The following is a 72089-nucleotide window of genomic DNA, read 5'->3' as shown; positions in this document are numbered from 1 at the left end:
ATGGAACCCAAGAGCGAGCCTTCATCTCCTGTTAGCCATGTGCAGGAGGCCCGAAGACGCAGCAAGTCAGAGGGGGAATCTTCTGAGCTTGCTGGAGACACACTTGCTGACCCCAGTGGGTCAGGAGGAGCGCCCGAGGTTGTACTCCGGCGGTCAACTCGGACCACAAAGGGGATTCCACCTGAGAGGTTTCAGGTCACCAGTGCGTGGGTTGGTTTCGCACAGTGTGATTCTGGGAGTGTGGAAGGGATTCAACAATTGCCTGGGATAGATGCCAGTGGGAGGCAAAAGGCAATGGGAGGTGAGTTGAACTCAAAGAGGTCTGTAAATAGGGGTTCACAGTTTCCCTCAGGGTTCGAGACGAGAGGGGGTGTTATTGGTTTCAGAACTCACAGGGTTAAGGAGTTCTGTGTGACGTCTCTTACCTGAGGCGTGGTTAGAAACTCTTATGGGAGTGGATTGACTCTGAGAGTTTCAGTCTGGTTTCGCTTTTGCGGAGAGAGGACGCAAGATGGGTGAGCTTTCACCAGGTTTGAAGTTATGCTGTTAAACTTCATGATTAAAGGCTAAGAAGATAAGGAACGCCTTTGTGTCTGAATTTATTACTGCAATTGCTTCACCGCTGTGTTTATCTCTGCTACCGGCAATAGGGAGAGGCAGGAAGGATTTTTGGATCAGCACGGACAGACAGCAAAGCTGCGCAAAGGGAAGCGTGCTGGACTCCATGTTTGTTTTTCTTGGAACTCATGGCAACTTTGGCCTCTCCGTTGCCATAAGTACCACCTCAGTATGCAGACCTGGAAGAAGTTTTCAGTGAGAAAGAGGCGGATAGACTACCCCCTCACAGGCCCTTTGACTGTCAGATCAACCTACTCCCAGGGGCTCAGTTACCAGTGGGTAAGCTGTACGCCATGTCAGACAGGGAGATGCAGGAGTTGAGGAAGTTCATTGACAAGAACCTGAAGAGGGGCTTTATACGCGAATCAAGGGCGGTGGGGGGCAGTCCAGTGTTCTTTGTGGACAAAAGAGACTCCAAGGAGCCCCGCTTGGTCGTAGATTATAGGTCGGTCAACCGGGTATCGGAACCAGTGACCTTCCCTATGCCCAGAATTGATGACATTTTGGCCAGGGTAAGGAAAGGGAAGGTTTTTACCAAGTTGGACCTTCAAGGGGCGTACAATTTGATAAGGATGAGGGAGGGGGATGAATGGAAAACCACGATGTTCACCCCTCTGGGGGCCTTTGAGTACCTCGTGATGCCCTTCGGATTACAATCGGGTTCCAGCACATTTCAAGCTTTCATGAACCACGTGTTGGGGTCCCTGCTGTACAAGAATTGTGTGGCCTTCCTGGACGACGTACTTATCTACTCAGAGAACGAGGAGCAGCATCTGAAAGATGTCAAGAAAGTGCTGAAAAGGCTGCAGGAGCATCAGCTGTGGGTCAAACTGGAGAAATGCCAATTCCACGCCCGAGAGGTGGGGGGAGAGCTTCCAAGATGGCGCCGGCAAGGGCAGCCCTGCTCTAAGCTCCATGCTAGTCGTGCAGTTTTTTATTAGTTTTTAACAGTTTTATTAATTTCTTTTTACCTGTTTTAATTGCTAGCTAAGGCATTTAAACCTACAAGTGACACAGCAATTTGTCTCCCTTGTTGGAAGGACACTGAATCACCGGCTACACAAGGAACTAGAAGGCAAGCGTTGGTTAAAATTACTCCCGGGCACTGGATCACCGCTGCTGTAGCTGTAGCCTGGAGACAGGGTCTGAGCGGAGTCTCAATACTTGGGGAAGGGAAAGAAGCCAAGCCGAAGTTTTGAAGCCAGGCCAGGGGAGGACCAGAGGAGACCATAGGAGTCCTCAGGTGCCTGGACAAGCAGCTGAACCCGACGGGCTTGAGGACCCAGCCTCCCTCCCGAGCCGCTTTCTCCAGCTGCACTTCGTCATCCTACCAGCTAGTGTGGAAAGCTGTGAGGCTGTGAGGCTTCGGGTTGCTGAAATTACACTTTGAGAGGCAAAGAAGAAGTCTACGGCAGAGAGAGGTGAGAAGAAAGGAGACGGAAGTTCCAATTAAACAAAACAAAAGCCTGGAAGTTCGCAAAGCGGTGAGACCCTTCTGTTTTAAGTAAAGCCTGCCTTCACTTACCCCAGAGACCGAATAGGGGAGGGACGGGGGACCGGATAAAGATTTAAATTGAGAGCCCTTGACTTGTATAATTAACCGTGAAGAGGGCTGAGCTGGAGAAGATTTACTAGAGCCCTCAACAGGAGTAAATCTCTATCGGAATTTTACTCTTATTATAGCTCTTCAACGAACTGTGGAGAAATCCCTGGAGTTAAATACTCAGCTGCACAGCTAAATCACTGACTGTGGTAGGAAGTTCCCTTCTTCTCTCCTGTATTATTTATATTATTTAGTTCATATCTACTGTGGCTATGGGCAAGAGGAAACGCCTCAGAGAAGCAGAGGAATTACTGCTTCTCCCTAGCCCCAAGCTACAAGCTAAGGGAAGAAGAGTCCAGTCAAATCCTCAAGCAGCAGTTACTACACACAATAGATTTCTTCCACTAAGTGACTTGGATGTAGCCATTCCCAAGCCCCAAAATACCATCTTACACACTTGTAATCTAACGAGCACTCCCATTAAAGGTGGGTCTGACGTGGATGGAAAAAAGATCCAGGATAAAGAGAACCAGCTGGGAAATGAGTCCTCCCATTTACAATTAGTCATTAGGACACTGGACTGTATATTTAAAAAGATAGACTTTCTGACGTGCTCAATTTCCAAGCTAACTGAAAAAGTGATGGATATGGATGCCAAAATTGCCCTCAAAAATAACTACCAGAGGGGACCTCCACGGATAGCCCCACCAAAATCTGGGGCAAAGGGGATGAGAAAATACAAACTAAACAATCTCATGTGTAAGCAAAATCTAACACTGCAACCAAAGAAGGTGTGCCTAACGATAAGGTCAGAGATATGGGACTGGTCAAGCTTAGAAGGAGCTAAAATTGCCCTAAGTAAAATCCTGAGAATAAGCACAGTTCATATCGATCTTCGTGCTTTACTTCCGCTAACTCAATCAAATGGCCCTTACAAAGTTATTTTAGCCTTCCATTCGCTGAGATTACCCTTATTAATAATAAGAGAAAAATGGAAATTCATAAAAACAAAAATCATACCCACAAGGGTTTTTGCGGACAGCATAGTAAATCCACTACTTGTGGAAAAAGGGAAAGAGACATTAGATTCAGAAACAAGCTCTATAAAATCGCCAGACAAAGAGATCTTGCTCTCCCCACAGAGAACGGAGGAGATCGTCTGCAGCCCACAACTAGGAATGAATTTGGGTAGTTCCAGAATATCCAGTGGTGAAAGCGCCCTTATGAATTCATTTGATGAATTACAATCACAAGAAAAAGAAAAAATAATAAATAAATTAGACAAATTAAGAGAGAAGATGTTTCAGGCCAAAAGTAAAATAGGAAACAAAGAAATTCAAACAAACAGGGCCATTGAAGGCTCGGTGGACCTTCTCCAATTTAGCCCACAGCCCCAAAATAGGTCTATAAAATCCAAGGCAACGATACAGACAATCGTCCCGCCACCTTCATTAGTTAATTTGGAACCAGCTCATCCTGTACCAACCGGAATGGATATATCTACTAAAGAACAGCAAAATGTAAACAAAATTTCGACACATTCCTCAATGCCTGACCTGGAGTCATCATTATCGGACGGAGAATCCCTAGCTGATGATCTAGAAGTTCAATCTGTTATCGATACGGACTGGACAGAAGACCCCTTGGGCCATATAAATAAGATGATATACCCATGGAAGGAAAATCTAATAATAGCTAAAACTTGTACCGACCTAATCTCTGCCCCCCTAGGTGATAAGCTCTCTGATAAAACAAGGGATTTCAGAGAGGAGATCAGACCAAACCAGGACACTACCCCTATAGGACCGAGCGAGCAGAGCATAATTATAAACAGCTCAAGAGGCACACCTGCGTCAAAAGGAGAGAAGTCATCTACTATTAGTCAAAGGAAAATTACTGACTTCTTTAAATCTGACAACCCAAGATCAGCGTTCCCCCCTTCTCCATTGTGACTACCCAAACCCCAGTCAAATCTCCCCCCCCCCCGTTCTCCTTTTTAAGCTGGAACATAGCAGGTTGGAAGGGGAAAAAATCTGACCCGGACCTTGTAAAACTAATAAACTTACACCAAGTAATTCTTTTACAAGAAACATGGGAAGAGGGGAGAGTAGATATTAATGGTTTTGATGTTACATCATTACCGGCATGCCCGTCTACTAAAGGAGGCCGGCCTAGTGGAGGATTAGTTATAGCAATTTCCTTGAAAATACAGGCAAAACTCACGCTTGTAAATGCTTCCACCTTTGCAATTACAGCCCTGATTACGGGGAAAAATTTTGAACTTGTTATAACAAATGTCTATCTTCCTCCTGGAGGCAACACTGCAGACTTATACAATAAATGGGGAATTTTGGAGGAACATCTTACTCTTTGTCTCTCCAAATACCCCAATATACCCAATGTTATAGCAGGGGACTTCAATGCTCGCATTGCAACAAACTGGGAGTCTTTAATCAAAGCCAAATGGTGGATAACTCCAGAATTCATTAATGACCTCGCCCTCCATACTCAAAGACTTTCCAAAGACAAAAGGGTAAATGAAGCAGGAACCCTTCTTTACCAATTGGTACTACGTCTAAACTTAGTGATTCTAAACGGGAACTGCCCGCCAGACGTACCGGGTGATTTTACACACATAAGCTCCTCTGCAAACAGTGTCCTGGATTATATGTTAGTATCTCATGACATTTTCCCCAAATTTTCCCATTTTAAAGTTGAAAATATTCAACTGAGCGACCACCTACCGTTGGTCGCCACAATGACTATAGACTGGACCCCAGATGGAGACAGGCACCCAACACATCTGATTACGAACTCAGTATTGCAAATCAAAAGTGTTAAATGGTCCGAATTACAGGCCCAAAAATACTCAGCATATTTCCAACAAGGGCTAAAACAAGCATATTCAGGCTTAATTGAGGACTACTACGATTATGACCAAACTCTAAGACTATTCTCGAATCTGTCAGAAGATCTATCGTCCTTCTTCTCTGTTCCGACGCATAAAATAAATCGAACACAAAGGAAGATAGGTGCATTGTGGTTCAATAGTGCTTGTAAACAGGCTAGACAACTTCTTGGTAACATCTACAAAGAATATAAAGCAACGGTCCTGCCAAAAGAATATTTCCAAGCAAAATCGGCCTACAAGCAAATTCAAAAGGGAGCTAGACAGGAATGGCAAGTGAATCAATGGCGGGCAATCATAGAAGCCTCATCATTACGGAACTCCAGACAATTTTGGCTCCTGGTAAATCAAAGAACTAAAAGATACCCTTTAACTATTATTCCTGCCCCGGTTTGGGAATCATACTTAAAAAATTATTTTGCCACAACTGACTGTACTGCTAACACAAGAGATGAATTTCAAGAACAGCTTCCCCTCTGGCCCCCCACTGATCCGGAGGACATCCATGATTTGATCGTTAAACTCAAAACAGGGAAAGCGCCTGGGCCAGACCTGATCCCGGCAGAAGCTATAAAATACCATGCGGACTGGTGGGCTTAAGTCCTGGCGACCATTTTTGATGCCGTTAACAACTCTGGAATGATCCCGGAAGTATGGAAGGACGCTATTATCGTTCCAATCCACAAAAAGGGCTCACCAGACGACCCAGGAAATTATAGAAATATCAGTCTGCTCTCAATAGTGGGGAAACTGTATGCCCGCTTCCTGTTGAACAGACTTACCCAATGGGCCGAAGAGAAAAAATTAATTGGGCCCGAACAAGCTGGATTTCGCCCAAAACAGTCAACAATTAATCATATTCTAATTTTACAGCATCTTGCCTGGAAATATTCCACCCCAAAGGGTGGCCAACTCTGTGTGGCATTCATTGATCTAAAGGCAGCATTCGATAGTATCCCCAGGAACATCCTCTGGGAAAAACTCACCCGCTGGGGCATCGACAGAAGGCTTCTCTGGCTAATAATTAAACTCCATGAGAACTCAGTGGCCAGAGTGAGACTCACTCCAGAGGGCGATCTCACCAATTCAATTCCCATTAACAGAGGTGTCCGACAGGGCTGTATATTGGCTCCATTCCTGTTTAATTTATTCATAAGCGACATGAGGACTCCCCTAACAGAGGCTCAAGAAAGGATTCACGCACCCCGCCTAGCACTTTATCGTTGCCCTCTGTTACTATATGCGGATGACGCAGTCATCCTCTCCTTTTCTAGAGTAGGTCTCAGGAGGGCCTTAAAATTTTTTGGATCATATTGTAACACAAATTCCCTTACAATTAATTATGGAAAATCTAAGATCCTAGTTTTCTCAAAGAGCCGGAAACTCCATAATTGGAGAATTGATGGGAGAGTCATCGAACCAATTTATAGATTCCAATACTTGGGAGTTTGGTTACAACATAACCTTAGATGGAAGGCCCATGTAGCTTATGTTACAAACAGAGCCAAAGCTATCTCCTTGGCGATCTTGCGATTCTTTTTCACCGATGGAGCCCTCCACATCCCATCGGCGTTGAAAGTGTTCAAGGCCAAGGTGATCCCGACAATTGCTTATGCCATCTCAACTTGGGGGACTTTTGTCAACCTATCTCACCTACAGGTTATTCAAAATCAGTTTTTAAGAGGGATATTGAAACTGCCCAACTGTGTAAGTAATACAGCGTTACACATGGAACTTAATATTGTATCCCTGGAAAACGCCCTGTGGAAGCACATACTCTGTCACTGGTTATCTCTATGGCACAATCTCCCAAACTTGTATTTGATACAATGTATGTGGAGAGATGATTTCCAGAGCCCATGGGTAAAAAATTTACAACTGAAAATTACGGCAATGGGAATCTCCCCATCTAAATTACTAGAGCAGGACATAGTTCCAGCTAAAAGAACAGTAACCTGTAAACTAGAGGAGATGGACTTGCAGCAGAAAATGGTGTTGGGCAATGGTACCTGCTCACCTCAAAACCTTGGTTTATTACCCCTCTTAAGGCTCCCAAACTATTTGAATTCCTTAACTTCTTCGACTCATAGATATGCCTTTATAAAGGCAAGATTCAACGCCTTCCCATCGAACGTGCTGAGAAATAGATTTTCCAATGGACAGATATCGCTCTTATGTGATTGTAATTGTGGGGCACCGGAATCGTTGCATCACATAATCTTTGATTGTGCTTCTCACTCATCGGCCAGGAGCAAGTTTCTTGATCCATATCTAAAGGGAATCGCCGATGATTGGAATGAAGCCAAACTGAGATATCTACTAAATGATGAAGATCCCCTAAGATCACTCACGGTTGCCAGATTCTTGATCAGCGTCCTATCCCTAAAGAAGAAAAATGGACTCCTGTGCGGCTCGGATGACCCTTTTAAACCATGATATATGTTTTAGGATGTAACTAGGTGATATCACCACTGATGTCTTTTATTAATTTATGAGCAGAAGACGATGTCTATGTTGCAAATTTATTGTAATGTATGTTGTTGGGTCTTTTGCTTATTTTGCTTTGGTTCTTGTCTGTTCTTGTAAGTTTTTAGCTGTTTTAAATTTGGAGGTTTAAGTATATATATGTTGGTGGGAAACTGTCGTGTGACGGGCCAATGGCCGTAATAAATATCAATCAAGAATGGAAATAAAAAGTCCATTGTATAAAATACATTTGAGGGTCACTTGAGCAGGAAGCACGTGAGGCGCAGCAAAACACAGGCCGATAAACAGTAGACAAAGCCCATCTTTCCCAAACATCGCAGGAAAAGGCCAGAATTTACGAAGCGCATGAACCATCACAGCTTTCCTCAATGATGAAGCAATTGCTAATATATAATCATAGAACTAGGGAGTTTGAAAGGGCCACGAGGCTCATCTAGGCTTACCCCCTGCAATGTGGGAATCTTTGCCAAAGAGCTTCCCTCTTGTGGCTTATCCCCACAACAGATACTGACTTTGGGTTTTGGTCAAGCAAACAGTCTAATCCAGGCATTCCCAACCTGCGGCCCTCCAGATGTTTTTGTCCTACAACTCCCATGATCCCTACCTCACAGGACCAGTGGTCAGGGATGATGGGAATTGTAGTCCAAAACATCTGAAGGGCCGACGGCTGGGGATGCCTGGTCTAATCTGTCAGTGCCTAAATGATCTCAAGTGTCAGAACAACTTGACTGCTATCAGGAAATTTCCCACCGTCCCATTTCGACTCTCCAGCACCTGATCTGCATCACCAAGCAATCCCAAAATGCCGACAGCTTTGAACCTTGCAAGATCAAATGTCTCGCCCTGGACTGGACTCGAGGGACGATTCCGACAGATTCCACATGGGAAACGCTCATGTCCCATGTAGCACCAAATCAGTAGTGCATGTGCTTTATAAAAAGCCTTGAGGAGATGATTGTGTTGTTGTTTAGTCGTGTCCAACTCTTCGTGACCCCCTGGACCAGAGCATGCCAGGCACTTCTGTCTTCCACTGCCTCCCGCAGTTTGGTCCAACTCATGCTGGTAGCTTCGAGAACACTGTCCCACCATCTCGTCCTCCGTTGTCCCCTTCTCCTTGTGCCCTCCATCTTTCCCAACACCAGGGTCTTTTCCAGGAAATCCAGGAAATGCTGGGTGAGATCCCATGGACAGTAATACTAAAAGGAAAGGGAGTTCATGATGGCTGGGAGTTTGTTAAGAGGGAGATAGTAAAAGCACAACGTCAGGCAATACCAATGAGACTGAAACATGGAAGGTGCCTAAAGAAGCCAGGGTGGCTATCTAAAGAACTTTTAACTGAGTTAAGATTTAAAAAGGATGTGTACAAAAACTGGAAAAGGGGGGAAACCACCAAAGAGGAATTCAAACAAATAGCCAGCACGTGTAGACACAAAGTCAGAAAAGCTAAAGCACAGAATGAACTCAGGCTGGCTAGAGAGGTTAAAAGCAACAAAAAAGGCTTTTATGGGTATGTTCGTAGCAAAAGGAAGAACAAAGAAACAGTGGGGTCACTCAGAGGAGAAGATGGTGAAATGCAAACAGGGGACACAGAAAGGGCTGAACTCCTCAATGCCTTCTTTGCCTCAGTCTTCTCCGATAAAGAAAACAATGCCCGACCTGAAGAATTTGGAGCAAATGATTCAGCAAAGGAAACACAGCCCAGAATAACTAAGGAGATAGTACAAGAATACTTGGCTAGTTTAGATGTATTCAAGTCTCCAGGGCCAGATGAACTGCATCCAAGAGTATTAAAAGAACTGGCAGATGTGATCTCAGAACCACTGGCAGTCATCTTTGAGAATTCCTGGAGAACAGGCAAAGTCCCGGCAGACTGGAGGAGGGCAAATGTTGTCCCCATTTTCAAAAAGGGGAAAAGAGAGGACCCAAATAATTATCGCCCAGTCAGTCTGACATCAATACCAGGGAAGATTCTGGAGCAGATCATTAAGCAAACAGTCTGTGAGCACCTAGAAAGGAATGCTGTGATACCAATAGTCAGCATGGATTTCTGAAAAATAAGTCATGTCAGACTAACCTGATCTCCTTTTTTGACAGAATTACAAGCCTGGTAGATGAAGGGAACGCAGTGGATGTAGCCTACCTTGATTTCAGCAAGGCATTTGACAAGGTGCCCCATGATATTCTTGTAAAGAAGCTGGTAAAATGCGGTCTTGACTATGCTACCACTCAGTGGATTTGTAACTGGCTGACTGACCGAACCCAAAGGGTGCTCATCAATGGTTCCTCTTCATCCTGGAGAAGAGCGACTAGTGGGGTGCCACAGGGTTCTGTCTTGGGCCCGGTCTTATTCAACATCTTTATCAACGACTTGGATGATGGATTCAAGGGCATCCTGATCAAATTTGCAGATGACACCAAACTGGGAGGGGTGGCTAACACCCCAGAGGACAGGATCACACTTCAAAACGACCTTGACAGATTAGAGAACTGGGCAAAAACAAACAAGATGAATTTTAACAGGGAGAAATGTAAAGTATTACACTTGGGCAAAAAAAATGAGAGGCACAAAAACAAGATGGGGGACACCTGGCTTGAGAGCAGTACATGTGAAAAGGATCTAGGAGTCTTGGTTGACCATAAACTTGACATGAGCCAACAGTGTGACGCAGCAGCTAAAAAAGCCAATGCAATTCTGGGCTGCATCAATAGGAGTATAGCATCTAGATCAAGGGAAGTAATAGTGCCACTGTATTCTGCTCTGGTCAGACCTCACCTAGAGTATTGTGTCCAGTTCTGGGCACCACAATTCAAGAAGGACACTGACAAACTGGAACGTGTCCAGAGGAGGGCAACCAAAATGGTCAAAGGCCTGGAAACGATGCCTTATGAGGAACGGCTAAGGGAGCTGGGCATGTTTAGCCTGGAGAAGAGGAGGTTAAGGGGTGATATGATAGCCATGTTCAAATATATAAAAGGATGTCACATAGAGGAGGGAGAAAGGTTGTTTTCTGCTGCTCCAGAGAAGCGGACACGGAGCAATGGATCCAAACTACAAGAAAGAAGATTCCACCTAAACATTAGGAAGAACTTCCTGACAGTAAGAGCTGTTTGACAGTGGAATTTGCTGCCAAGGAGTGTGGTGGAGTCTCCTTCTTTGGAGGTCTTTAAGCAGAGGCTTGACAACCATATGTCAGGAGTGCTCTGATGGTGTTTCCTGCTTGGCAGGGGGTTGGACTCGATGGCCCTTGTGGTCTATTCCAACTCTATGATTCTATGATTCTCTTCTCATGAGGTGGCCAAAGTCTTGGAGCCTCAGCTTCAGGATGTGTCCTTCCAGTGAGCACTCTGGGCTGATTTCCTTCAGAATGGATAGGTTTGATCTTCTTGCAGTCCATGGGACTCTCAAGAGTCTCCTCCAGCATCATAATTCAAAAGCATCAATTCTTCGGCGATCAGCCTTCTTTATGGTCCAGCTCTCACTTCCATACATCACTACTGGGAAAACATAGCTTTTACTATACTGACCTTGTTGGCAAGGTGGTGTCTCTGCTTTTTAAGATGCTGTCTAGGTTTGTCGTGAGATGATTACCCCTCCTTTATTGCCTGTTCCGGGTTGCCCAACCACTACCCCAGAGTCCTCTCTTGGCAGATCAAGAGGAGCAGGTGACGGCAAAGGCGGCCGGGTTTTGAGCTGGGGCAGTCAGAATAAGGTCCACTCTCGATTCAAAACCCTCAAATGTATTTGATATCATTGATTTTTCATTTCTATTCCTTGCAGATCATCTCGTTGTTTTATTGCTACAACCAAGGGCTGATGCAAATTAAGAGGATAATGATAATGATGATGATGATAATAATAATAATAATAATAATAATAATAATAATAATAATAATAATAATAAATAAAAAATAAAAAAAACTTTTATTTGTATCCTGCCCTCCCCGTCCGAAACCGGGCTCAAGGAGGCTAACACCAAATATGTAACACTGGTATAAAATCAAGCAATAACGAAATTACCTCCTGAAAACAAGCCAGGATCAAATTCAAATCCAATTAGATGGCTTTCCGCAGGATTAGGGTTGGGAACAGTAAACGCTCATCAGGCCCAACTCTTATATGGGCCTGTGAGAACACTGGGAGGCCTCTTTCATACTAGTCCTTACACAAAAAGAGAAGGGGAGTCAGGTTGAACCAAAGGCCCGGCGGAACAACTCCATCTTACAGGCCCTGCAGAAAGATGTCAGATCCCACAGGGTCCTGATCTCTTGTGGCAGAGAGTTCCACCAGGCCGGGGCCAAGGCTGAAAAGGCCCTGGCCCTGGTCGAGGCCAGCCTAATCTCCCTGAAGCCCAGGACCTCTAACATTTTTTTATTTGCAGACTGTTAGATCCTCCGTGGAGAGGCGGTCCTAGGCTGTATTCATTCGTTTGGCCCAACGTGGGGCTCGTACCCATGACCCCAAGATTCAGAGTCTCAGCGCTCTGCTGCCTGAGCTACTCACACAGCTGCCCTCTTGTGCACCTCACCTCAAATTTGTCCGAATTGTGCATGCCTGGGATTCACTGCATGAGATGGGAGGTGGGGTGGTTCCCAAAGTCAGAGCTCATGTAGCCAACGCGGAGCCGGCCCTCACTGCCTTTCAGGTCCTTGGGGTGCTCGTAAGGCGGCTTGTGGAGCACGTTGATTTAGCAAGGGGATTCAAGAAAGCCGGGTTACGGAAATGACATGGGGGTGGGGGACATGAGGCCACATCTTTGAAGTTGTTCCAATGTTACAAATATACATACCTTTGACTTGACAGCCCAAGAAAGACACGCAGAAAATCTATGCTTTAACCGACTCTCCTCATTCCGCCATTTGAACGAATTTGGGCTCCACCTCCCTCCATGAGCCAAGAAGCAGGAAGTCATGTAGGCAGCAGGAACAGGGCATCCCGCCAGAATTCCCCAAGCCTGAGAGCACATACACGGCACCCCACCGAGGGAGAGACCAAGGGGGCAACCATAGACATCTGCCAAGGCAGTTTAGCAAGGCAGGTGTTCTGAATGCCCATCTCCAGACAAGTCCAGTGGGAAAGGACGTGTCAAGAGTTTTATTGTTCTTTCAGTGATGGAGATTTAAGGGGTCTGATAAAGGGACCTCATAGTGAATGCATAACCCTTGTATACCCCTCCTCATTTGTGATGTGCTAGTGATGTAGTGATGATGTATCAACGATGCTGCTTGAAGTGTATTCTGGGGGGAAGAAGGAAGTTATAAAAGTTGACATTGCCCCATGCTCGGGGTTCTTACTCCTGGGCAGACCTGTGGTGCAACAGTAAGAATCATGGTCTACTGACCACTGTTTTGCTCCAAATTACCGGGCTGGGACTTCCTCCTTTTACTGACAGCATGGACCCATGGGGGACAAGTGCCCCGGTGAGCTAGGCTGTCAAGGAGTCACTCACCCTGGAATTTTTTCGCTTAACAGCCATTGGCGCCTGTGAGGGTTTGATTAGCTGCTTGTGCGTGAAAACGTGCTCCCTCAGAGTTTGTGCGCCCCCACAAACCTCCGTGTGTGACGGAGCTCCTCAGACATGTCTGCTCTAGTCACTAGTAGAGTCCGACAGTGGCTGTCTGCGGAAGCGTTTCCAGCAAAGAAGTTCCTTAACGGAAACGCGTCTCCTGGACTCACGGCGTGACAGTTTCCTGCGAGGTATGGGTCTCCCTATGGGAGACTCCGATACCTCCCCACTGTTCTCGCTGGAAGCCTCCCTGAGCCCTCCCTCCTGCTCGCATTCCCTCAGAGACCCACTCCTCCCCCTGCTGGTCCCTGCTTCAGCAGTTGAGTCTCTTTCATCCTGCCTGAGTCCCTCCACCACCTGATGCTCTGATGGCAGTTCCCTGACATCCACCTCCCCTCCAGGGCCCCCCTCACCCCCTCCCAATTCCTCCCCCCTGGGAGGTGAAGGGCTAAAACCCCGAAACGAATCTTCCTCATCTTCTGACGTCTCGAACAATTCTCTCCATCGATCGTCGTCCTGGCCAGCTGAATCCTCCTCCTCTTCAGAATCTGGGAACCCCTCCAACTCCTCTTCCTCGTCGGTGGTGGCAAAGTATTCCCTTCGGAACCTCGCTACAGGCTGAGGTTTACGTGGGAACCTCTGATGAAAAGTCTCTATTAAAACCTCGTCATTGACATCCTCTGCCCTAACCCAGGTGTTTTCCGACTCCGGTTCCCCTTCCCACATTACCAAATACTCTACTTGATCTCCCTTCCACCTGGAATCGAGGATCTCCGCTACATGGTAGCTGTGTTCCTTCTCCTCCATTGCTGGTCCCCTAGTGACCCTCCCCTCACTGTCTCCTCTATACGGTGACAGCAACGACCTGTGAAAAACTGGGTGCAGCTTCATGTGGTTCGGTAACCGGAGCCTGAAAGCCACTGGATTGACCTGCTGTATGACTTCAAACGGACCCAGCCTTTTGGGTCTTAATTTCTTACAACCTCCTTTGAATGGCAACCCTTGGGTTGACAGCCACACCTGGTCCCCCACCCTGATGCTTTCACCTTCCCTTCTGTTTTTGTCTGCTTGCCTCTTATATTCCTCCTTAGCCCTGTTTAAGTTGAGTTGGAGCTGGCGATGGATCGCTTCCATTTCTTCCACGAACTGTTCTGCAGCTGGAACGCTCCAGTTCTCCCCCTCCCCCCCTGGGAAGGCTCTGGGATGGCACCCGTGATTAGCCAAAAAGGGGCTCATCCCCGTGGACACGTTCTCTGCATTGTTGTAGGCAAATTCTGCCAACGCCAGCTTCTCCACCCAATCATTCTCTCTGTCATTAACATAACACCTCAAATATTGTTGGAGAACCCCATTTGCTCTTTCCGCCTGCCCGTTGGTTTCAGGATGACGGGCCGTCGAGAAATTAACCTCTACATGCAGTAAGCTCATGAGCTTCCTCCAGAACCTGGAAGTAAATTGTTTCCCTCGGTCTGAAACCACCCTCAAGGGGGCGCCATGCAACCTAAACACATTCTCTACAAACAATTTGGCGGTTTCTTCTGCTGTAACCGCATGTGAGCAGGCTATGAAGTGGGCCATTTTAGTTAACAGGTCTACTACAACCATGATGGCTGTTTTCCCTCTAGACCTTGGCAGATCAGTCATGAAATCTATTGCCACTGCTTCCCACGGTCTCTCAGGTGTGGGCAGTGGTTCTAATAAACCAGCCGGCGCCTGCCTCTCCCCCTTGGCTCTTTGGCATTGTTCACACCCTCTCACATACTCCCGCACATCTTCCCTGACCTTGGGCCACCAAAATTCCCTGGTAACCAGCCACATGGTTTTGTGTTGCCCAAAGTGCCCTGCTGTGGGGCTATCGTGCAGCTGCTTGAGTACTTTCTCCCTCAATTCCCCTTCAGGTATATATAACGCTCCCTTATAATACAATGCCCCATTTCTCTCCTCAAAACCACCGGGTTTGTCTTCCTCCCCTCTGAGATCCCTGAGTTTCCCCTGGGCGTATGCATCCTGCACCGTACCCTCTACCAATTCCCTTTGCCCCACCAAAGTCGCCCCACACACCCAGCGGTCCTCTGGAATGATATGGGTTTCTTCGGGTGCTCCCTCCCCCTCCAAATATTCAGGTTTGCGTGAGAGAGCGTCCGCCCTAACATTCTCTGGGCCTGGCACATAACAAATCTCAAAGTTAAATTTGGAGAACTCTTGGGCCCATCTCAACTGCCTTTGGTTGAGCACTCGCGCCGTTCTCCAGTACTCTAGATTTTTATGGTCCGTGCACACTTGCACTTTATGTTGTGCACCAACTAGCAGATGCCTCCATCTCCGGAACGCCTCATGAATAGCAAGCAGTTCTCGGTCGTACACCGTGTAGTTCCTCTCGGATTTGTTCAGCTTCCGCGAGAAGAAGGCACACGGACGCCACTCCGACTCCTCCTTCCCCGGCTGCAGAAGAAGCACCGCCCCTATGGCTCTGTCAGATGCGTCTGTTTCAACCCTTAGCTTCTTTCGTAAATCCACATGCAGAAGTTGTTCTTCAGAGGCGAAGGCCCTTTTCAGTTCCTCAAACGCTCGCTCCGCCTCCGCCGTCCATACAAACTTCTTCTTACTGCTGAGACAGTCAGTGATGGGCGCCGTCAGATGGGCGAAGTTGCGGATGAACTTACGATAAAAGTTTCCAAACCCTAGGAACCTCTGCACATCCTTCTTGGTTTTGGGTGTTTTCCATTCCAGCACTGCCTGTACCTTGCCGGGATCCATGGCCAATCCCTTGTCTGACAGGCGGTACCCCAGGAATTCCACCTCCTTGGTATGGAACCGACACTTCTCCAGTTTGACCCACAGCCTGTTGGCTTGCAGTCTGCTCAACACTTCTCTGACGTCTCTCACATGTTGCTCCTCATTCTCAGAATACACCAACACATCATCTAGAAAGGCAACGCAATTCTTGTAGAGCAAAGGGCCCAGCACGTGGTTCATAAAAGATTGAAAACACGCGGAGCCTGCTTGTAATCCAAATGGCATAACGAGGTATTCAAACGCCCCCAAAGGGGTAAACATGGTGGTTTTCCATTCATCCCCTTTCCTTATGCGTATCAGGTTGTACGCCCCCCTTAGATCCAGCTTTGTGAAAATCTTTCCCTTCCTCACCATGGTCAAAATATCATCAATTCTGGGCATAGGGAACGCCACCGGTTCAGTCACTGCATTCAGCCGCCTAAAATCACATACAAGTCTCGGCTTGTCCGCATTTTTTTTGTCCACAAAGAACACTGGGCTCCCCCCTGCTGCTTTGGACTCTCTGATGAAGCCTCTCTTCAGGTTCTTGTCAATGAACCCTCGCAACTCCTGCATTTCCCTGTCTGACATGGCATACAACTTGCCCACGGGAAGCTGTGCTCCAGGGAGTAAATTGATCTGACAATCAAAGGGTCTATGAGGTGGTAGTTGGTCAGCTTCCTTCTCGCTGAACACGTCGCTGAGATCTGCATACTGTGGTGGTACCTTCACCTTCCCCATTACTTCAGTCCCTGCTAGGGTGGCTTGGGCCCCTACTGAACCCTTCTCCCCTTTGCAGTGTTCTAGGCAATGTGCTGAACCAAAGGACACCACTCTTTGATGCCAGCCAACCAGCGGATCATGTAGAGCTAGCCAGCTCATTCCCAAAATAATGGGAGCGCCTCCCAGGGTGGCCACATTAAACGCTATCAGTTCTGTGTGCCTAGCCACCCTCATTATCATTGGGACAGTCTGCAAGCGGACTCCTCCTCCCAACAACTCCCTGCCATCAATCGTGGTCACCTGCAGGGGGTTGCTTAAAGGGATGGTCTGTATCTGGTGTTCAGCAGCAAACTCCTTGCTCATAAAATTGCAGGAGCTGCCTGAGTCCAATAGCGCCTTTATTTTTAGGGGGTGCCCATTCTGCAGCTCTAGCGACACTTCAATCACTAGAGCAGGTCGAGGAGCTTCTGGCACGGGCACTTTCACTGCTCTTTGGCCTGGCTGCAGTGCCCCAATTGTGGCAACCAGGCGTTGGCTTTTACCTGCTCCGCTCCCCCTTCTTCTCCCCCCTCAACAGCTCCCACCATCCCTTGCCATTCCTTCCTCTGGGGGCAGACTCTGGCAAAGTGGCCTGGCTGTTGGCAGAGATAGCATTTCCGGGGGCCCTTTCCCTCCTTCTTAGCTCCCTCGCTGGTTTTTGAAAATGCGCGCGCGCGCGCTGTTCCGATTTCCATCGGCTCTGCCGGCGGGAAAGCTGGCTCAGGAATGTCTGGAATGCGGAACTCCTTCCAACGTTCCCCTCTCCCTTCCCGCCTCTCCAAGGCTCTTGCCTCCTGCCGCGCTCCTATGGTCAGCGCAGATTTGGTCAGCTGATCCATAGACTCCGCCCTGGGGCTCCGTGCCAGCTCGTCTTTCACCCCCGAAGAAAGACCTTCTTCAAATAGCATTTGAACGGGTGCCGCCGATAAATCCCAACTCAGTCTGTGAATCAGCATGGTAAACTCAGTCCAATATTCACGGACAGATCGACTCCCCTGCTTACAAGCCATTAGCTGTCTGCGCACCACCCCTTCCTCAATATCGCTGGAAAACATGATATCCATTGCACGAAAGAACTTCATTGTGTCCTTTAGTATGTCATTGTGCGTTGCCATTAGGGGTCGAACCCAGTCTCTAGCCCCTTTCTCAAGATGCCCAATTACAAGAGCAACTCGCGATTCCTCATCAGGGAACTCATCGAACTGCACATTAAGGGCATATTGCATCTCTGTCCTAAAAGCATGGTAGTCCTTGGGGTCCCCCCCAAATTTCTGCACCAATCCTGGTACCTTTCTGGGGAATTGAGTGGCTCTCCCCTTCTTGTCTGCATCCTGAGCCCTTCTCTCCTCCAGCCTCGCCGTCTGCAGGGCCAGTTGAACCTCCAACGCTCGGTATCTATCTTCCAAGCTTGGACCAGCTCCAGCCCCTGCTCCTCCGGTTCCGGTTGGTTCGCTCATGATGCCTTCTCTTGCACAGGCAGCGTACAAAGACTGTCGGACTGCTGTGAGGGTTTGATTAGCTGCTTGTGCGTGAAAACGTGCTCCCTCAGAGTTTGTGCGCCCCCACAAACCTCCGTGTGTGACGGAGCTCCTCAGACATGTCTGCTCTAGTCACTAGTAGAGTCCGACAGTGGCTGTCTGCGGAAGCGTTTCCAGCAAAGAAGTTCCTTAACGGAAACGCGTCTCCTGGACTCACGGCGTGACAGTTTCCTGCGAGGTATGGGTCTCCCTATGGGAGACTCCGATACCTCCCCACTGTTCTCGCTGGAAGCCTCCCTGAGCCCTCCCTCCTGCTCGCATTCCCTCAGAGACCCACTCCTCCCCCTGCTGGTCCCTGCTTCAGCAGTTGAGTCTCTTTCATCCTGCCTGAGTCCCTCCACCACCTGATGCTCTGATGGCAGTTCCCTGACAGCGCCAATACAGAGCAGGCTTCCTAAACCTTGGCCCTCCAGCTGTTTTCAAACTACAGTGCCCATCATCCCTGACCACTAGACCTGCTAGCTAGGGACCATGGAGCTGTAGGCCAAAAGCATCAGGAGGGCCAAGGTTGAGGAAGCCTGATAGAGAGCTCTACCTCTCTTTCAAATCAGAGCCGGCAAAGGCGGTGGAGTTCCTGCGCGGGTGCCTCGAGGCGGTTGGAGGATGGATGGCAGCTAACTGGTTGAGGTTGAATCCTGACAAGACTGAAGTTCTGTGGTGTGTGGGCGGGTGGGGGGGACTCCCTGGTCCTGAACGGGGCAACTGTGCCCCTGAAGGACCAGCTGCACAGTCTGGGGGTCATTTTGGACCCATGGAGGCACAGGTCTGTTCTGTGTCCAGGGCAGCTCTATCTGGGATGCAGGATAAGACCCTCCCTGCCCACGGACTCTCTTGCCAGAGTGGCGCATGCTCTTGTTATCTCCAGCTTGGACGACTGCAATGCGCTCTATGTGGGGCTACCTTACTGCAATTAATCCAGAATGTGGTAGCCAGACTGGGGGCCGTGAACAGCCGCAGAGACTACATAACACCAGTCTTGAAAGACCTGCATTGACTCCCAGTACGTTTCCGGGCACAATTCAAAGTGTTGGTGCTGACCTTGAAAGCCCTAAACAGCCCAGCAGATGAAACTTTCCTCTGGTTGTCAATATTAAGAGGATGCCAGCAAGATCAAGCCTTTCTGTAAAATAAAGGATTTAAATCCAGTCTGACTGAGACCACATACCACCGGTCCCAAGAGATCTGCTTTGGCTCCCAGTACGTTTCCAAGCACAATTCATAGTGTCGGTGCTGACCTTGAAAGCCCTCAATGGCCTCGGCCCAGTAGACCTGAAGGAGCATCTCCACCCCGGACACCGGGGTCCCTCTCCCGAGGGCCTTCTGGCGCTTCCCTCCCTGCAAGAAGCCAAGTTACAGGGAAGCAGGCAGAGGGCCTTCTCGTGGTGACGGCCACCCTGTGGAACGCCCTTCCATCAGATGTCAAATAAATAAGCAATTATCTCACTTTTAAAAGACATCTGAAGGCAGCCCTGTTTAGGGAAGTTTTTAAATATTTAATGCTGTCTTGTGTTTTTAATATTTGGTTGGCAGCCACCCAGAGTGGCTGAGGATACCCAGACAGATGGGCAGGGTAGAAATAATAAATTATTATATATTATTATATATCCAAAGCCAACATGAAAGCATTCAAACTCTGACGGAACGGAGCGGCGCACACCTCTTCACAGCATAGACCCACCTTGTCCAGGCAAAGGTTCCCATGTCTCTCGGCAATAGCCTTTCGGAAGCCGTGAGACAGTGGATACAGCATGCTGTGATGGGGGTGCACCGAAGGGAGCCGGTTCTTCTCCAGCTGGTCAGCCACAATACTGACAAGCTTCTTCATTCTCTCGTCGTAATCGGTCCAATCACAGACGATCTGAAAGGGGGCAAAGAAAACCAGGGTTCTAGATTCAGGTAGGTAGCCATATTGGTCTGATGAAGTCAAAATATATATAAAAATTGTCCAGTAGTGCCTTAGAGACCAACAAAGTTTGTTCTTGGTATAAGCCAGGCACCCCAAACCTTCGGCCCTCCAGATGTTTTAGACTACAATTCCCATCATCCCCGACCACTGGTCCTGTTAGCTAGGGATCATGGGAGTTGTAGGCCAAAACATCGGGGGGGGGGCGCAGGTTGGGGATGCCTGATATAAGCTTTTGTGTGCATGCACACTTCTTCAGATACACTGAAGCGGAAGTCCCCAGACCCTGATATACAGAGGGAGAAGTCCCCAGACCCTGCTATATAAGAGTAAGGAGAAGCCCCCAGACCCTGATATATAGTGGGAGGGTGAGTTGGGGTTTTTCTCCGAAGGGTAGTAGGAGTCAATGGGTATGGTCCACCTGCTGGCAACTGTGAATGACTGAAAAAACAAGGGATGGTACGCAGATGACCTGAAATAGTTTTAGGATATGTAATGAGACACAGTCGTCCACAGGTTGACCATACCGATTGAGTCCTACTACCGTTCAGAGAAATACCCCGCCCCACCCTCCCTCTAAATATCAGGGTGTGGGGACTTCCGCTTCAGTGTATCTGAATAAGTCTGCCTGCACATGAAAGCTTAGACACAGAACAAACTGAGTTGGTCTCTAAAGTGACATTGGACAATTCCTGAATTAGGTGACGCTTTTACCATTACCGTGGTACCTTGGGACTCAAACGCCTCGGTTCCCAAATGCCGGAAACCCTGGGAGTGTTGGCCCTTAAAACTCTGCCTCACCTGCAAACAGTGCGCCAGGTTGCAGTAAGCGTCAGGAAAATCCGGCTTCAGTTTCAAGGCGGTGCAATACGAAGCAATTGCCTCTGGGATGTTTCCGGAATCCTAGAAAGGGAGGGATATTTCAGCAATTGCCACTAGCTTTTTTTCTCAACCATCAAAACCAAAGATGAAGAACAGACAGAAGGCACGATGATCCACACCTGGTAGACTTATAAAGTAACATTCAACAATCATTGGAATAGAACAGGGGTCGGCAAACTTTTTCAGCAGGGGGCCGTCCACTGTCCCTTAGACCTTGTGGGGGCCAGACTAGATTTTGGGGAGGGGGAAAAAGGAACGCATTCCTATGTCCCACAAATAACCCAGAGGTGCATTTTAAATAAAAGGACACATTATACTCGTGTCAAAACATGCCGACTCCCGGCTAGATTGAGAAGGCCATGGGGCCGTAGTTTGCCTCCCCATGCTATAGAATAATATTGAGTATCAGCATGTAAAAATTCAATAGAAACCTACTCTTAACAATTACAATAAATTGTAATTAATCGTACAATAAATGAATATTACAATGAATGATTATTGTAATTGATCATAGAATAAATGTTACAATAAATGGTTATAAAACAATGGCAAGTCACAGTGTCTACAATAGCCGCAGCGAGAATCTTAACAGACAAAGGATGGAAAGGAGAATCCCATCCCTACTAAGTTGGCGTAGCTAGCAAAAAGGCTAAAATACGCAGAATTAGCAAGATTATAATACAGGCAGAATTACGAGAGGTTTTGGAAGAAACATTTCATAGAGAACAGGACACTTGCAGAGTACAGTGGTACCTCTGGATGTGAATGGGATCCGTTCCGGAGCCCCGTTCGCATCCTGAAGCGAATGCAACCCGCATCTGCACGTCGCAATTCGCCGCTTCTGCGCATGACATCATTTTGAGGGTCTGTGCATGCGGCGAAACCCGCAAGTAACGTGCTCCGTTACTTCTGGGTCACTGCGGAGCGCAACCCAAAAATATTCATCCTGAAGCATATTTAACCCGAGATAGGACTGTATTGTCTAAATTTACAGGGGTGCCCAAATTTTCCCAAAGAGGGCCAGATTTGACATGAGGGCGGGGCAAATTTGTTGAGCTGTTTTAGGATTTAACCCCAAGGTTGTTGAGCTCTTTTTAGGATTGAAGTTGTTGAGCATTTGGGGGGGGGGGTTGCCCCAGTAAGTAAACCAGGTTACGCTCCCTGGCCACACGCTGGACATGTGTGGTCTAAAAAAAAATGTTGGGAAAATTTAAATTCTTTGGCAGGTGTGGATTGACAAAGGACAGCAGGAAATATGACAAAACCAATGCATTTTGAGATCTAGGAGAGACGAGCAAAAGGGCGCCATCGGAAATGTGACGTAGGGGTGATTGGAAGTCACAATGAGATTTTTGGGTGTGGAACTCCACCATACTTTCCGTCTATATAAGCCACCCTCTATTTGGGGGGGGGGCTCAAATTTAAGAAAATGAGCCATTCACCCACCCAATCACCCGTATAAGACCTCCCCCCCATTTTTATTTCAAAGTAAAAATAGCAATTTTTTCATTTTCCTTTTAAAAAAATTATTTACAAACAAACACATAGACACAAAACAAAATTCGTATTACCCTACCACCCAAAATTTCAGACATTAAAACCACCCTTGTGGCTTCCCTCCACCGCCCCTCACCCTCCTATATAATATTTCACATTGCCATTTTTATTTCCCCCCTATTTATTTATTTATTTTTGATTTCATTTTACATGCTAGTTGCCGTACATTTTCAACACTATACATTACATATATGGATTCCCCACATCTAACCCTATACACAACTCAGCATTTACCCAAATACCCACGTGACTTCCTTCACTCACATTGCAATTTTTATCTAAATTTATATTTCTTAACTCTTTTAACTTACTATTTATTATTATTATAAACCAGATTTACAAACATTAAACCAAACATATCAACATGTTAGTTTTTGAGCAGTACTTGAACACATAATCTTCAAACCATTTCCATTATATTTTTATTTTCCAGTTTGATTGGTACCTTATTACTGCACTTGACCTTGCCAGTTCTATAAATTCAATTAGTTTCTTTATCCAGTCATCCTTTGTGGGTATATATTTCCTGTTCCAGTTTTGTGCAAGGAGTAGCCTTGCTGCAGCTGTCGCGTATAAGAATAATATCTTCCCATCTTGTGGTATTTCTTTACCTCTTATACTCAGTAAATATGCCTCTGGTTTCCCCCTCTAAATTAATTCTGATCATCTTTCTTATTTCCTCATGAATTTTTTAACGTTTCTGTAGCCCCACCATAAACGTATCGGCGTGCCCTCTGCCTCCTCAGACTTCCAGCATAAATTCCAATTCTCCCCTTTTTCTTTTTGTGCCCCATCTCGGTTTGGGACGGCTTTTGCCAGTTGTTTTCCTTTTGTAAAAACTAAGATTCCCCTGCTGCCCCCCCCCCAGTTTTTTTTAAAAAAAATAGATTTAGCAGAGACACAAAGCTTACCTTATGGATGGAAGCGAGGTTGCTGTGGGCATCGGCAAACGCAGGATTTATCTGGATTGCTCTTGTGTAGCATTGCAGAGCTCCCTGGACGTCTTGCATTTCCTTCAAGGTGTTCCCCATGTTGGAATAGGCGTCTGCAAAAGTGGGACTGATTCTGACATGGAGGGGGAGAGAAAAAGTGCCATTTTGGTACAAAAATACTCTGAAGTTACGCTGGAAATGTAAGGGTCAAGAAGGCTCTTTCTATCCTATACGGTGGTCTTTAGGGCAGTTCATTAAAAAAACTTTTTTTAAAAATGCCTTCTCCAAAGCCTTCACAAAATAGGAAAACGTCCAAGAAAACAGCTGTTTTCATGGAGGGTTGAGATATTAACTGATATGCACAAAATTTCAGATATAGCTATATAATTCCTAGTGTAGTAAGATAAGACCTTGGGAGCAGGCATCTTCAAAAAAGTGTTTTTTATGAACCACCCTAGTGGTCATGTGAGACAGTGAGACCTTGGTTCTCAAATGTTTTTTATACAGGTTTCTTTATACAGAAGGTTTTTTATACAGAAAGGTTCAGCATTGTGGCATCCTCTTCATACGGACAAGCAGCACTTTCCTTTTGGGAAATTCCATGCTCCTCAATTCTGGCAATTATTAATCACTCTCAATTCCACCCTAATAATTGCCACCTGCCCGGATTTTAACTTGTCTGAATTAATTTTTATTTGAATTACTTGATGTTTGCTTTTAGGCTCGTTGTGTTGTTTTTATGATGTTAGCTGCTCTGAGCCCAGCCTTGGCCGGCGAGGGTGGGATACAAACAAAAACAAATTATTATTATTATTATTATTATTATTACTACTACTCAAACGCTTTGGTTCCCAAATGCCGAAAACCCAGAAAAAGTGTTCCAGTTTCCAGGCGTTTTTCGGAAGCCAAACATCAAATTTGGCTGTCAGCTATTCTTTCTGGGGCGCCTGCACCAATCAAACAGACTTCGGGAACAGATTAAGTTTGGTGCTTTGGTTTTTGCAATTTATGTGGTGTTTTTGTTTCGGAGGCTTTTTTGGTTCATTTGTTTTTGCGACTGTGCGGATCCCAGTTTAGTTACTGATTGATTGATTGATTGATTGATTGTGTGATTGCAGAAACGGATAGAAGCCCCGGTCCCCATCCGAACAATGACTATCATCAGTGCAGGTGAGGAAAAAAAATAATTTTCATTTTCATCATTTACAAGACTGTTGTATTTATTTTAGAGTACAGTACATGGATGACTGCTTTCATTTTAGGGATCAGTGGTCTCGTTAGATAGTAAAATTCATGTTAAATGGCTGTTTTAGGGATTGTTTTTCAAAGTCTGGTACGGATTAATCCGTTTTGCATGACTTTCTATGGGAAAGTGCACCTTGGTTTTGGAACACATTCAGTTTGAGAACCAAGGTACCACTGTATAATTAACTGGGGGGGGGGAGAGAACATTTGTGTAAAAACCAGAAGCCTTTCTAATAGGTTTAACGGGTGAAGAAATACCAAGAGACCTAAAAAGACAGTGTATTCTATTTATGCCAGAATGTTCTTAGCCCGGATGTGGAAGGAAGAGAAGGTCCCAACAAAAGAAGAGTGGATTATCAAAATGACTGTGAAGATCAGACATCAAGATGATAGGAAATTTAAGCAAAGAAAAAAGTTAAAAGGACAAAATGGGGAAAATAATGAAGATGAAATGTGAAAAAGCATGGTGCAAAAACCTTAAGGATATAACCATCGTTAGTTCAAAGATGGCAAAATTAAGGGAGAATGAGATAGGCAGGAGAAGTAAATATTTAAAAAACCAGAAGAGGGAAGCTGGGGGAGATTGGGATTCATCTATGCTGTCTGCAAGAATGATGTTTGTGTTGAATATAAAATGCTAAAACTTAATAAAAACTATTTATATATATAAAAAAATTAAACAAGAATGGGAAAAATTTATTGAATACCTTAAAGATACATATTTAGAAATAATAATAATAATAATAATAATAATAATAATAATAATAATAATAATAATAATAATTGTATCCCGCCCTCCCTGGCCGAAACCGGTCTTAGGGCAGCTAACATCAAATATATAACATTAGTATAAAATCAAACAATAATTAAATTACCTCCTAAAAACAAATCGGGATCAAATTAAAATCGAATTAGATGGTTTTCCACAGGCAGGATTGATATAACATTGATGAAGCCAAAGTAGCAAATAAGGAAATGGAATAGAACGAATCATTGTAATTACATGCAAGAAAAGATGGCAAAATATGGAAACGGGGGGTGGGGGGTGGGGGAGAGTCCAAGGGGTTTGTATAATCCCAGTATTGTATATATTGAAAATGTTTGGAGTGTATGGAAATAAAATGATAAAATAAAAAAACTGAATAATAATAATAATAATAATAATAATAATAATAATAATAATAATAATAATAATAATAATAAAATTATTTATATCCTGCCCTCCCCAGCCGAAGCCGGGCTCAGGGCGGCTAACAACAATCAAAATAGTCCAACATTTTAAAACATTCATTATAAAATTAATTAAATCAAATTAAAATCAAATTAATGGCAACCATCAAGCAAAATTCTGTGCAGGTTGCCAGAGGAGGGAGTCAGTCTGCGCCCTGACCAAAGGCCTGGTGGAACAGCTCTGTCTTGCAGGCCCTACGGAAGGATGTCAGGTCCCACAGGGCCCTAGTCTCTTGTGACAGAGCGTTCCACCAGATTGGAGCCGCAGCCGAGAAGGCCCTGGCTCTAGTTGAGGCCAACCTAACCTCTCTGTGACCTGGGATCTTTAGGGTGTTTTTATTTGCAGACCGTAAATTTCTCTGTGGGACATACCAGGAGAGGCAGTCCCATAGGTACGAGGGTCCTAGGCCGTATAGGGCTTTAAAGGTTAAAACCAGCACCTTAAACCTGATCCTGTACTCCACCGGGAGCCAGTGCAGCTGGTACAGCACCGGATGGATATGATCTCGCAGCAAAGACCCCGTAAGGAGTCTCGCCGCGGCATTCTGCACCCGCTGGAGTTTCTGGGTCAGTCTCAAGGGCAGCCCCACGTAGAGCGAGTTACAATAATCCAGTCTGGAGGTGACCGTCGCGTGGATCACAGTGGCTAGGTCAGGGTGAGAGAGATAAGGAGCCAACTGCTTAGCTTGGCGGAGATGAAAAAATGCCGCCTTTGTTATAGCTGTAATCTGCGCCTCCATGGAAAGGGAGGTGTCGAAGATTACACCCAAACTCTTAACGGACGATGCTGGCACTAATTGCACCCCCGCAAGAGATGGGAGTTGCCCCCTCAATCCCATATCGCTCCGTCCCAGCCAGAGGACCTCTGTCTTCGAAGGATTAAACTTCAACCGGCTCCCACGTAACCATCCAGCCACAGCTTCCAGACATCTGGTCAGTGTATCTGGGGCCGAGTAAGGATGGCCATCCATCAACAGATAGAGTTGGGTGTCATCGGCATACTGATGGCAACCCAGCCCAAAACTCCGGACAAGCTGGGCGAGGGGGCGCATAAAGATGTTAAAAAGCATCGGGGAGAGTATCGCACTCTGAGGCACTCCACACACCAAGGAGTGGCGCGATGACAATTCCCCCCCCAAGCGCCACCCTCTGTCCCCGACCGGAGAGAAACGAGCGCAGCCATTGAAGGACTGTGCCCTGGATCCCCACGTCGGCAAGGCGGTGGTCCAGAAGTTCGTGATCGACCATGTCGAAGGCTGCTGACAGGTCTAGAAGAATCAGCAGCCCCGACCCGCCTCGATCCAGCTGCCTGCGGAGATCATCTGTTAGGGCGACCAGAGCCGTCTCGGTCCCATGACCAGCGCGGAAGCCGGACTGGAATGGATCGAGAGCAGATGTTTCATCCAGAAACCTACCAAGCTGTTCAGCAACCGCTCTCTCAATCACCTTACCCAGGAATGGAAGATTCGAAACCGGGCGGTAATTGGATAGATCTAAAGGATCTAATGATGTTTTCTTTAAGAGCAGACACACCACTGCCTCCTTCAGTTTCCCTGGGAATATCCCAGTGCCAAGGGACAAATTGATGATATCCCCCAGGGGGGCCCGCACCTCGTCTGGGCACGCTCTAATCAGCCAGGACGGGCACGGGTCAAGAGGACAGGTGGTGGGCTTTCCAGCTCGGAGGAGTCTGTCCACATCGGCTGGGGATATCCGGTCAAAGTGGTCCAATACTGGACCCGAGGACAGTCGAGGGGCCTCCAGTTCCTTTATTGTATCCAAATTGGCAGGGAGGTCATGGCGGAGCAACAGGACCTTCTCCGCAAAAAAGCTCGCAAATGCCTCGCAGCTGTGTGTCGAATTGTTATTTAAATTTGGCTGTCCTTCAAGGGACAAAAAATAAAATAAAAATAAAAATAAAAAATAAAAAAACCTAAAAGAAAAAGAGAAAGTGCTTTATCCACAAGAGGAGAGCTTTCCCACAGGCACCAGACCAGCGCATGAGGAGTAATAATAATTATTAACAACAGCAACAATAATTTATTATTTATACCCAGCCACTCTGGGCGGCTTCCAGCAAAAGATTAAAATACAGTAAGGAGGAGCTCTTTCAATCTATTTTCCCCATGGCTTTGGAAGCTCACCTGATGGCCTCCTTGTAGTGCATGAGGGCCTCCTGGAGCTTCCCCTGCTGTTGCAAAACACTGGCTAAATTTGAATGCGCAGCTGCAAACTCCGGGAAGACCTGCGGGGAAGAAGCTCACTCTTAGTTTCCCTGAGAAGCATTCTAAAGAGACGGAGGCTGCTCTTTGAGGCTCAAAGGTTGTGGGCGTGAAATAAATCCTCATTTGGATTGACTTGCAAAAATTAAGGAGGAGGAGGAACCTATGGACTGCCTTTTTAGCATGCATAGGAAATACTGTTGGGAGATCAGACTGTCAAATGACCAATGCCATATTTTAAAGAGCCCCTCTTTGATGCTCAAATGTGGCAGGGGCTGGCTGCAAAATAAATCACCGTTTGGAATGATTTGTGGTAATGATGATAATAATAATAATAATAATAATAATAATAATAATAATAATAATAATGGGCCTATGAACTGCCTTTTTCGTACGCATAGGAAATACTGTTAGAAAATAAGACTGTCAGGGGATCAAGCTCAGCCGACACAGAGAACAGCATGTGCCCAGCTTTTATTTCAATTTCTGTACCGTTCCTTAACACCTTGCATTGTTCTTCTGATGAAAAAGCAGATTTTTGGTCATTCCAGGAGGCCTAGGAATATAAAAAGGGGGACAGACCCTCTTCCTTCCAAAGGGGACTTATCGGACCATGCTTTGTCGAGCCTCAAAATGCTACTTCACTTTCACTTCTTCACCATTATTTCCGTTATTGATCAAGAAAAATTTGATCGGCGATTTTTAAAAAGACCCAGACTAGGAGTCCAGGGTACGCATGCCTAACCCTTATATGTCAATTTAATTGTTGTAATTCTCCACGCACGTACCTCAAGAGCTTTCCGGTAGAGGCGGACAGCCTCCTCGATATTCCCTTGTTCTCGCTTGATGTTCGCCAGGTTATTAAGAGAATCCGCGTGAGTCGGACATAAACGGAGAGCTGTATTGTAGCATTCCTCGGCTTCGGCAACCTTCGAAACACAAAACAGAGTTTTTACACGAATATTAGTATGTCTTTCACAGGAGCCCAAAAGGCTGCTCTGTGATGTGATGGCTGGATTGAGGTTTGATACGGCCCCTCAGCTCCTGACGGTAACTTGGTATTAGAGCGGTTCATAAAAAACTCTTTTTTTGAAAATGCCTGCTCCAAAGTTCTTCTCTTACCAACAGTAGAGATTATATAGCTATATCTGGAATGGCATGCATATCAGTTAATATCTTTTATATATATATGCCAGCTGTCCTTTGTCAACAACCAATTGTTGCTGTTTTTTATATTGAATATATGCTATATGGTAACTGTTGCACCTCATAGGTAACTCAAGCCTTCTGCACGTCACAAAAGATGTATTTTATCAAAGTCATTGTTGAACTGAAATACAATTAAGAAGTATATTAATAGTGAAATGCAATTAAGAAGAAGCATATTAACAGTAAAACCCCACAATTGTTGAGCCTTTTTTAAGGATTTGACCCCAGAGGTGCTGACCTTTTTTTAGGATTAAGGTTCTTGAGCTTTTTGGGGGGAAGTTTTGCCCTAGTAAATAAACCGCCACGAGGGCCGGATTAAATCGACCAGAGGGCCAGATTAGGCCCCTGAACTGGACTTTGGACATGCCTGGTCTAAAAGAACATTGGGAAAATTTAAATTCTTTGGCAGGATAGCAGGAAATATGACAAAACCAATGCATTTTGAGATCTAGGAGAGATGGGTGGAAGGCCCCCAAAGTGGACTTTGGACATGCTTGGTTTAGGGGAACATAAATACAAGAGCAGACTAATCCGATTCAAACTCTCTTTCCCGCACACTTACCGTCTTTTGCAAGATGTATTTAAGGAAGACAGTAAGGGAAATGGTTTTGGTCATACTAAATCAAAATTAAGAGACAGAGTTGCTAGATAGTAAAAGAAAATCATTGCCAAAAACGTATAAGAATGGCATACAAAGGATGAAGAAGTTAAGTCGGTTATGATTAAATGGGCTCAAGATTTTGGTCATAACATTGAATTAGATAAGTGGGAAAGATTATGGGCAAAAACAATTTATTGAATGTACAGCACTAATTAAAAATTTAATGAAGGTGACGTATAGGTGGTATTTGACGCCGACTAAACTTGCTAAAATATATATAACTCAAGATAAGGCACGCTAGAAATGCAAGGAGAAGGAAGGGAATTTCGTCCATAGGTGGTGGATGTGCACTAAAGTCAAAGTCTACTGGGATATGATTTACAAAGAATTGAAAAAGATCTTTAAATATACTGTTATTAAAAAAACCAGAGGCTAATTTTTGAAAGTGATTTACAAATGCTAAAGTAAATTGTTTTAAGTAGAGTAAGAAGGTAAATAGGGCGATATATGTTCAGGTAGGCAGCTGTGGTGGTCTAACGCAGTTGAAATATATAAAAAATATATAAATTGTCCAGTAGCACATTGCAGACCAACTCAGTTTGGTCTTGGTAGAAGCTTTTGTATCTGAAGAATTGGACCTGCATACAAAAAATTATACCAAGAAGAAGCCAAGTTTAGCAAGCCCTGTTTAGGGAAGCTTTTAATGTTTGACGGACTATTGTATTTTAATATTTTGTCGCCAAGAGTGGCTGGGGAAACCCAGCCAGATAGGCGGGGTATAATTTTTATTATTATTATTATTATTATTATTATTATTATTATTATTATTATTATTATTATTATTATTATTATTATCATCATCATCATCAGGTGCTACTGGACAATTTTTAAAGGGTGATATAGAAATGCTAAGAGGATCGTGACTGCTTAAGAAAGCCAGGGAGTGGGAGCGGGGGAAGGGGGAGGGGAGTCGACGCTTGGTATGAGCAAAGTTGTATGTGACGATATGACAAAGGAAAAAATAAAAGAGGACTTCTTCTAGGTTCTGTACCCCAAATCCCCCCCCCCCAAAGAGCCCAATTTCGAGGTCACCATCATCCGGAAGGCTTTTTTCAGCAAACCCTCTGACATACAGAAAGCAAAAGGGACCGGTTTCATTTTCTTTTTTTAATTTTTATTTTATTTATAACATAGTCCACAACAACTCATACATACAAACAGACCCACCACCATTGACTAATTATCAAAATTAAACTCCTATCCCCTTACACAAAGAAAACATAACATAAAAATAAAAGACTTTATTCTGTTAAATGGCCGCCTTATTTACCTCTTGTATACTATTTCTTTTGTATGGGATTATTACAATTTTTCCTAATTATGACTTAAACCACAAAGTCTCCTGTAGAAATTAATTGAAACAAGTCCAAGTGTATATTTTGGGGCACTGTTTGGTAAAGTATTCTCTGCATTTTCCCCATTCCTTTTGGAATTCTTGTCTGGGTTGTGCCCTAATTGTCTCTGTTAATCTGGCCAATTCAGCATGGGGTAAAAGCCTAAGAAAAAGCTAAACAACTTCAATCCTAAAAAAAGTTCAACAATTTAAACCCTAAGAAAAGAGCTCAACAACTTCAATCCTTAAAAAAAGTAAACAACTTTGGTCGGCCCTTATGGCCCTTCACTTCATCAAATCTGGCCCTCTTTGAAAAAAGTTTGGACACCACTGCCTAATAGGAAAGTTTCTGTATTTTTTTTTCACAGGCCCACCAGAAATGTATAAGTGTCCCTTCTTCTTTACTGCACCTCCAGCACAGTTTTTTTGTTTTATACATTTTAGCTATTTTGGCAGGTGTTAAGTACCATCTATAAAACATCTTTTATATAGATGTTCCCCCCACCCCAAGGCAAAAGGGACCAGTTTCTTACGCTGCCTTTCTCTTTCAGCGCGTTGGCCAGGTTGCAGTAGGCGTCAGGGAAGTGGGGCTGGAGCTCAATGGCCCTCTTGTAGGTATCGATTGCCAGATCGATCAGCCCCTGTTCGTAATACACACATGCCAGGTTGCCGTGGACAACAGCGTGGTTGGGACTCAGGCTCAGGGCCCGTAGGTAGGCTGCAACGGCTCTGAAATGAGATCAAGGACTGGTTCAGTTTCATTGTCACCAGGGTGGATAAAAATCTGTTTTTTAAAAAATAAAATGCTTTGGGAGGACGATTAAGAGGATCGAGGCGGGCCGGGACTGCTGATTCTTTTAGATTTGTTAGCGGCCTTCGACATGGTCGATCACAAACTTTTGGACCACCGCCTTGCCAACGTGGGGATTCAGGGCACAGTCAGACAATGGCTGTGCTCCTTTATCTCAGGTCGGGGACAGAGGGTGGCGCTAGGGAGGGAGTTGTCGCTGCGGCACTCCTTGTTGTGTGGAGTGCCGCAGGGCACAATCCTTTCCCAGATGCTTTTCAATATCTTTATGCGCCCCCTTGCCCAGATTGTCCGGAGTTTAGGGCTGAGTTGTCGTCAATATGCTGATGACACCCAACTTTATCTGTCAATGGACTCGGCCCCAGACACACTGACCAGATGCTTGGAAGCCGTGGCTGGGTGGCTGCGTGGGAGCCAGTTGAAGTTAAATCCTTCGAAGACAGAGGTCCTCTGGCTGGGTCAGGACAACATGGGGTTGGGGGGCCAACTCCCATCTCTTGTGGGGGCGCAATTAGTGCCAGAGCCTTCTGTCAAGAGCTTGGGTGTAACCTTCGATGCCTCTCTTTCCATGGAGGCACAGGTTGCAGCCACAGCAAAGGTGGCATTTTTCCACCTCCGCCGTATTAAGGAATTGGTTCCTTACCTTTCTCGCCCTGATCTGGCCAGTGATCCATGCGATGGTCACCTCCAGGCTTGATTATTTTAACTCGCTCTATGCTTAGACTCACTCTGACACCCTATATGGGATTTGGTATATAAATTTTCCCGTGGCTTTTTTTGCTGGCCCATGTAGCACCAGCATGGATAGCTGGCTTGGGTGAATAGCTGATGTTTCCTCCCTTTGTAGTCTTGATGAGGCTGCATTTTAAGCTGTATTTTAATTAACTGGGGTTTTTTTCTATTCTATTTTATTGTAATTTATATTTGGTGTTAGCCGCCCTGAGCCCGGCCCTGGCCAGTGAGAGCGGGGTAGAAATAAATAAATAAATAAATAATTCGGGGAAGAATTATTTGTTTTAAGTTTTTCATGTGTGCGAAAACTCAGTCCAAGTTTTTCTTGGGGAAAAAATGTTTCAGCACATCAGTTAAGCAACATGGATACATATGCTACCATGTTACTGTTTAAGTGAAATAAATTGCTTAAATTGTTATGAAGGAAATGTTTCTTTTCTCCTTCCAATCAAGTGCAGCAGAAAAGTTGTTCAAATAAAAAGTGTTCACTTATTAAAACTCACCATCATTTCGTCACAATCGGGCTGTATATAGCAGAACCAAATCATTTTGATATAACTGTAGAAAAGACTCTGAAGTTAGGATTCCAAAAAGGAAACCTGCCTCCGTTTGTCAATATTAAGAGGATGCCAGCAAGGCTGAACCTTCCGGTAAAAGGGGGATTTAAATCAAGTCTTATGGATTTGGGATTTAAATCAGTTTGCTTTAAATAAAATCAACCCTCTAGGCAACAATGGGAGTTAGTTTGGGTATGGGTGCAACCACTAAACTGAGAATATAAGACGTAATGTGATTATACGCAAAACCAATAAAAAACATTTATATAAAAAAGAGAATATAAGCTCTATGCCTATTTGCTTACCTGTCAAATATACGCGCCTCCTTCAAGACGTTCCCCAGATTAATGTAAGCATCCAGGAAGTTGGGGTCCAGGGTCACCGCCTGAAAATATTTAAGATAATAGATTTTTGTTACTAATACAGTCATACCTCAGGTTGAAGTAGCTGCGGGTTAAGCATTTTCGGGTTGTGCTCCGTGGCGACCTAGAAGTAACAGAGCCCGTTACTTCCGGGTTCTGCAGCTTGCGCACGTGCAGACACTCAAAATGATGCCACACGCATCTACGGAAGCAGCAAATTGTGACCCGAGCATGTTCGCTTCAGGATGCAAACGGGGCCCCGGAACGGATCCCGTTCGCATCCAGAGGTACCACTGTATAACAGCATGGTTACTTTTAAATAAGTGGGTCAACTTTGACCTAGGCTGCCTCCTACCTACCTTCCTACCTTATCGATCTACCGACTTTATCTTATTATCTATCTACTTGCCTACCTATCTTATCTATCTATCTATCTATCTATCTATCTATCTATCTATCTACCTACCCTATCTATCAAATCTATCTACCTACCTACCATCTAATCCAGGTGTGGCCCAACTTGGCCCTCCAACCCCCATCATCCCTACCTAACAGGACCAGTGGTCAGGGACAATGTGAGTTGTAGTCCCAAAACAGCTGGAGGGCCAGGTTTGGCCATGCCTGAATCTATCTACCTACTCAATCAATCAATCTAACTAATCTATCTATCCATCTACCAACCTTTCTTATATATGTATCTATCTAATCTACCTACCTAATCTATCTAATCTAATCTAATCTAATCTAATCTAATCTAATCTAATCTAATCTAATCTAATCTAACTATCTATCATCTATCTAATCTATCTATGCAAGGAATATCAACTGTACGAGAAATGGTACCAACTAATGTACTAACAGGACACCGGAGGCCCATTGCAGCTGAAAAAATGCCTCCAGTTTTAATATAAAAAAGAATGGGAAACGTTTATTGCATATTGACAAAAGCAGTGCACACAGGTTAATACATTAGCAGGATTAATTTTTTTAAAAAAACCCACCTGTAATGGTTAAATTTAAAGTAGAATCATAGAATCATACAGCTGGAATAGACCACAAGGGCCATCGAGTCCAACCCCCTGCCAAGCAGGAAACACCATCAGAGCACTCCTGACATATGGTTGTCAAGCCTCTGCTTAAAGACCTCCAAAGTAGGAGACTCCACCACACTCCTTGGCAGCAAATTCCACTGTCAAACAGCTCTTACTGTCAGGAAGTTCTTCCTAATGTTTAGGTGGAATCTTCTTTCTTGTAGTTTGGATCCATTGCTCCGTGTCCGCTTCTCTGGAGCAGCAGAAAACAACCTTTCTCCCTCCTCTATGTGACATACTTTTCTATATTTGAACATGGCTATCATATCACCCCTTAACCTCCTCTTCTCCAGGCTAAACATGCCCAGCTCCCTTAGCCGTTCCTCATAAGGCATCGTTTCCAGGCCTTTGACCATTTTGGTTGCCCTCCTCTGGAGTAAGGACAGTCCCCGGATTTACAAATCAGTCCCCATACAAAATCCATTTAAGTTGAAAAGTATCCCCGGACTCATTGAAAAAAAATCTGATAACCTTAAATTAGTGATGATGATTTTATTGAAGAAGAAGAAGAGTTTGGATTTGATATCCCGCCTTTCACTCCCTTTAAGGAATCTCAAAGCGGCTAACATTCTCCTTTCCCTTCCTTCCCCACAACAAACACTCTGTGAGGTGAGTGGGGCTGAGAGACGTCAGAGAAGTGTGACTGGCCCAAGGTCACCCAGCAGCTGCATGTGGAGGAGTGGAGACGCGAACCCGGTTCCCCAGATTATGAGTCTACCGCTCTTAACCACTACACCACACTGGCTCTCCAGTGATGATAATGAATGATGATAATACAAAGGAACCAGGGGAGGCAAGTCAAATAATCCCATAATGTGGGATTAACATTGATTGTGTATACAGTTGTTTTTTAAAAAAATATTATTTAATTTAATGATTTGGTTTTTTGTGAAAACTAAAAAAATATTATACAGTGGTAGCTTGGGTTAAGTACTTAATTCGTTCCGGAGGTCTGTTCTTAACCTGAAATTGTTCTTTTTTTAAATAATAATAATAATTTTTATTAAATTTTCCTATTTACAAATTCGCCATCCCAAACAGTATTCACAAATTTCAACTTTTTGGACTTCCACAAGCTTTTCCACCAATCCATATTTTCTATTTTTATGCATTCTCTAAATTTATATTGCCATTTAATATTATCCTTTCAGTTCTATTTCTTTTTTACAATACATCTTTAACTTTCACAAAGCCTCTTTAAATCCCACTAGCGTTGTCTGTTCGTCACATATGCTTTTCCGATAATCTGTAAACTTTCCCGAGTCCTCGATGAACTTGTGATCCCATTGATATCTAATCTTCCCAGTCAGTTTATCCAGTTCTGCATAGTCCATAAGTTTCATTCTCCACTCTTCAAGGGTCGGTAGCTCCTCTTGTTTCCATTTTTGGGCCATTAATATTCTTGCCGCTGTTACTGCGTATTGGAAAAGTTTGTAATCCTTTCTATTTATCTCTCTTCCAGTTATTCCTAACAAAAAGGCTTCTGGTTTCCTTACAAATGTGTATTTAAGCATCTTCTTCAACTCATTATATATCATTTCCCAGAAACCCTTTACCTTCTTACATTCCCACCACATATGGAAAAAAGATCCTTCTTTTTCTTTACATTTCCAACACTTATTACATGTTTTGAACATTTTTGCTAACTTAACCGGTGTTATGTACCATCTATATACCATTTTCATAATATTTTCCTTTTTCCATTTTCATAATATTTTTCCCAGTCAGCCAATTGTATATTATAACCAAAGTCTCTGGCCCAATGTATCATAACCGACTTTACCTCCTCGTCCATCGTTTGCCAATCCAACAACATTTTATACATTTTTGACAATATCTTATAATCATTGTTTATCATCTCTATTTGAAATTTCGATTCTTTTTCCGTATATCCACTCTTTTAAATCCTTTTTAAACATTTCATTTACCTGAAAATAATGCAACCAATCAAACACATGTTCTTTTACTTGTTCATATGGCTTCATTTTCCATTTCCCCCCTTCTTTAATTATTAGCTCTCCGTAAGTGATCCAATTCCCTCTCATATTGATTTTCTTTACACTCATAACCTCTAATGGAGACAACCAGTGTGGAACTTTGGGTTCTAATATATTTTTACACCTATCCCATATTTCTATTATGGAGCTCCTGAAAATGTGATTCTCAAAACCCTTGTGACTTTTCTTCTTCTCCAACCACAAATACACGTGTCACCCAAATCTATTATCAAATCCTTCTAACTCTAACAGTTTATTGTTTTTTAATTTTATCCATTCCCTTAACCAGCAGAGACAAGACGCTTCATAATATAATTTCAAATCTGGCAGCGCAAAGCCTCCTCTTTCCTTTGCATCTGTCAATAACTTACATTGTATTCTTGGCTTTTTGCCCTGCCAGATATATCTTGAATTTGCCACTCTTTGAAAGTCGTTGTCCCCCTAATTATAGGAATCATTTGGAACAAAAATAACATCTTTGGAAGCACACTCATTTTGATCGTTGAGATTCTACCCCAAAAAGAAAGTTTCATCCTTCCCCAAACTTACAAAACTTTTTTGATTCTGTTCCACACCGGTATATAGTTGTTTTGAAATAAATCAATATTTCTTGGAGTTAACCATATTCCCAGATATTTTACCTTCTTCGCCACTTCAATCCCTGATTCTCGTTGCATTACTTCTATTGCACTTTGGTCCATATTCTTAATCATTACTTTGGTTTTTTTCTTATTTAATTGTGGGAGCCAGGAAGTCATGGAAAAGGCTTGTAGTGCCACCTGGTGCCTTGCTGACCTCGGTGACCAGCACTCTGAGCTTACAATGTATTAGAATGTATTGACCCTATAAGGAGTTAGGTTCCCCCCTCTGGGCACTGTAACCCTATATGGTTTGTGGGTGGGTTAAAGCTTGACCGGATGAGGTAACGTGAGACATTGGAATGCAGCCATGCGGCTGGAGAGAACAAAGGATAATAAAATCGGAGGAGAGAGAGGAAGGAGCTTTTTTGCCCTCCGTCCATGGAGACATTTGCCTTTGTGTGTGTTTTTTCTTTGCCTTGCACCCCAAAATGACGGCTGGTTTCCGTCAACTGGTTCCCACAAGTGGTGCCCTCTCTGAGGCAGAATAAAAGGATACGGCTGAGGTTTTTAAAAGGGAAAAAAGAAGCAACTGGAAGCAAACAGTCTGAGGCAGACTAAGAGGATTTTAAAAGAAACTGAGAGGATTTTTGATCCAAGCAGTGGTTATCATCGACTCACTACGTCCGGCAAGGATTGCAAAGCGCTCTACATCTTTAAAAAAGATCCCGGTGAGTTCGATCCCTTCTATTATATTGATTTTTGAAAAATGGGCAGCTCTTTGACTACTCCCCAACAGAAATTTTTAAAAGACTTAAAATTTCTCCTCTCCTCCAACAAACTGGAAGTTCCCGAGGGTGATTTGATACAGCTCATTCTGGCCATTGATGAACATTCTCCCTGGGACTTGGGTGTAATTGCAAATGGGACTTGGGAACTGAAACTTTGGGACAAGATTGGTGAACATTTTCATGAGCTCCCCAGCATCAGTACTCGGATTTTAAATGCATGGTGCAAGGTTCATTACGCTATGGGCTCTTTATCACCAAAAAATATCTCCCTGGCTGCATTGCCATCACAACCTCCAGCTTCTTTAATCCAGTCTGCTGTGTTAGAGTTTGTTCCAATCCTTGCCCTGCCAGCAGCTCCAGAACCCAAGCCTCCAGATTATAGTTCCTCACTAGAGGACCCAATCCTGCAAAAATATCGTGGTCTGGCTGGAAATGACCCTGCTCTTTCAGCAGCAGAACCAGCTACCCCCTTTCAACGTGCAGCCCTTGCCTGTTCCTTATCTCAGGATACCATGGCATTCCCTGTTATTGTGCCCCCTGCTGGTGCTCCAGCAGGAACTCAAGCCCAGCACCAACCTTTTGACTTTAAAATCTTGAAAGAGCTCCAATTGTCAGTCAGGACAAATGGACTGCAAGCACCATTCACACAGGCTCTTTTGGAAGCCACATTAGCCCAGCTGTTGGTTCCAGATGACATCAAGCTTTTGGCACGTACAGTTTTACCTCCATCAGCTGGTGTATTATTTGCTCATGAATGGGAAATCGCCTGTCATGGTTATGCTCCTGCCTTACTGCAACAAGCAAGAGGGAATAATCCTAATATTACCCTCGCAGATGTGATGGATGCTATGATGGGCCGTGGGCCCTTTGCTCAGGCTTCAGTACAAGCCACACTGCTGCAGATTTTATTGAGGGATACTGCTCTTGCTGCTCAACAAGCAATGAGAAAAATCCCAGAACCCACCAGTATTCAATCAAGGTGGGGTTCAATCAGGCAAGAGGCAAGAGAATCATATTCTTCCTTTATGGACAGGCTGATTACAGCAGTGAGTAGACAAATTGAAAATCCTGAAGCCAAACAAATAATTATCAAACAATTGGCCTTTGAATATGCCAAAGAGGATTGTAAGGTTGCGTTAAGACCGATAATACACAATCCTGCCACAGACACAGCAGCCATGCTTCGCATTTGTCAGTCTGGTGATACAGCCACCCACAAGATTCATCTGCTAGCAGCAGCGCTCAATGAAAACCAGCCTGTAGCCACCGATACAACGTTTCCAGCGTGGCGAACCAGGATCACCGATACCTCAGTGTGGGTAGAACGGTGGCCTCCACCAAAAGAAAAATCCGCAGCAATGGCACCATCCTGTTTCTGAACAGCTTATCTCTGAACAATTGACTTTCGGCCACATTGAACCATCTTCATCCCACTGGCTCCAGCAGACAAGGAACAGTTTGCTTTTACATTGCCAGTATATCACGATTCGCAACGTTATCAGTGGATTGTCCTCAAGGCATGCGGAACTCCCCTACACTTTGTCAACATTTTGTGGGTGAAGCATTGAAACCTTTCCACATGCGCCACCTAGAGGTGCTGCACACGAGCTGCACCTGGCCGTATTTGCTACATCGTTGCCAACAGGAATTTTATATGCTCAGGCGGAACAAGAAGAAGACTATCTGCATTATAGAATGGTTACATCTACCACATACCCCACCGAAGAACATTTATTCAGTAATTGAATCCACATCAGACATTGTTATCAAAGGACGTTCACGTGCAAATTGCTTTAGCTGATTTTATAGGTGTCATCATTTTTAACCCTCCAAAGGATGACCGTTTGACATTTCTGACACAGGTCACCTATGTTTGGCTACCCCCTTGTCTCTCACACCTCTCCCCTCTGCACTAACCCTCTTCATGGATAGAACAAGAAGTAGGGGGGTGGTGACATGGGAGGAGGGAGGAAAATGGAAATGTTTATATACCCCTCCACAGTCTTCTGCCCAGTGAGCTGAGCTAGCAGCTGTGATTCTTGCCTTTCAATCCTTTCCTACTCAACCTTTCAATCTTATTGTGGATACTCAGTATGTATATCGCCTTTTTGCTAGTTTACCAATATCTTATATAACTCCTTCCTTGGATTCTGACTTGTTTTCCTTGTTTCTTGGCCTGCAGGCCTTACTTCAGCACAGAGAGTTATCTTATTATGTTGCACATCTTCGCTCCCACACATCACACCCAGGGTATTTAGCAGAGGGCAATGCAAGAGCAGATGTGGCTCTGAGGGACATTTCTACCTTTTCTCTCTTTTCTGACCCTATACTAGGTCATAACACCTTTCACCTTCCTGCGAAAGCATTGGCAAAGCATTTTTCTATTCCTTTGGCCCAAGCAAGGGATATAGTTTCCCAATGTGCTTCTTGTTCTAAATCTCAGCTGGCCATTCCTTTTGATGCTGTCAATCCTAGGGGCACGTCTGCATTGGCGTGTTGGCAGATGGATGTCACACACACACCTGTGTTGGCTCCACTCTCCAAGGTTCACCTCACGGTGGACACCCACTCTGGATTCATATGGGCTACGCCCATGAGGGGGGAAACAGCTCGGCATGTCATTCAGCACACTATCCGCTGTTTCTCAGTCATGGGTAAACCTGCGCGTATCAAAACTGATAATGGTCCAGCATATATTTCTAAAACATTTTCGGAATTTTGTATGTTGTGGAATGTGAAATTAACTCATGGCATACCCTTTAACTCCACAGGTCAAGCTATAGTGGAAAGAGCACACCTGACGTTCAAAACACTATTGCTTAAACAGCTTGGCGGCCGAAGCATACCAACGGCAGATATCCCTTCGGCTGTTCACCAAGTTCTTTTTGTACTTAACCATCTTTTATATCCACATAATAGGACCCATACTCCCGCGGAATTGCATTTTAGGAAGGAGGAGGCACTCCCCCGCCCCTTGGTGGTGTACCGACGCTTGCCTGATCCCGCGTGGCATGGACCTGTTCCGCTGATCACGTGGGGACGAGGGTACGCGGCAGTGGACGTCGAGGACAAGCCTTTGTGGGTTCCAGCTCGATGCGTGCGGCCATGGCGAGTCCCTTCAACTACAGAAGTGCCTTCCTAACCATTTGCCTTGCCATCTTTTGCTGCATCATTATACAAGGATGAGAAGCAGACGACACAATCCAGTTGCAGCCACCATATTTCACCTTATCGGCTGGCAAGCAGCTGTCGCCTGAATCCTACTCTGGCTGGCAGTATCCACGGCTCAGCCACTCTCGAACTATAAGAACAGCATTGTTGAATAAGACTTTTAGGGGAGAAAATTATCATAAGATATGGAGGAATAATATTTTTGTACAAGATATGATTAAGTTTACCAGTTTATTGCATGCTTCTAAATGTTGGTTATGTATGCACATGCCGCCCTTTGCCAGTCATTCAGGCATAATGCTTCATGGCGTGCCTGTCAATGGATCTTTTCAATTTACTGATATTATATCCCCTAAGCAAACTTTTTGGCCTCCAGTACAATTGACCCTCCATGAGCCTGCCCCCATTTGTTTTCAAATTAAAGAGGGGAAAGAATCATGGGGCATATATCCAAACTGTCAATATACATTGAAATTCATGTTTAATAGCTCTTGTTCTCTTACAGGAACATACAGTGACCAATCTCAGTGCTTTAGAAGCGATACCAGTGCATGGCTAAAAACTAGGAAAGAAACCTACCATGCAAATTGGAGTCTGAATTCTTCTATCCCTGGCTTAGCAAATGTCACAGATGAGCAATTTCATATCAGTTCCTTATTTACTGAAGCCTTTAATTGGTCCCAACAGAGTAGTAATATCAGCTATTTACTCCAAAGAGAGTTATGGTTGCTTTGTGGCGAAAAAGCATACAAAGCCATTCCTCGAAACCTCACAGGCACATGTACATTGGGTCTCGTGGTTCCGTTGTTGTATAAGGTTGATAAGTTACCATCTTCTCTTAGACTACGAAATCGTCGGGAGGTAAATTCACCCATAAATCAATATATCGGTACCCAGGTCTCTCGGGCCTTGCTGCCCTCGGTGGGTGCAGCAATGAACTATAGGGACCTCCATCGGCTAGCAAATTGGACTGAAGGATTATTCAATGATACCATAAAAGCTTTGAAGGAACTCAACCAGGAGGTGTCTGCAATGAGAGAAGTGGTTTTACAGAATCGTTATACTTTGAATGTGATTTTAGCTTCAAAAGGAGGAGTTTGTGCGCTTGTTCATTCTCACTGTTGCATGTTTATTCCTGATAATAATGTCAGCATATCTGCGACAATCGACCATATGGAAACCATGGTAGCCCACAATCCGTTTGCCCCCCCTCCTTCCGTTGATCCATGGGCATGGTTATATTCTTGGCTTCCGGATGGAAGTTGGCTTCGACATTTATTGATTTTAGTGATCATTATAGTAGTTATTTGCATTATTTTGTGTTGCTGTATACAATGTATTCCTTCTTTAATTTCTGTATGTACTGCATGGTTCTCCAGTCCGCGGCCCGCTTCCGGTCTCACAAGAGTCGCCTATCGCGCTCGATATAACCGTATTGGTACTGACATATATGACTCTGATTAAATAAATAAAGAAAGAGGGCATGTGGGAGCCAGGAAGTCATGGAAAAGGCTTGTAGTGCCACCTGGTGCCTTGCTGACCTCGGTGACCAGCACTCTGAGCTTACAATGTATTAGAATGTATTGACCCTATAAGGAGTTAGGTTCTCCCCTCTGGGCACTGTAACCCTATATGGTTTGTGGGTGGGTTAAAGCTTGACCGGATGAGGTAACGTGAGACATTGGAATGCTGCCATGCGGCTGGAGAGAACAAAGGATAATAAAATCGGAGGAGAGAGAGGAAGGAGCTTTTTTGCCCTCCGTCCATGGAGACATTTGCCTTTGTGTGTGTTTTTTCTTTGCCTTGCACCCCAAAATGACGGCTGGTTTCCGTCAACTGGTTCCCACATTTAATATAAACCCGGCCACCTTGCCAAATTCCATCTCCACATTTAAACTCTTTAAAGGATCTTCTATCGTTATTACCAGGTCATCAGCAAAGGCTTTAACTTTATATTCGTTTTGACCTACTGTCACCCCTTTTATCAATTCATTTCGTCTAATTGCACTCAAGAGGACTTCCAGAACCATTATGAATAACAGTGGCGAGAGAGGACAACCCTGTCTTATACCCTTCCATATCTTCACTTCTTCTGTTATTACATTATTCACAATCAATTTAGCTCTTTGCTCTGTATAAATCGCCCTTATTCCATTATAGAAATCGTTCCCCACTTCCATAAATTCTAAATTTTTTAACACAAATTCCCATGATATACAGTGGTGCCTCGCAAGACGAATGCCTCGCAAGACGGAAAACCCGCTAGACGAAAGGGTTTTCCGTTTTGGAGGCGCTTCGCAAAACGAATTTCCCTATGGGCTTCCTTCGCAAGACGAAAGCCCATAGGGAAATCTCCGGGACAGCGGGGAAGCGCAGCGCGTCTTCCCCACTGTCCTCGGACCTCCTCCGAAGGCTGGCGGTGGTGTGGAGACCTCCTCCCGCCGCCAGCCTTTGGAAGGCTGCTCTGAAGCCTGGCGGTGGGGTGGAGAAACCTCCTCCCGCCGCCAGGCTTCGGAAGGATGCTCCGAAGCCTGGCGGCGGGAGGAGGTCTCTCTGCCCCACCGCCAGCCTTCAGAAGGCTGCTCCGAAGCCTGGCGGCGGGAGAAGGTCTCTCCGCCCCACCGCCAGCCTTCAGAAGGCTGCTCCGAAGCCTGGCGGTGGGGCGGAGAGACCTCCTCCCGCCGCCAGGCTTCGGAAGGCTCTCCGAAGGCTGGCGGTGGGGCGGAGAGACCTTCTCCCCGCGCCAGCCTTCGGGTGGCTGTCCTGAAGACTTGCGGTGGGAGGAGGGTTTTCCTTCCCACCGCCAACATTCAGAATGCTGTTCTGAATGTTGGCGGTGGGGAGGAAAAACCCTCCTCCCACCGCAAGCCCCGGGAACAGAGGAGAAGCGCTGCGCCCCTTCCCCTCTGTTCCCGTATCTGTCCTGAAGGCTTGCGGTGGGGAGAAAAGCCCTTCTCCGCACCGCCAGCCTTGAAAGCGGTTTCCATAGGAACGCATTAATTGATTTTCAATGCATTCCTATGGGAAACGGTGCTTCGCAAGACGAAAAACTCGCAAGAAGAAAAAACTTGCGGAATGAATTAATTTCGTCTTGCGAGGCACCACTGTATTATCAAATGCCTTCTCCGCATCTACAAACATTAGTATAGCTTGTTTCTCATTCCTAGCAGACAGATATTACAAAACATTTATTATATTTCTCACATTATGTTTCATCTGCCTGCCTGGAAGAAACCCTGCTTGATCATCGTGAATAAATTCTCTCAATACCTTTTTTAATCTTTTTGCTAATATTCCAGCAAAAATCTTATAGTCTGTGTTTAACAATGAGATCGTGTGTTAAATCAGAATCTTGCTTGGGAATAAGTATGATGAAGGCTTCTTTCCAAGTTTCCAGAATATCTTTTTCCTTCAAAATATTATTCATAACTTCTTTCAGTGGTACCGTCAGGGTGTGCCTCAATTCTTTGTAATAACTGGCTGTAAATCCATCTGGTCCTGGAGCCTTTCCTTTTTTCAATTCTTTTATGACCTCTATTATTTCCTCATTCTCAATTGGGGCATTCAGTCTGTCTTTCTTTTCTGTCGGGATCTTTTGCACCTTTTTTTCTTTTAAATATCTTTCTATTCTCTTCAAATTGTTCTTTTCTCTGTTGCTGTACAAATGATTATAAAAGTCCAAGAATCCTTTTCTAATGCCTTTCGGGTTCTCAATCTCTTCTCCATCCACAATAATTTTGTTGATTATGTTTTGTTCCTTTCTTTTCTTAATTTGCCACGCGAGCCATTTACCTGACTTATTGGCATTGTCCATAAAATATTCCATCAACTTCTTTTGCGCCTCTTGTATGATTTTTTGATCACCCAAGAGGTAATCGTTAATTCTCCATCTAAATGATCTTTCTTCATAACCTTTAATTTCCAATTTTATTGGACTGTGGTCTGAAATTACTCTTGGCTGAATTTCAATTTGCCGAATTCTTGGAGTTAGTTCATTCGAGACCCAAATTTGATCTATTCTTGACATTGACTGATTTGGTTCCGAATAAAATGTAAACTGTTTCTCCAGTGGATGTCTAAGTCTCCAAACATCAATTAGATTACAGTTTTTCGTCATTGAAAAGAAAGTCTTGGGTAGTTTTCCTTCTTTGCTAACCTGAAATTGTTCTTAACCTGAACTTTAGCTAATGGGGCCTCCTGCTACCATTGAGCCGCCAGAGCACGATTTCTGTTCTCATCCTGAAGCAAAGTTCTTAACCTGAAGCACGATTTCTGGGTTAGCGGAGTGTATAACCTGAAGTCTATGTAAAACGAGGTACCACTGTATATATTTAAAAATTGCATCCAATTTTGACAGTGTTATTACAAACCACTTCATTCAGCCCTGCAACATCTTGCGAAGCAGCGATATACTAATATGCATCTGTTATTATGTGACATTGGTCAAGGCTTTCTGGGAAATAATATATGATGAATTTAAAGAAAATGTTTGAAAATACATTTGTCAAAAAAGCCAGAAGCCTTCTCACTAGGTATAAGACTTCTTATGTCTGCAACGACGGCAGCAAGAATGCAACTAGCCCAATGGGGCTTAAATTGGATTGTTATGAATGAAAAAAATTAGTAAAAAAATATTTCAAAAGAGAATGCTACTTGCCCAATTAATGGGGCTTAGATCAGGTTATTCATGAAAGAAATGATAAAAAAATATTTAAAAGAAGAGAGAATGCTACTAGCCCAATTAATGTGGCTTATATTTGATTGTTATTAATAAAAAAATTAATAAAAAATAATTTAAAAAGAGAATGTCACTAGCCCAATTAATGGGGCTCATATGGGATTGTTATTAATGAAAAAATTAATGAAAAAATAATTTACAAAGAGAATGCCACTTGCCCAATTAATAGGGCTTAAATCAGATTGCTATGAATGAAAATAATAAATTCTTTAAAAGAAGAAGAGAGAACGCTACTAACCCAATTAATGGGGCTTCTAATGGATTGTGATTAATGAAAAATTAATAAAACATTATTTAACAGAAGAAGAGAGAACGCTACTAGCCCAATTAATGGGGCTTATATTGGATTGTTATCATTATCATTATTTTTCCAGGCCTTCCCATCTAGAGCCCAGAAACTCTGTAACAGTTACCTTCTCAAAGTGATGAATCGCCAGCCAGATTTCCCCTTGCGCATTGAACACACAGCCGAGGTTACTCCATGCCACAGCAAAGTTGGGTTGGGTCTCGATGGCTTTCAGGTAGCAGGCCTTGGGAGGGTCGAGAGGTAGGTAGGTACAGGGGGAAGGGGGTATTTGCACAAAAGAAAAGCAAGAGAAAAGTCCCAGTTAGCAGAGGCTTGACAACCATATGTCAGGAGTGCTCTGATGGTGTTTCCTGCTTGGCAGAGGGTTGGACTCGATGGCCCTTGTGGTCTATTCCAGCTGTATGATTCTATGATTCTACTTTAAATTTAACCATTACAGGTGGGGTTTTTTAAAAAAATTAATCCTGCTAATGTATTAACCTGTGTGCACTGCTTTTGTCAATATGCAGTAAACGTTTCCCATTCTTTTTTATATTAAAACTGGAGGCATTTTTTCAGCTGCAATGGGCCTCCGGTGTCCTGTTAGTACCATTAGTTGGTACCATTTCTCGTACAGTTGATATTCCTTGCATAGATAGATTAGATCAGTGTTTCCCAACCGGTGTTCCGCGGCACACTAGTGTGCCGCGAGAGATTGCCTGGTGTGCCGTGGGAGGGAGGCGGGCGAGTCGGGCGGCGAGAGGCGGGGCGGCGGCGGCGAGGATCCGCGTCGAGCCGGGGGCGGCTCCGCGGTGGTGGTGCCGAGGTTTCTCTCTCCATTCTCCCCTCACACACACACATAGGAAATAACACAGGATCAGCTGACAGGACCCGGCCAATGGGGCGGCGGTGGGGCAGCGCGCGCAAAAGGGAGGAGCGCGAGACAGCGGACAAGGAGGTGGCCGGCATGTCCGGGCAGCAGCAGCAACAGCAGCAGCAACTCCCGGCGACTGCTCCTCAAGCCCCGGGCAACCCTACTCCCTCACCGGCCTCGGCCGCCCTCCTGCTCCACCGCCGCCGCCTCCCCCGCCGCCGCCGGCTACCTCGGCCCCGCCGCCGCTCCCTCCTCCGCCCGCTATCGCCGCCACCACCACAACAGCCGCCGCCGCCTCAGCTGGGCCCATGCCTGCCGGGAGTGGCGGCGGCAGCAGCAGCAGCAGCAGCGCCCCGGCGCCCTTCCCTCACGGCGGCGACCCGGCCCTGCAGTGGCATAGCGTGGGGGGTGCAGGGGGGGCCGGCCGCACTGGGCGCAACATCTGCGGGGGGCGCACTCGCAGCTCTCTGCCCCTCCCGAGGTACTATTTCTGGGTTAGCGGAGTCTGTAACCTGAAGCGTATGTAACCCGAGGTACCACTGTACTTCCAAGTCAGCGTGCAAGGGATTGCAGGACCGGCGGACTTGGCGGTGGGGGTGGTTGCTGGAGCCTTGTCTGTCCTTTCAGCCCCGCACCCACCGCAGACCCCTTCCTATGCCACTGGTAGCTAGGCGAGGCGGGGGGCACTGGGCGCCACACCTCGGTGCCTGCAGCGTGCCTGAGCCATGCGTCTGCGGGCGAACTGCCCGCAAGCTCCGCTCTGGCCTCTGCCCACCGCCTCAGCCTCCCTACAGCTGAGGGGGAGGCTGCAGCGAGGCTCCACGCAGCGCGCCCTGCCATGGCTCGCCCCCATGGCACTCGCCCCTGGCTGCAGGACGCGCGCGCCGCCCCGGGCCCCTGAGCGGCTAGCTGCGCCGCTGCGCTGAGCGCAAGGAATACGTCCTCTCCGAGTTCGGCGTCCTCTTCGTGGGCAGCGCGAACCGCATCTCCAGCTTCGGGTGGAACTTTGGCCAGGTAGGGGGAAGCCTTTGGGCGGGGGGGGGCTGGAGACCGGGGTGGGGAGGGGTTAGGAGAGACGCTACCGGCCCCGTCCAGAAATGCCCAGAGCAACTGGAGCTCAGCTACACGCACACATGCGCCCTCCAAATCCCGTTTCCCACCCCTTTCTCAAAAGAAGAGAGAAAAAATGGGTCCTGGGTGTGAAACCAAAGGACCTTTCCAGCTCCTCCTCAATTCCAGGTGTGGATGGCAATGCCTCGTGTCTCCTCCCCCGCGACCAGAGCACACTTCCTAGGCTGGTTGGACGGTCCCTGGGGGTCTTCGGGTTGCCACATTTTGAAGAGCAAAAAACAGGACACATTTGTTGACTTCTGCTTTTAGCTATGGATCAGTGGCCTAGCGTGGGGGGTGCAGGGGGGGCCGGCCACACCGGGCGCAACATCTGGGGGTTAGTGTTAGGGGGCGCAAATCCACGGGTTAGGGGGCGCAAATTACTTGCATTGTCCCGGGTGCTGACAACCCACGCTACGCCACTGCGGCCCTGAACGAGCAGGAGAAGGAGCTCAAGTGACGCTGCGCGCTGACGTCACGGGGCTGTAATGGTGGTGTGCCTCGAGATTTTTTTCATCAAACAAGTGTGCCTTTGCCCAAAAAAGGTTGGGAAACACTGGATTAGATAGATGATAGATAGTTAGATTAGATTAGATTAGATTAGATAGATAGATTAGGTAGGTAGATTAGATAGATACATATATAAGAAAGGTTGGTAGATGGATAGATAGATTAGTTAGATTGATTGATTGAGTAGGTAGATAGATTCAGGCATGGCCAAACCTGGCCCTCCAGCTGTTTTGGGACTACAACTCACATTGTCCCTGACCACTGGTCCTGTTAGGTAGGGATGATGGGGGTTGGAGGGCCAAGTTGGGCCACACCTGGATTAGATGGTAGGTAGGTAGATAGATTTGATAGATAGGGTAGGTAGATAGATAGATAGATAGATAGATAGATAAGATAGGTAGGCAAGTAGATAGATAATAAGATAAAGTCGGTAGATCGATAAGGTAGGAAGGTAGGTAGGAGGCAGCCTAGGTCAAAGTTGACCCACTTATTTAAAAGTAACCATGCTGTTATACAGTGGTACCTCTGGATGCGAACGGGATCCGTTCCGGGGCCCCGTTCGCATCCTGAAGCGAACATGCTCGGGTCACAATTTGCTGCTTCCGTAGATGCGTGTGGCATCATTTTGAGTGTCTGCACGTGCGCAAGCTGCAGAACCCGGAAGTAACGCGCTCTGTTACTTCTAGGTCGCCACGGAGCACAACCCGAAAATGCTTAACCCGCAGCTACTTCAACCTGAGGTATGACTTTATTAGTAACAAAAATCTATTATCTTAAATATTTTCAGGCGGTGACCCTGGACCCCAACTTCCTGGATGCTTACATTAATCTGGGGAACGTCTTGAAGGAGGCGCGTATATTTGACAGGTAAGCAAATAGGCATAGAGCTTATATTCTCTTTTTTATATAAATGTTTTTTATTGGTTTTGCGTATAATCACATTACGTCTTATATTCTCAGTTTAGTGGTTGCACCCATACCCAAACTAACTCCCATTGTTGCCTAGAGGGTTGATTTTATTTAAAGCAAATTGATTTAAATCCCAAATCCATAAGACTTGATTTAAATCCCCCTTTTACCGGAAGGTTCAGCCTTGCTGGCATCCTCTTAATATTGACAAACGGAGGCAGGTTTCCTTTTTGGAATCCTAACTTCAGAGTCTTTTCTACAGTTATATCAAAATGATTTGGTTCTGCTATATACAGCCCGATTGTGACGAAATGATGGTGAGTTTTAATAAGTGAACACTTTTTATTTGAACAACTTTTCTGCTGCACTTGATTGGAAGGAGAAAAGAAACATTTCCTTCATAACAATTTAAGCAATTTATTTCACTTAAACAGTAACATGGTAGCATATGTATCCATGTTGCTTAACTGATGTGCTGAAACATTTTTCCCCAAGAAAAACTTGGACTGAGTTTTCGCACACATGAAAAACTTAAAACAAATAATTCTTCCCCGAATTATTTATTTATTTATTTATTTCTACCCCGCTCTCACTGGCCAGGGCCGGGCTCAGGGCGGCTAACACCAAATATAAATTACAATAAAATAGAATAGAAAAAAACCCCAGTTAATTAAAATACAGCTTAAAATGCAGCCTCATCAAGACTACAAAGGGAGGAAACATCAGCTATTCACCCAAGCCAGCTATCCATGCTGGTGCTACATGGGCCAGCAAAAAAAGCCACGGGAAAATTTATATACCAAATCCCAGAGTGAGTGTCAGAGTGAGTCTAAGCATAGAGCGAGTTAAAATAATCAAGCCTGGAGGTGACCATCGCATGGATCACTGGCCAGATCAGGGCGAGAAAGGTAAGGAACCAATTCCTTAATACGGCGGAGGTGGAAAAATGCCACCTTTGCTGTGGCTGCAACCTGTGCCTCCATGGAAAGAGAGGCATCGAAGGTTACACCCAAGCTCTTGACAGAAGGCTCTGGCACTAATTGCGCCCCCACAAGAGATGGGAGTTGGCCCCCCAACCCCATGTTGTCCTGACCCAGCCAGAGGACCTCTGTCTTCGAAGGATTTAACTTCAACTGGCTCCCACGCAGCCACCCAGCCACGGCTTCCAAGCATCTGGTCAGTGTGTCTGGGGCCGAGTCCATTGACAGATAAAGTTGGGTGTCATCAGCATATTGACGACAACTCAGCCCTAAACTCCGGACAATCTGGGCAAGGGGGCGCATAAAGATATTGAAAAGCATCTGGGAAAGGATTGTGCCCTGCGGCACTCCACACAACAAGGAGTGCCGCAGCGACAACTCCCTCCCTAGCGCCACCCTCTGTCCCCGACCTGAGATAAAGGAGCACAGCCATTGTCTGACTGTGCCCTGAATCCCCACGTTGGCAAGGCGGTGGTCCAAAAGTTTGTGATCGACCATGTCGAAGGCCGCTAACAAATCTAAAAGAATCAGCAGTCCCGGCCCGCCTCGATCCTCTTAATCGTCCTCCCAAAGCATTTTATTTTTTAAAAAACAGATTTTTATCCACCCTGGTGACAATGAAACTGAACCAGTCCTTGATCTCATTTCAGAGCCGTTGCAGCCTACCTACGGGCCCTGAGCCTGAGTCCCAACCACGCTGTTGTCCACGGCAACCTGGCATGTGTGTATTACGAACAGGGGCTGATCGATCTGGGAATCGATACCTACAAGAGGGCCATTGAGCTCCAGCCCCACTTCCCTGACGCCTACTGCAACCTGGCCAACGCGCTGAAAGAGAAAGGCAGCGTAAGAAACTGGTCCCTTTTGCCTTGGGGTGGGGGGAACATCTATATAAAAGATGTTTTATAGATGGTACTTAACACCTGCCAAAATAGCTAAAATGTATAAAACAAAAAAACTGTGCTGGAGGTGCAGTAAAGAAGAAGGGACACTTATACATTTCTGGTGGGCCTGTGAAAAAAAAATACAGAAACTTTCCTATTAGGCAGTGGTGTCCAAACTTTTTTCAAAGAGGGCCAGATTTGATGAAGTGAAGGGCCATAAGGGCCGACCAAAGTTGTTTACTTTTTTTAAGGATTGAAGTTGTTGAGCTCTTTTCTTAGGGTTTAAATTGTTGAACTTTTTTTAGGATTGAAGTTGTTTAGCTTTTTCTTAGGCTTTTACCCCATGCTGAATTGGCCAGATTAACAGAGACAATTAGGGCACAACCCAGACAAGAATTCCAAAAGGAATGGGGAAAATGCAGAGAATACTTTACCAAACAGTGCCCCAAAATATACACTTGGACTTGTTTCAATTAATTTCTACAGGAGACTTTGTGGTTTAAGTCATAATTAGGAAAAATTGTAATAATCCCATACAAAAGAAATAGTATACAAGAGGTAAATAAGGCGGCCATTTAACAGAATAAAGTCTTTTATTTTTATGTTATGTTTTCTTTGTGTAAGGGGATAGGAGTTTAATTTTGATAATTAGTCAATGGTGGTGGGTCTGTTTGTATGTATGAGTTGTTGTGGACTATGTTATAAATAAAATAAAAATTAAAAAAAGAAAATGAAACCGGTCCCTTTTGCTTTCTGTATGTCAGAGGGTTTGCTGAAAAAAGCCTTCCGGATGATGGTGACCTCGAAATTGGGCTCTTTGGGGGGGGGATTTGGGGTACAGAACCTAGAAGAAGTCCTCTTTTATTTTTTCCTTTGTCATATCGTCACATACAACTTTGCTCATACCAAGCGTCGACTCCCCTCCCCCTTCCCCCGCTCCCACTCCCTGGCTTTCTTAAGCAGTCACGATCCTCTTAGCATTTCTATATCACCCTTTAAAAATTGTCCAGTAGCACCTGATGATGATAATAATAATAATAATAATAATAATAATAATAATAATAATAATAATAATAATAATAATAAAATTTATACCCCGCCTATCTGGCTGGGTTTCCCCAGCCACTCTTGGCGACAAAATATTAAAATACAATAGTCCGTCAAACATTAAAAGCTTCCCTAAACAGGGCTTGCTAAACTTGGCTTCTTCTTGGTATAATTTTTTGTATGCAGGTCCAATTCTTCAGATACAAAAGCTTCTACCAAGACCAAACTGAGTTGGTCTGCAATGTGCTACTGGACAATTTATATATTTTTTATATATTTCAACTGCGTTAGACCACCACAGCTGCCTACCTGAACATATATCGCCCTATTTACCTTCTTACTCTACTTAAAACAATTTACTTTAGCATTTGTAAATCACTTTCAAAAATTAGCCTCTGGTTTTTTTAATAACAGTATATTTAAAGATCTTTTTCAATTCTTTGTAAATCATATCCCAGTAGACTTTGACTTTAGTGCACATCCACCACCTATGGACGAAATTCCCTTCCTTCTCCTTGCATTTCTAGCGTGCCTTATCTTGAGTTATATATATTTTAGCAAGTTTAGTCGGCGTCAAATACCACCTATACGTCACCTTCATTAAATTTTTAATTAGTGCTGTACATTCAATAAATTGTTTTTGCCCATAATCTTTCCCACTTATCTAATTCAATGTTATGACCAAAATCTTGAGCCCATTTAATCATAACCGACTTAACTTCTTCATCCTTTGTATGCCATTCTTATACGTTTTTGGCAATGATTTTCTTTTACTATCTAGCAACTCTGTCTCTTAATTTTGATTTAGTATGACCAAAACCATTTCCCTTACTGTCTTCCTTAAATACATCTTGCAAAAGACGGTAAGTGTGCGGGAAAGAGAGTTTGAATCGGATTAGTCTGCTCTTGTATTTATGTTCCCCTAAACCAAGCATGTCCAAAGTCCACTTTGGGGGCCTTCCACCCATCTCTCCTAGATCTCAAAATGCATTGGTTTTGTCATATTTCCTGCTATCCTGCCAAAGAATTTAAATTTTCCCAATGTTCTTTTAGACCAGGCATGTCCAAAGTCCAGTTCAGGGGCCTAATCTGGCCCTCTGGTCGATTTAATCCGGCCCTCGTGGCGGTTTATTTACTAGGGCAAAACTTCCCCCCAAAAAGCTCAAGAACTTTAATCCTAAAAAAAGGTCAGCACCTCTGGGGTCAAATCCTTAAAAAAGGCTCAACAATTGTGGGGTTTTACTGTTAATATGCTTCTTCTTAATTGCATTTCACTATTAATATACTTCTTAATTGTATTTCAGTTCAACAATGACTTTGATAAAATACATCTTTTGTGACGTGCAGAAGGCTTGAGTTACCTATGAGGTGCAACAGTTACCATATAGCATATATTCAATATAAAAAACAGCAACAATTGGTTGTTGACAAAGGACAGCTGGCATATATATATAAAAGATATTAACTGATATGCATGCCATTCCAGATATAGCTATATAATCTCTACTGTTGGTAAGAGAAGAACTTTGGAGCAGGCATTTTCAAAAAAAGAGTTTTTTATGAACCGCTCTAATACCAAGTTACCGTCAGGAGCTGAGGGGCCGTATCAAACCTCAATCCAGCCATCACATCACAGAGCAGCCTTTTGGGCTCCTGTGAAAGACATACTAATATTCGTGTAAAAACTCTGTTTTGTGTTTCGAAGGTTGCCGAAGCCGAGGAATGCTACAATACAGCTCTCCGTTTATGTCCGACTCACGCGGATTCTCTTAATAACCTGGCGAACATCAAGCGAGAACAAGGGAATATCGAGGAGGCTGTCCGCCTCTACCGGAAAGCTCTTGAGGTACGTGCGTGGAGAATTACAACAATTAAATTGACATATAAGGGTTAGGCATGCGTACCCTGGACTCCTAGTCTGGGTCTTTTTAAAAATCGCCGATCAAATTTTTCTTGATCAATAACGGAAATAATGGTGAAGAAGTGAAAGTGAAGTAGCATTTTGAGGCTCGACAAAGCATGGTCCGATAAGTCCCTTTTGGAAGGAAGAGGGTCTGTCCCCCTTTTTATATTCCTAGGCCTCCTGGAATGACCAAAAATCTGCTTTTTCATCAGAAGAACAATGCAAGGTGTTAAGGAACGGTACAGAAATTGAAATAAAAGCTGGGCACATGCTGTTCTCTGTGTCGGCTGAGCTTGATCCCCTGACAGTCTTATTTTCTAACAGTATTTCCTATGCGTACGAAAAAGGCAGTTCATAGGCCCATTATTATTATTATTATTATTATTATTATTATTATTATTATTATTACCACAAATCATTCCAAACGGTGATTTATTTTGCAGCCAGCCCCTGCCACATTTGAGCATCAAAGAGGGGCTCTTTAAAATATGGCATTGGTCATTTGACAGTCTGATCTCCCAACAGTATTTCCAATGCATGCTAAAAAGGCAGTCCATAGGTTCCTCCTCCTCCTTAATTTTTGCAAGTCAATCCAAATGAGGATTTATTTCACGCCCACAACCTTTGAGCCTCAAAGAGCAGCCTCCGTCTCTTTAGAATGCTTCTCAGGGAAACTAAGAGTGAGCTTCTTCCCCGCAGGTCTTCCCGGAGTTTGCAGCTGCGCATTCAAATTTAGCCAGTGTTTTGCAACAGCAGGGGAAGCTCCAGGAGGCCCTCATGCACTACAAGGAGGCCATCAGGTGAGCTTCCAAAGCCATGGGGAAAATAGATTGAAAGAGCTCCTCCTTACTGTATTTTAATCTTTTGCTGGAAGCCGCCCAGAGTGGCTGGGTATAAATAATAAATTATTGTTGCTGTTGTTAATAATTATTATTACTCCTCATGCGCTGGTCTGGTGCCTGTGGGAAAGCTCTCCTCTTGTGGATAAAGCACTTTCTCTTTTTCTTTTAGGTTTTTTTATTTTTTATTTTTATTTTTATTTTATTTTTTGTCCCTTGAAGGACAGCCAAATTTAAATAACAATTCGACACACAGCTGCGAGGCATTTGCGAGCTTTTTTGCGGAGAAGGTCCTGTTGCTCCGCCATGACCTCCCTGCCAATTTGGATACAATAAAGGAACTGGAGGCCCCTCGACTGTCCTCGGGTCCAGTATTGGACCACTTTGACCGGATATCCCTAGCCGATGTGGACAGACTCCTCCGAGCTGGAAAGCCCACCACCTGTCCTCTTGACCCGTGCCCGTCCTGGCTGATTAGAGCGTGCCCAGACGAGGTGCGGGCCCCCCTGGGGGATATCATCAATTTGTCCCTTGGCACTGGGATATTCCCAGGGGAACTGAAGGAGGCAGTGGTGTGTCTGCTCTTAAAGAAAACATCATTAGATCCTTTAGATCTATCCAATTACCGCCCGGTTTCGAATCTTCCATTCCTGGGTAAGGTGATTGAGAGAGCGGTTGCTGAACAGCTTGGTAGGTTTCTGGATGAAACATCTGCTCTCGATCCATTCCAGTCCGGCTTCCGCGCTGGTCATGGGACCGAGACGGCTCTGGTCGCCCTAACAGATGATCTCCGCAGGCAGCTGGATCGAGGCGGGTCGGGGCTGCTGATTCTTCTAGACCTGTCAGCAGCCTTCGACATGGTCGATCACGAACTTCTGGACCACCGCCTTGCCGACGTGGGGATCCAGGGCACAGTCCTTCAATGGCTGCGCTCGTTTCTCTCCGGTCGGGGACAGAGGGTGGCGCTTGGGGGGGGAATTGTCATCGCGCCACTCCTTGGTGTGTGGAGTGCCTCAGAGTGCGATACTCTCCCCGATGCTTTTTAACATCTTTATGCGCCCCCTCGCCCAGCTTGTCCGGAGTTTTTGGCTGGGTTGCCATCAGTATGCCGATGACACCCAACTCTATCTGTTGATGGATGGCCATCCTTACTCGGCCCCAGATACACTGACCAGATGTCTGGAAGCTGTGGCTGGATGGTTACGTGGGAGCCGGTTGAAGTTAAATCCTTCGAAGACAGAGGTCCTCTGGCTGGGACGGAGCGATATGGGATTGAGGGGGCAACTCCCATCTCTTGCATGGGTGCAATTAGTGCCAGCATCGTCCGTTAAGAGTTTGGGTGTAATCTTCGACACCTCCCTTTCCATGGAGGCGCAGATTACAGCTATAACAAAGGCGGCATTTTTTCATCTCCGCCAAGCTAAGCAGTTGGCTCCTTATCTCTCTCACCCTGACCTAGCCACTGTGATCCACGCGACGGTCACCTCCAGACTGGATTATTGTAACTCGCTCTACGTGGGGCTGCCCTTGAGACTGACCCAGAAACTCCAGCGGGTGCAGAATGCTGCGGCGAGACTCCTTACGGGGTCTTTGCTGCGAGATCATATCCATCCGGTGCTGTACCAGCTGCACTGGCTCCCGGTGGAGTACAGGATCAGGTTTAAGGTGCTGGTTTTAACCTTTAAAGCCCTATACGGCCTAGGACCCTCGTACCTATGGGACTGCCTCTCCTGGTATGTCCCACAGAGAAATTTACGGTCTGCAAATAAAAACACCCTAAAGATCCCAGGTCACAGAGAGGTTAGGTTGGCCTCAACTAGAGCCAGGGCCTTCTCGGCTGCGGCTCCAATCTGGTGGAACGCTCTGTCACAAGAGACTAGGGCCCTGTGGGACCTGACATCCTTCCGTAGGGCCTGCAAGACAGAGCTGTTCCACCAGGCCTTTGGTCAGGGCGCAGACTGACTCCCTCCTCTGGCAACCTGCACAGAATTTTGCTTGATGGTTGCCATTAATTTGATTTTAATTTGATTTAATTAATTTTATAATGAATGTTTTAAAATGTTGGACTATTTTGATTGTTGTTAGCCGCCCTGAGCCCGGCTTCGGCTGGGGAGGGCAGGATATAAATAATTTTATTATTATTATTATTATTATTATTATTATTATTATTATTATTATTATTATTATTCAGTTTTTTTATTTTATCATTTTATTTCCATACACTCCAAACATTTTCAATATATACAATACTGGGATTATACAAACCCCTTGGACTCTCCCCCACCCCCCACCCCCCGTTTCCATATTTTGCCATCTTTTCTTGCATGTAATTACAATGATTCGTTCTATTCCATTTCCTTATTTGCTACTTTGGCTTCATCAATGTTATATCAATCCTGCCTGTGGAAAACCATCTAATTCGATTTTAATTTGATCCCGATTTGTTTTTAGGAGGTAATTTAATTATTGTTTGATTTTATACTAATGTTATATATTTGATGTTAGCTGCCCTAAGACCGGTTTCGGCCAGGGAGGGCGGGATACAATTATTATTATTATTATTATTATTATTATTATTATTATTATTATTATTATTATTATTATTTCTAAATATGTATCTTTAAGGTATTCAATAAATTTTTCCCATTCTTGTTTAATTTTTTTATATATATAAATAGTTTTTATTAAGTTTTAGCATTTTATATTCAACACAAACATCATTCTTGCAGACAGCATAGATGAATCCCAATCTCCCCCAGCTTCCCTCTTCTGGTTTTTTAAATATTTACTTCTCCTGCCTATCTCATTCTCCCTTAATTTTGCCATCTTTGAACTAACGATGGTTATATCCTTAAGGTTTTTGCACCATGCTTTTTCACATTTCATCTTCATTATTTTCCCCATTTTGTCCTTTTAACTTTTTTCTTTGCTTAAATTTCCTATCATCTTGATGTCTGATCTTCACAGTCATTTTGATAATCCACTCTTCTTTTGTTGGGACCTTCTCTTCCTTCCACATCCGGGCTAAGAACATTCTGGCATAAATAGAATACACTGTCTTTTTAGGTCTCTTGGTATTTCTTCACCCGTTAAACCTATTAGAAAGGCTTCTGGTTTTTACACAAATGTTCTCTCCCCCCCCCCAGTTAATTATACAGTGGTACCTTGGTTCTCAAACTGAATGTGTTCCAAAACCAAGGTGCACTTTCCCATAGAAAGTCATGCAAAACTCTATCTAGTGAACAATAGTGAACAATGTGGTGACAGAAGAGCTTCAGATTGAAAAAGGTACACGTCAGGGGTGCCCCCTGTCCCCTTTATTGTTTATCTCAGTCCTGGAGGTTTTGCTGAACATGATAAGGAAGGATCGGCAGGTACAAGGAATACGGGTCGGAGTGAAACAATATAAACTGAAAGCATTTGCAGATGACTTGGTTTTAACATTACAGGAGCCAGAATCTAGTACAAAAAGAGTTCTGGAACTGATACAGAAATTTGGTCGGGTGGCGGGTTTCAAGTTGAACAAACAAAAAACTAAGGTGTTAGGGAAAAATTTGACAGCTACTGAAACAGAAGGGTTTCAGAAGGAAACAGAACTAAATATTGTTAAAAAAGTGAAATACCTGGGGGTCAATCTCTCCTCCAAGAACCTGAATTTATTTAAAGATAATTATGAGAAATGTTGGTCAGAAGTTAAAAAGGATCTAGAAATTTGGTCAAGACTGAAGTTGTCCTTGTTAGGCCGAATTGCAGCTATAAAAATGAACGTTTTGCCAAAGATGTTGTTTTTGTTTCAGGCCTTGCAGATTGTGGACAGAGTGGAATGTTTTGGAAAGTGGCAGAAGGATATCTCTAAATTTGTCTGGCAGGGCAAAAAGCCCCGAATAAAGTTTAAAATACTAACTGATGCAAAGGAAAGAGGGGGATTTGCCCTGCCGGACTTAAGGATATATTACGAAGCTGCAGCCTTCTGCTGGATGAAAGATTGGATCTTGTTGGAAAACACTGATGTCCTAGATCTGGAAGGCTTTAATAACTCGTTAGGTTGGCATGCGTATTTGTGGTATGACAAGGCAAAAACATATGGAATGTTTAAAAACCATATTGTCAGGAAAGCAATATTTATGGTCTGGAAAAAATACAAAGACTTACTAGAAAGCAAAACTCCGAGGTGGGTATCACCAATAGAGGCCAAGGCTCGGAAAAAACCCAATATGGAGGCCGGTTGGCCGAAATATTGGGAAATAATAGAAAACATTGGAGATAATTGGAGGTTGCAGAGCTTTGAAAGGTTAAAGGGTAAAGTGCAAGATTGGTTTCATTATGCCCAAATTAATGAGGTTTTTAAGCTAGATAAAAAAACAGGATTCCAGGTGGAAAAAATCGAAACTTGAGACAGAATTGTTAGAACCAAAGACCAAGCTATTATCGAGAATGTATAACTTGCTGCTTAAATGGAACACTCAGGATGAGACAGTTAAATCAGCCATGATAAAATGGGCCCAGGACATTGGTTATAACATCATGTCTGAGGACTGGGAAAGGTTATGGACCACCGGTATGAAGTTTACGGCATGTAATGCCTTGAAAGAAAACATTATGAAAATGGTATACAGGTGGTACATGACCCCAGTCAAGCTTGCTAAGATCTACCACTTGTCCGATAATAAATGCTGGAAATGTAAGGAGGCTGAAGGGACATTCTTTCACCTCTGGTGGACCTGTCCAAGAGTGAAGGCCTTCTGGGAAATGATATATAACGAGTTAAAAAAGGTGTTTAAATACACTTTCCCTAAGAAACCAGAGGCATTCCTCCTGGGCATTGTCGGCCAGAAGGTGTTAAAGAAGGATAGAACTCTTTTTATGTATGCTACTACTGCAGCAAGGATTCTTATCGCTAAGCATTGGAAGACTCAAGATTTGCCCACACTGGAGGACTGGCAGACGCAACTGATGAACTACATGGAACTAGCCGAGATGACTGCAAGGATTCGAGACTTGGGAGAAGAAGCAATGGAGGAGGACTGGTGTAAATTTAAGGACTATTTGCAAAAGTATTATAAGTTATATGAATCTTAAGACGCCGTATGATTTGGAATATCAGCCCCAGCAACAAAATGGTTTATATAAGAAATTGGATAATTTTTACGAAAGAATCAAGGTTTAAATGGGTAAAAATGACAATATGTTATATTTTAAAAGTAAATTGAAAACAAGAGATTTAAACTTAAACTGCAATTGAAAGTAAAAAGAAACACATGAAACAAGGTTATAATTTGCTGATAATTTTATTGTTAAGAATGCACTATGTGGGAGATGTGGGGAAGCCCGATAGAAATCTGAAATAAGTTGTTGAAATGGTTGAGATTTTCTGTTTTTTCTTTCTTTCTACTGTCTATGTTCTTTCTTTTCTATTTGTAATCTGGAAAAAAACGTAATAAAAATTATTATATAAAAAAAAAAGAAAGTCATGCAAAACGGATTAATCCGTACCAGACTTTGAAAAACAATCCCTAAAACAGCCATTTAACATGAATTTTACTATCTAACGAGACCACTGATCCCTAAAATGAAAGCAGTCATCCATGTACTGTACTCTAAAATAAATACAACAGTCTTGTAAATGATAAAAATGAAAATTATTTTTTTTTCTCACCTGCACTGATGATAGTCATTGTTCGGATGGGGACCGGGGCTTCTATCCGTTTCTGCAATCACACAATCAATCAATCAATCAATCAATCAGTAACTAAACTGGGATCCGCACAGTCGCAAAAACAAATGAACCAAAAAAGCCTCCGAAACAAAAACACCACATAAATTGCAAAAACCAAAGCACCAAACTTAATCTGTTCCCGAAGTCTGTTTGATTGGTGCAGGCGCCCCAGAAAGAATAGCTGACAGCCAAATTTGATGTTTGGCTTCCGAAAAACGCCTGGAAACTGGAACACTTTTTCTGGGTTTTCGGCATTTGGGAACCAAAGCGTTTGAGTAGTAGTAATAATAATAATAATAATTTGTTTTTGTTTGTATCCCACCCTCGCCGGCCAAGGCTGGGCTCAGAGCAGCTAACATCATAAAAACAACACAACGAGCCTAAAAGCAGACATCAAGTAATTCAAATAAAAATTAATTCAGACAAGTTAAAATCCGGGCAGGTGGCAATTATTAGGGTGGAATTGAGAGTGATTAATAATTGCCAGAATTGAGGAGCATGGAATTTCCCAAAAGGAAAGTGCTGCTTGTCCGTATGAAGAGGATGCCACAATGCTGAACCTTTCTGTATAAAAAACCTTCTGTATAAAGAAACCTGTATAAAAAACATTTGAGAACCAAGGTCTCACTGTCTCACATGACCACTAGGGTGGTTCATAAAAAACACTTTTTTGAAGATGCCTGCTCCCAAGGTCTTATCTTACTACACTAGGGATTATATAGCTATATCTGAAATTTTGTGCATATCAGTTAATATCTCAACCCTCCATGAAAATAGCTGTTTTCTTGGACGTTTTCCTATTTTGTGAAGGCTTTGGAGAAGGCATTTTTTAAAAAAGTTTTTTTAATGAACTGCCCTAAAGACCACCGTATAGGATAGAAAGAGCCTTCTTGACCCTTACATTTCCAGCGTAACTTCAGAGTATTTTTGTACCAAAATGGCACTTTTTCTCTCCCCCTCCATGTCAGAATCAGTCCCACTTTTGCAGACGCTTATTCCAACATGGGGAACACCTTGAAGGAAATGCAAGACGTCCAGGGAGCTCTGCAATGCTACACAAGAGCAATCCAGATAAATCCTGCGTTTGCCGATGCCCACAGCAACCTCACTTCCATCCATAAGGTAAGCTTTGTGTCTCTGCTAAATCTATTTAAAAAAAAAAAAACTGGGGGGGGGGGGCAGCAGGGGAATCTTAGTTTTTACAAAAGGAAAACAACTGGCAAAAGCCGTCCCAAACCGAGATGGGGCACAAAAAGAAAAAGGGGAGAATTGGAATTTATGCTGGAAGTGTGAGGAGGCAGAGGGCACGCCGATACGTTTATGGTGGGGCTACAGAAACGTTAAAAAATTCATGAGGAAATAAAAAAGATGATCAGAATTAATTTAGAGGGGAAAACCAGAGGCATATTTACTGAGTATAAGAGGTAAAGAAATACCACAAGATGGGAAGATATTATTCTTATACGCGACAGCTGCAGCAAGGCTACTCCTTGCACAAAACTGGAACAGGAAATATATACCCACAAAGGATGACTGGATAAAGAAACTAATTGAATTTATAGAACTGGCAAGGTCAAGTGCAGTAATAAGGTACCAATCAAACTGGAAAATAAAAATATAATGGAAATGGTTTGAAGATTATGTGTTCAAGTACTGCTCAAAAACTAACATGTTGATATGTTTGGTTTAATGTTTGTAAATCTGGTTTATAATAATAATAAATAGTAAGTTAAAAGAGTTAAGAAATATAAATTTAGATAAAAATTGCAATGTGAATGTGAGTGAAGGAAGTCACGTGGGTATTTGGGTAAATGCTGAGTTGTGTATAGGGTTAGATGTGGGGAATCCATATATGTAATGTATAGTGTTGAAAATGTACGGCAACTAGCATGTAAAATGAAATCAAAAATAAATAAATAAATAGGGGGGAAATAAAAATGGCAATGTGAAATATTATATAGGAGGGTGAGGGGCGGTGGAGGGAAGCCACGAGGGTGGTTTTAATGTCTGAAATTTTGGGTGGTAGGGTAATACGAATTTTGTTTTGTGTCTATGTGTTTGTTTGTAAATAATTTTTTTAAAAGGAAAATGAAAAAATTGCTATTTTTACTTTGAAATAAAAATGGGGGGGGAGGTCTTATACGGGTGATTGGGTGGGTGAATGGCTCATTTTCTTAAATTTGAGCCCCCCCAAATAGAGGGTGGCTTATATAGACGGAAAGTATGGTGGAGTTCCACACCCAAAAATCTCATTGTGACTTCCAATCACCCCTACGTCACATTTCCGATGGCGCCCTTTTGCTCGTCTCTCCTAGATCTCAAAATGCATTGGTTTTGTCATATTTCCTGCTGTCCTTTGTCAATCCACACCTGCCAAAGAATTTAAATTTTCCCAACATTTTTTTTTAGACCACACATGTCCAGCGTGTGGCCGGGGAGCGTAACCTGGTTTACTTACTGGGGCAACCCCCCCCCCCAAATGCTCAACAACTTCAATCCTAAAAAGAGCTCAACAACCTTGGGGTTAAATCCTAAAACAGCTCAACAAATTTGCCCCGCCCTCATGTCAAATCTGGCCCTCTTTGGGAAAATTTGGGCACCCCTGTAAATTTAGACAATACAGTCCTATCTCGGGTTAAATATGCTTCAGGATGAATATTTTTGGGTTGCGCTCCGCAGTGACCCAGAAGTAATGGAGCACGTTACTTGCGGGTTTCGCCGCATGCACAGACCCTCAAAATGATGTCATGCGCAGAAGCGGCGAATTGCGACGTGCAGATGCGGGTTGCATTCGCTTCAGGATGCGAACGGGGCTCCGGAACGGATCCCATTCACATCCAGAGGTACCACTGTACTCTGCAAGTGTCCTGTTCTCTATGAAATGTTTCTTCCAAAACCTCTCGTAATTCTGCCTGTATTATAATCTTGCTAATTCTGCGTATTTTAGCCTTTTTGCTAGCTACGCCAACTTAGTAGGGATGGGATTCTCCTTTCCATCCTTTGTCTGTTAAGATTCTCGCTGCGGCTATTGTAGACACTGTGACTTGCCATTGTTTTATAACCATTTATTGTAACATTTATTCTATGATCAATTACAATAATCATTCATTGTAATATTCATTTATTGTACGATTAATTACAATTTATTGTAATTGTTAAGAGTAGGTTTCTATTGAATTTTTACATGCTGATACTCAATATTATTCTATAGCATGGGGAGGCAAACTACGGCCCCATGGCCTTCTCAATCTAGCCGGGAGTCGGCATGTTTTGACACGAGTATAATGTGTCCTTTTATTTAAAATGCACCTCTGGGTTATTTGTGGGACATAGGAATGCGTTCCTTTTCCCCCCTCCCCAAAATCTAGTCTGGCCCCCACAAGGTCTAAGGGACAGTGGACGGCCCCCTGCTGAAAAAGTTTGCCGACCCCTGTTCTATTCCAATGATTGTTGAATGTTACTTTATAAGTCTACCAGGTGTGGATCATCGTGCCTTCTGTCTGTTCTTCATCTTTGGTTTTGATGGTTGAGAAAAAAAGCTAGTGGCAATTGCTGAAATATCCCTCCCTTTCTAGGATTCCGGAAACATCCCAGAGGCAATTGCTTCGTATTGCACCGCCTTGAAACTGAAGCCGGATTTTCCTGACGCTTACTGCAACCTGGCGCACTGTTTGCAGGTGAGGCAGAGTTTTAAGGGCCAACACTCCCAGGGTTTCCGGCATTTGGGAACCGAGGCGTTTGAGTCCCAAGGTACCACGGTAATGGTAAAAGCGTCACCTAATTCAGGAATTGTCCAATGTCACTTTAGAGACCAACTCAGTTTGTTCTGTGTCTAAGCTTTCATGTGCAGGCAGACTTATTCAGATACACTGAAGCGGAAGTCCCCACACCCTGATATTTAGAGGGAGGGTGGGGCGGGGTATTTCTCTGAACGGTAGTAGGACTCAATCGGTATGGTCAACCTGTGGACGACTGTGTCTCATTACATATCCTAAAACTATTTCAGGTCATCTGCGTACCATCCCTTGTTTTTTCAGTCATTCACAGTTGCCAGCAGGTGGACCATACCCATTGACTCCTACTTGTTGTAAATAAAAATATGCCCTTTTCCCTTATGGGGTATCCAAGAGCCCATATAGAGTCCTTACATAGGTTCCCTATTGGTAGGAGAAAATAACAGAGGCCAACCAGAGAATATTGAGAAGCAAAGCAGCTAGTAAGCTTGATCTTTATTGATCTGTTGCAACAGGGTACCCCCCTCACACGCAGGAGAGGAAGAGGACCCAGAACAATGGCCTGCGAGGCCTTATAAAGACTTTTGAAATTCCCCTTCTCTAGATCAGGACCACCCCCAGAAACATTATGCATACATCACAGAAGGGGTGTAACCTAAGACCACCCCTCAGATACATCCCACCTACATCACAGAAATTTAAATGTTGTTTTTCTCTTCTCCTTGTTTATCTCCTGTCTAGCAGGTTACTTGATTGGATTTTCTGGGGAGCCTGGCCATTCCTTTGTAATGCTAAAATACTTATTTCCTGGGCCAGGTCACAGGCTCACACCTTATTCAAACACAGATTAAAGGAAGAGACAATGGGGAGGCTTTTCCATTTTTAACCTTGCAGAGAAAGGATTTGGTCAGTTTAGGAATCAAAATGGTTCCAGGTCGGCCTTCTTGTACTGATCTATGTATGTGCAGTTATGAACATTACTATATATCTAAAACCATAAAATTCCTATCACATACTACCCTTCGGAGAAAAACCCCAACTCACCCTCCCACTATATATCAGGGTCTGGGGGCTTCTCCTTACTCTTATATAGCAGGGTCTGGGGACTTCTCCCTCTGTATATCAGGGTCTGGGGACTTCCGCTTCAGTGTATCTGAAGAAGTGTGCATGCACACAAAAGCTTATATCAGGCATCCCCAACCTGCGCCCCCCCCGATGTTTTGGCCTACAACTCCCATGATCCCTAGCTAACAGGACCAGTGGTCGGGGATGATGGGAATTGTAGTCTAAAACATCTGGAGGGCCGAAGGCTTGGGGTGCCTGGCTTATACCAAGAACAAACTTTGTTGGTCTCTAAGGCACTACTGGACAATTTTTATATATATTTTGACTTCATCAGACCAATACGGCTACCTACCTGAATCTAGAACCCTGGTTTTCTTTGCCCCCTTTCAGATCGTCTGTGATTGGACCGATTACGACGAGAGAATGAAGAAGCTTGTCAGTATTGTGGCTGACCAGCTGGAGAAGAACCGGCTCCCTTCGGTGCACCCCCATCACAGCATGCTGTATCCACTGTCTCACGGCTTCCGAAAGGCTATTGCCGAGAGACATGGGAACCTTTGCCTGGACAAGGTGGGTCTATGCTGTGAAGAGGTGTGCGCCGCTCCGTTCCGTCAGAGTTTGAATGCTTTCATGTTGGCTTTGGATATATAATAATATATAATAATTTATTATTTCTACCCTGCCCATCTGTCTGGGTATCCTCAGCCACTCTGGGTGGCTGCCAACCAAATATTAAAAACACAAGACAGCATTAAATATTTAAAAACTTCCCTAAACAGGGCTGCCTTCAGATGTCTTTTAAAAGTGAGATAATTGCTTATTTCTTTGACATCTGATGGAAGGGCGTTCCACAGGGCGGCCGTCACCACGAGAAGGCCCTCTGCCTGCTTCCCTGTAACTTGGCTTCTTGCAGGGAGGGAAGCGCCAGAAGGCCCTCGGGAGAGGGACCCCGGTGTCCGGGGTGGAGATGCTCCTTCAGGTCTACTGGGCCGAGGCCATTGAGGGCTTTCAAGGTCAGCACCGACACTATGAATTGTGCTTGGAAACGTACTGGGAGCCAAAGCAGATCTCTTGGGACCGGTGGTATGTGGTCTCAGTCAGACTGGATTTAAATCCTTTATTTTACAGAAAGGCTTGATCTTGCTGGCATCCTCTTAATATTGACAACCAGAGGAAAGTTTCATCTGCTGGGCTGTTTAGGGCTTTCAAGGTCAGCACCAACACTTTGAATTGTGCCCGGAAACGTACTGGGAGTCAATGCAGGTCTTTCAAGACTGGTGTTATGTAGTCTCTGCGGCTGTTCACGGCCCCCAGTCTGGCTACCACATTCTGGATTAATTGCAGTAAGGTAGCCCCACATAGAGCGCATTGCAGTCGTCCAAGCTGGAGATAACAAGAGCATGCGCCACTCTGGCAAGAGAGTCCGTGGGCAGGGAGGGTCTTATCCTGCATCCCAGATAGAGCTGCCCTGGACACAGAACAGACCTGTGCCTCCATGGGTCCAAAATGACCCCCAGACTGTGCAGCTGGTCCTTCAGGGGCACAGTTGCCCCGTTCAGGACCAGGGAGTCCCCCCCACCCACCCACACACCACAGAACTTCAGTCTTGTCAGGATTCAACCTCAACCAGTTAGCTGCCATCCACCCTCCAACCGCCTCGAGGCACCCGCGCAGGAACTCCACCGCCTTTGCCGGCTCTGATTTGAAAGAGAGGTAGAGCTCTCTATCAGGCTTCCTCAACCTTGGCCCTCCTGATGCTTTTGGCCTACAGCTCCATGGTCCCTAGCTAGCAGGTCTAGTGGTCAGGGATGATGGGCACTGTAGTTTGAAAACAGCTGGAGGGCCAAGGTTTAGGAAGCCTGCTCTGTATTGGCGCCAATGGCTGTTAAGCGAAAAAATTCCAGGGTGAGTGACTCCTTGACAGCCTAGCTCACCGGGGCACTTGTCCCCCATGGGTCCATGCTGTCAGTAAAAGGAGGAAGTCCCAGCCCGGTAATTTGGAGCAAAACAGTGGTCAGTAGACCATGATTCTTACTGTTGCACCACAGGTCTGCCCAGGAGTAAGAACCCCGAGCATGGGGCAATGTCAACTTTTATAACTTCCTTCTTCCCCCCAGAATACACTTCAAGCAGCATCGTTGATACATCATCACTACATCACTAGCACATCACAAATGAGGAGGGGTATACAAGGGTTATGCATTCACTATGAGGTCCCTTTATCAGACCCCTTAAATCTCCATCACTGAAAGAACAATAAAACTCTTGACACGTCCTTTCCCACTGGACTTGTCTGGAGATGGGCATTCAGAACACCTGCCTTGCTAAACTGCCTTGGCAGATGTCTATGGTTGCCCCCTTGGTCCCTCCCTCGGTGGGGTGCCGTGTATGTGCTCTCAGGCTTGGGGAATTCTGGCGGGATGCCCTATTCCTGCTGCCTACATGACTTCCTGCTTCTTGGCTCATGGAGGGAGGTGGAGCCCAAATTCGTTCAAATGGCGGAATGAGGAGAGTCGGTTAAAGCATAGATTTTCTGCATGTCTTTCTTGGGCTGTCAAGTCAAAGGTATGTATATTTGTAACATTGGAACAACTTCAAAGATGTGGCCTCATGTCCCCCACCCCCATGTCATTTCCGTAACCCGGCTTTCTTGAATCCCCTTGCTAGATCAACGTGCTCCACAAGCCGCCTTACGAGCACCCCAAGGACCTGAAAGGCAGTGAGGGCCGGCTCCGCGTTGGCTACCTGAGCTCTGACTTTGGGTACCACCCCACCTCCCATCTCATGCAGTCAATCCCAGGCATGCACAAATCGGACAAATTTGAGGTGAGGTGCACAAGAGGGCAGCTGTGTGAGTAGCTCAGGCGGCAGAGCGCTGAGACTCTGAATCTTGGGGTCATGGGTACGAGCCCCACGTTGGGCCAAACGAATGAATACAGCCTAGGACCGCCTCTCCACGGAGGATCTAACAGTCTGCAAATAAAAAAATGTTAGAGGTCCTGGGCTTCAGGGAGATTAGGCTGGCCTCGACCAGGGCCAGGGCCTTTTCAGCCTTGGCCCCGGCCTGGTGGAACTCTCTGCCACAAGAGATCAGGATCCTGGGTGACTTCCGGTCGGCGCCAGCGCTAATGGCGGTCCTCTTTCCGAGCTCCGGAGGAGGACTGCTCTGCGAGTTCGGGTCTGACCCGCTACGGCAAGCGGGGGACCCCTAAAATCACAGGCGCGGAAGCCTGTGAACGAGGAGATTCGGTGGGCACCAGGAGCGCCCCCCCTTTACCGCAGAAAGAGCCTTTTTAAAGGCTCCGGAACGACATCGGGGGAGCGCGGTGCTGAGAATCGCTACCCAGCCCGCAGGGTGAAGCCGCGTCGCTATTAGCGGAGAGCGCCGATTCCTTCCTGTAAATTTCGGACTGAAAAAACCCGTGAGTAAGACTGAACGTCTATTTGAAACTAAAGTCTGGAAATTTGGCTGAAAACGGGGAGGTGAAAATTAAGGAAGTCTGCCTTCCCCCGACTGCATGAAAGTGAAAGCAACGAAACTTTAAAGCTGCATCCGCAAGAGACATTGCCTTTGATTAATTAAATCTGACATTTGGACTTTAGATCTCCCCTCTAGCTAGCAGGGCAGAGGGGAGGCAAAAGAGACATTAGTAACTGCATGATCTATTTAAAAGAAAAAAATTTCTGCTGCCTCAATAACCTGAAACGGACTGCTAAATAAGACAATAGGGCACTGAACTGACTTTTCCCTGTGAAGGTTACATTGTGATACAAAGTTCCTGGATTCTTTTGCTACAGTATACCAGAGTAGGCTGAGACAGTATCTACTGGAAAACTGCTGCAATTTATATTTACAAGCCTCCTGATATACTTGTTTTAAACTTTCTTTCTTTCTTTTTGTATTTGGACATTTTCTTTGTCTCTGTATCTGGACATTTTGATTTGCTCCCCCTAGAGGGTAAAGTAAAGGCCGATATAGCTCAAGACAGTGGAATTTTCCATCCGGAAACGGTTCCCGTGGGAAACGACCTTGGGACATGAGTGGTCCACTAGAAGAGATAGCCACAAGAGCTAAGACTAGACAACAACAACAGCACCAGCAACAGCAACAGCAACAAAAGAAGAGAGGCTCGATTACAGGCGCAACCCCTACAGGACCTACAGGAATAACAGGACAAGAAAAAGTGACAGCTGTCTCCATGGATGCTGTGACACAAGCTTTACTTAAGATAAACCAATCCCTGGAGACTCTAACAAAGCAGAGCTCAGAAAATACACAAAAATTAACAGAGTTATCAGCAAGATTAGATCTGAACACAGAATCTATAAACAAATTGGTCCATGAAAATTCTGCAACACGTAAAATTGCGGAAGAAGCTAGAGCTATTGCTGGAGAGACTCAAGAGAACTTAGAACCGATTGCCAAAAAGGTGCACGAGCATGACGCAACTCTGGCTTTGTGGGAATTACAGAGAAAAGAGAGAAATTTGAAATTGAGATTAATTCCAGAGAACGAAGGTGACAATCTCATGGAGTTTTTAACACAAGAGTTTGCTGACTGCTGGGAAGATTTGGAGGAAGACGAATTTAAAATCACAACAGCGTTTAGACTGGGTAAAAAACAGAACAGAAAGACCCCGAGGGATTGTTTGATTACCCTTAGATCCAAGGAAGAAAGAGACAAAATATTAAGACTACATTTTGGAAAGGCCTTGCAAATTGGAAATTCAGCTGTACAGATTTTTAAAGACATCCCAAAATATATCTTGGATCTGAGAACCTTCTATAAGGATCTGGTTTTTTTGTTAAAGAAGAATACCATCCTCTTTAGGTGGGAATTTCCACAGGGATTGTCTTTCGATTACAAGGGGAAGAAGGTGAAAATAAAGACTATACAAGACAAAGAGAAATTTTTGGAAAGAAACCGAGAGGACCTACAGAAGGGAACTGTGGACCCAATTGCAGAACAGAGGAGAGCAATAGACATTTTGAATCTTTCGTTTGGACACATTCCACCACCATCAGAGGAAGAGCAACAACTTGGAGCTGTTGGAGGAGTGTCAGAAAAATAACAAGATGGCTCTGCAATTCCTTAGTTGGAATTGTAATGGGCTCAATATGCCTTTGAGGAGACGACAAGTTTTTCATATTCTGAACAGAGAACAACTGGATTTGATATGCCTACAAGAAACCCATATAACCAGAGCTCACAGGAGATTACTTATAAACAAAAGACTAGGACAAGAATTTATCTCATCAGACAAAGTCAAAAAAAGAGGAGTTGTGATCTATGTAAAAGAGAAATGGGCTCCAAAAATGATGTTTAAAGATGAACAAGGGAGATATTTGGCAGTTGAGATACAAGTACAAGGAGAAAAATTTTTGATAGTTGGAATTTATGCACCAAATGAAGGTAAAGCTGAATTCTTCAAGAAACTTCATGAAACTTTGACGGACTATCTGGATTATAATATGATAATTATGGGAGACATGAACGGTGTGGTCTCCACTAACATGGACAAGGCACAAAGACTGACAGTTACCAAGGAAGGGAGACTTCCTAAGACTTTTTTTGAAATGACGGAAAATATGGACTTAATAGACATATGGAGAACAAGGAACCCTCTTGAGAGAGAGGGAACCTTTTTCTCCCAAGCAATGACGACCTGGACCAGAATCGACCAAATCTGGATTACTAGTGGGATGGCTCCAAAGATTAAGAAGGTAGAAATCTGCCCAAAAACTTGCTCCGACCATAACGCTGTGAAGATGGAAATGAAACTTACAACAACTGGTCAATTTAGATGGAGAATGAATGACACCCTCTTTCGAGATAAGGAGATCCTCATGAAGGCCCAAAAAACTTTAAAGGACTATTTTGAAATAAATTTAAGGGCCGATGTGGAAAAAAGAGTGATCTGGGACACAAGCAAAGCTGTGATGCGAGGTTTTTTGATTCAACAAAACTCAATAAAGAGGAAGAAACAGAATGAGAAAAAGGAAAAGATTTTGGAAAAGATAAAGGAAGGAGAGAAAAAATTAAGAGTAAAACCAAAGTCCCAGGAGATTTTAAGAGAGATTAAGTTATATCAAGCACA

At 44.5% G+C, this 72089-nt stretch overlaps 1 pseudogene across 1 annotated transcript; it reads right to left on the bottom strand.

Moving 5' to 3' along the window:
- Positions 1 to 12049: 12049 nt before the first annotated feature.
- On the bottom strand, positions 12050 to 46685 carry LOC308578216 (annotated as a pseudogene). The gene is made up of 9 exons: positions 46548 to 46685; positions 33712 to 33791; positions 31843 to 32038; positions 28895 to 29035; positions 28029 to 28129; positions 23389 to 23542; positions 20840 to 20941; positions 19814 to 19993; positions 12050 to 12241 (listed from the first exon to the last, which is right to left on the bottom strand). The product of its transcript is annotated as an uncharacterized misc_RNA (transcript).
- Positions 46686 to 72089: the final 25404 nt, after the last annotated feature.

The sequence above is a fragment of the Podarcis bocagei genome (assembly GCF_964188305.1).
Source record: "Podarcis bocagei genome assembly, chromosome: W".
In the NCBI taxonomy this organism is placed as follows: Eukaryota; Metazoa; Chordata; class Lepidosauria; order Squamata; family Lacertidae; genus Podarcis; species Podarcis bocagei.
This window is presented reverse-complemented; position numbering and strand designations above follow the sequence as displayed.